General features: G+C 41.3%; 5 protein-coding genes and 1 long non-coding RNA gene across 13 annotated transcripts in view; 4 read left to right on the top strand and 2 right to left on the bottom strand.

Moving 5' to 3' along the window:
- Positions 1–343: 343 nt before the first annotated feature.
- Positions 344–7350, bottom strand: she (Src homology 2 domain containing E). Its single transcript, XM_034102732.2, has 6 exons — positions 6468–7350; positions 5770–5896; positions 4296–4538; positions 3729–4068; positions 2076–2195; positions 344–1382 (listed from the first exon to the last, which is right to left on the bottom strand). The coding sequence occupies exons 1-6, from the start codon at positions 6912–6914 to the stop codon at positions 1190–1192; spliced, it is 1470 nt and encodes a 489-aa protein (XP_033958623.1). The 5' UTR covers positions 6915–7350; the 3' UTR covers positions 344–1189.
- On the top strand, positions 4477–5782 carry LOC117461056 (uncharacterized). Its single transcript, XR_004553666.2, has 3 exons — positions 4477–4559; positions 5152–5494; positions 5694–5782. It is a non-coding gene; the product is annotated as an uncharacterized lncRNA (long non-coding RNA).
- A 1046-nt stretch (positions 7351–8396) lies between the features above and the next one.
- Positions 8397–27962, top strand: LOC117461144 (cingulin). 4 transcript variants are annotated; one of them, XM_034102887.1, is made up of 20 exons: positions 8397–8556; positions 14530–15358; positions 15495–15562; positions 15754–15823; positions 15952–16053; positions 17236–17357; positions 17740–17851; positions 18127–18339; positions 19742–19890; positions 20508–20628; positions 20725–20937; positions 21570–21791; positions 22304–22552; positions 22667–22837; positions 23018–23179; positions 23623–23796; positions 23904–24022; positions 24978–25086; positions 25207–25370; positions 26479–27962. In XM_034102887.1, the coding sequence occupies exons 2-20, from the start codon at positions 14531–14533 to the stop codon at positions 26618–26620; spliced, it is 3510 nt and encodes a 1169-aa protein (XP_033958778.1). In that variant the 5' UTR covers positions 8397–8556; position 14530; the 3' UTR covers positions 26621–27962. The 4 variants fall into 4 exon arrangements, with proteins under 4 accessions (XP_033958778.1, XP_033958777.1, XP_033958775.1 ...); XM_034102886.1 differs by having other exon boundaries at positions 15468–15562; positions 15955–16053; XM_034102884.1 differs by having other exon boundaries at positions 15468–15562.
- A 6452-nt stretch (positions 27963–34414) lies between these two features.
- On the top strand, positions 34415–45443 carry tuft1a (tuftelin 1a). The gene is made up of 12 exons (XM_034103454.2): positions 34415–34627; positions 38918–38995; positions 39902–40003; positions 40109–40195; positions 40445–40495; positions 40619–40705; positions 42551–42661; positions 42794–43017; positions 43105–43210; positions 43309–43392; positions 43594–43688; positions 43936–45443. The coding sequence occupies exons 1-12, from the start codon at positions 34568–34570 to the stop codon at positions 44006–44008; spliced, it is 1158 nt and encodes a 385-aa protein (XP_033959345.1). The 5' UTR covers positions 34415–34567; the 3' UTR covers positions 44009–45443.
- An 86-nt stretch (positions 45444–45529) lies between these two features.
- c16h1orf43 (chromosome 16 C1orf43 homolog) lies at positions 45530–49853 on the bottom strand. 2 transcript variants are annotated; one of them, XM_034101988.2, is made up of 7 exons: positions 49764–49853; positions 48003–48104; positions 47810–47918; positions 47659–47712; positions 47404–47570; positions 46701–46759; positions 45530–46587 (listed from the first exon to the last, which is right to left on the bottom strand). In XM_034101988.2, exons 1-7 carry the CDS (start codon positions 49851–49853, stop codon positions 46371–46373), a joined length of 798 nt encoding a protein of 265 aa, XP_033957879.1. In that variant the 3' UTR covers positions 45530–46370. The 2 variants fall into 2 exon arrangements, with proteins under 2 accessions (XP_033957879.1, XP_033957880.1); XM_034101989.2 differs by having other exon boundaries at positions 45531–46587; positions 49498–49800.
- The window catches only part of LOC117460523 (serine-rich adhesin for platelets), an 8231-nt gene continuing 6468 nt past the window's right edge, over positions 49837–51599 (top strand). For 2 of the 4 annotated variants that reach the window (XM_034101984.2, XM_034101983.2), the window contains exons 1-2: positions 49837–49916; positions 50982–51088. The gene's annotated coding sequence lies outside the window, so the exon portion shown is untranslated. Of the gene's footprint in view, positions 49917–50836; positions 51089–51599 lie in introns of those variants that run through there. The other 2 variants (XM_034101986.2, XM_034101985.2) reach the window with 2 other exon arrangements.

Genomic DNA, 51599 nt, shown 5'->3' with positions numbered 1-51599 from the left:
GTGTGTGTGTGTGTGTGTTGGCGAGAGGATTTAAATACACCACCTTACCGGTTATGTGGGTAAATGCTATTTGTGTGAACACTATTCATGTGTGCATTTTGAACTTGTAGATTATGTGTTTGCTCACGGCAGTAGGTCTTTGTTGGTGAGGTGAGTGTGAGCGCATGCATGAGCTTGCATGCGTGTAACTGTAATTGATTTCACGCTCAGGTCAATGGTTTTACAGCTACAAGAGAAAAGCACACAGATTCACTTCTCATCTCCGTGTCTGCGCTTATTTTTCTTGAACCCTGCTTTGGCTTTTGCTGCCGGCATGTCTAATAATAACACTCTTAGTCCACAGTTAATATCAGTTGTATTTTATTTCTGCATAAAAGTCTTACCACAATAAAATACAGCCCACATCATTGTGTGGTCCATGTAAAAAATAAATCTCCAACAGTCACTTCACACATACACCATTTATGCATAGATATTTTATGGCAACATTTTAAATTCATTCACAATAAGGTAGCTTTTGATCACAACCTCATTTAGATTACAGTGAAGGCACGTAAATGAACAATATAGTCAGCAATTGATTTTACATAAACAAACCATTTTGCTGACTGGGTACTGTAATGATATAAGACCCTCCCACTTCACTAGTTCTAAACGCCTAATCAATGTATCTCAGTCTCTTGACAGACAGAGTGGCTGGTAAATGATCCTGATTTTCAGTACAGATCAATAGGCTGATTGACATGTCAGATGGATGAATGAATATACTAATCAATGTCATCATCTCTGTGAAAGGACAGCTTACGAACCTCTGAATGGTTACAGTGAGTGCATTTGTCCAGGTAAAGATAGAAATCAATGTTTTCCGGATACTTAGTTTTGACAAGAAAAATACACTACGCAGTAGAAGGGCTGGTTTTCCTCTAACTATAAAGTCATTCAATGGGGCTTTTAGGCAGGAAACAATTGCCACTTAGACAATGTGATCAATGATCATTGTAATATATAACTGTGACTACTAAGTAGCAAATGGAGGAGATACAAACATATAAACATATTAAGGTAGTACGATCCAAAGCAGCATATCTTTGAGTGTGTGAACTCATGTCTGAGTCTGTGTATATATCTCTGCTTTTGTCTGTGCATGTGTACTCATATCCCAGTGTGTTTGCTTTTCCTTGACGCATGTTCAGTGTGGCCGGGGTACGGGATGCTGCAGGGTCATGTGCTCTACTCCAGTGAAAGGCAGTCTGTGTGTGCAGTAGCGGTGGACCAGCTCAGGGATGCTAGAGAAGACACAGCTGCTCTGATCCAGTGTGAAGCCCAAACCCTTGGCACTCTTCGTCTGGGCCACGATGATGTGCACACAACTCTGACTGGTCCTAATGGAACAAGAAAAGAAGAATAAAGAGGTATCGTCAGATGAGACGGGCTTGCAAAAAATAGAGCAGAAATAGAGGGTTATAAGATGCTGAAAACCCCAAACACAATCTGAAAAAAAGGTTCTTCGTATTGGCTGTTCTCAGGTGAGGCTGTTGATTTTCATTTTTGAGTTCATAGATGTGTAAATGGGGTTAATGATGTGAACTCTCAAATGAATGAGCACCGTACAACTAATGTGCAATCAGGCACATGCACACTTGCGCACATACACAGAATTACTCCACAGGATTTCAGCTTTTATCCTAGAGAACCTGTTCTTGGCACGCGTATTGGTAGTGTCTAATCTACAAATGCCACACATTCTCATGCATTAACGCCTTAGAGGTGGCCACTGCAAAGGGAGTAACACCTTGGGCATTTCTTAAAAATAACCAAACACAGGCTCAATCAGTGGTTGAGGCAGTGGGCACCAAGACCTACAAACATATTTTGATGAGTAAATACATAAATAAATTAGCTATACCCATGTATAACAACATTGAAAGATGTGGCATTAGAGAAGAAAATACTAAAATCAGAAAAACATATTCAGCCAAAAAGAGATTTCGATGCAGCAAAATTAAAGTGCATAGTTTATAAAAAGATATGTACATGCTGTACTGTGTTCAACAAACACAAATCAGTTAACTCACTTCAGAGCGATGGAGTATTTGCTGGTTCCTGATTCGCTGTCCCTCACCAGGAAGCTGGCTTCCCTGCAGCGCTGCAGCTGAGCCTCAGCCTGTTGCCGACTCACACTGCCATGGTACCAGCTTGGAGGGCCGAGGGAAGGAGGGGGAGGGGGAGGAGAGAGAGAGAGTGAAAAAAAAAACAGATCATTGACATATAGCGAGGAGACATATGGAGATAAGTCAGATGTCAAGATAATGATAGGTGGTGATGGTGAGAGACAGAAAAAAAAGAGTAACTGAATGCCGGGAGGAACGAAACACACAGACACCAATGGAGATTTACAGTCGCCTTAAATCACAGCGACATATATGGTGAACTGAATGAATTAACAATGTCAGAGGTGAACTTGAGGGGCAAAGAGATAAATAAGAGGAAGGAACATAATGTGTGTGGTTGTGCAGTGTCAAGAGAGGCCTATTAGGACACAAGGTGGTGCTGACAGTGGCCACAGGCTAGAGCCATATATAAACACACGGTATGTGGCCTTGAAGCTCGGAGGAAAAACACACTGACATTCAGCCACAACATAAGAGGGACAAATGCACACATGCTCTGAGCATGTTCCTCACATGTCCCATCTGGAAGAAAGCCCACGAGAAAGGTTTACAGTTAAAATGAGTCTGTCTATTCAAGCTTTCTCCTTAATGCACCTGCCTGCAGAATCTCCTCACCCTATGTGTGTGTGCTCAAGGGCTGATGCTGGCGTATGCCCTCAATGTTAAATGCCAAATTTCACTTAAAGAAAATGTGTTAAGTGTATAATATCTACCCTGGCCAAGAGGACTGGCAGCCTCTGTTTAGTTTGACATTGTGAAGCACCAGATAAGAGATCGAAGGGAATCTGCTCGACTGCTTTAATACTCAAGCAAGATAACTTTTGTGCAGCCAAAACTGTGGAGGGCGCTGTTCCTCAACAGTCCAGAGTTTATTACAAACATAGATAGTAAAAGTCATGAAAGAGAAGAAAAGCAAATGTATTGTTTACTGTTCAAACATGTAGCAGCAGAACAACAAGGGACAGAAAGTGCTATATACTCTTCAGTTATTAAGATAAACAGTATAATGTTAAATGATCCTCACAGTCATCTCATTTATTTAATTGTTTCAATCCACTAATCCTTAGTTAATTTGCAGATTTGGATTAATGATGGGAAATATAATCAACGCTTAAATCAGACTTTAGTTACACCTGGAGTACATTTGACCAGCTTTGATAACACTTTAATGTATCAATAATTATAATCAAAACATATTATGTATATTATTCTTAACTGGGCCAATCTGCATAATGAGTACTTTTACTTTTGGTACTTTAAATACATTTTAAATGCAAGACTTTTACTTGTAACAGAATATTCCTACACTCTGGTACTTCTACTTTTACTCAAGTACAAGTTCTAAGTACTTCTCCACCTTTGATCTTATTCGACATACTGTAATGTCAGCATGGTGTAATGAATGATGAGCGTAACTAGGTTTAATTGATCATAATGTTGCCTATTTCAATCCAAAAGTGTTCTTATTTTTCCTGCTACTTATTTATATGAGCATCATATTCAACTTTTTCCTCGTCTTTCCTATGAATAAGTAAGTCCTCTCTTCTCCCTCCTTACCTCTGCTTCTCCAGGGGCAGGTTGGGGTCCACTTTGGCTGCCTCCCCATCCAGTGGGGCAGTGGGGGAGGTGGGGGACGGAGGAGAAGGTTTGTTAAGACTAGAAGAGGGGGAGAGGGGTGAGATTTTGAGGTTGGGGAAAGAGGGAGATGGGGGCGTGTGGGGGGAGAGTTTGAGAATAGGAGAGGAGGGAAAGGAGGGAGAAGAGGAGGAGGATGAAGAAGAAGATGGTACGAGTATTTTATGGTTCCAGTTCTTCTGCCTCAGGGTTTGTTGCTGCTGGCGGCCGGAGAGGGAACCGTCCTCTTTAGTGGGAGAACAGTCCACCGCCTCGAACTGAGCTGAAGGAAACACAATATCAACCTTTCAAAATAAAGTTCTGTTAAAGCATGCTAGAGATACCAAAGTAAACACATCTCTGGAAATTGATTCAGCAGGATTGTTTTGTTTCGTCTCTAAAGCAAACACAAAAATATTGTGGCATTACTGTACAAATAAAACTCATGGCATCCTTCCTCCACACCCTAAACCCCCACCCTTCCCATCATCCCCCTCTCCCTTTCTCTACCTGACAGTGCTCTAACAATGTCCTCCTTTCTCCACTCCCAGGGCAGTTCGTACTCTCCAGCGGGGCGGACGTCAGACTCTGGCCGAGTGACAGGGATCCACACTCCCCCACCGTCGCTCTCCAGCCCGCCCTCATACGGTGTGTCGTAGTTGTTTGGCAGCGAGGGCTTTCCCTCCTCTCCCTTCCCTCGATCCAGCAGAACACACACTTTCAGGAGGTCTTTGGAGCCGCGTCTGCGAACCTCTGCAACACAATTGTCATGAGGTTAGTTATTGGGATGGAAAGGATTCTCACAAATGTAATGGTAGACAAAGCATTGTATTTCCTAAAAGACAGTTTCAAAATGTTTATCTTAAAATGTGTCATGTTTTGATCCCGAGTTGGCTCTTAATGTTTTGATACCTTCATAAAATATTCATGTACCAGAAAGAAGCTGAATTTGTGTGTGTGTGTGTGTGTCTTTGTAGATCATCTTCTTGCTGCAAGTAGTTTTGCCTTCAGTATCAGTTTCTCATCAAACAAATGCAATTACATATTATGATGAAATACCTGCCACGTACAAGATGACATACTAAAGGAAAAACAGTATAAGTTACAGTTAATCATTATGACTGTCAGTAATGTATAATACATTTCTGAGCTGATGTATTACAATATACTGTATTAGCTTTGATTTGATTAACCTAATACACTGATATATAGGTGAATTTCACAATGAAAAAATACAATATGAGTTTCACAACTTTTTTTAACCCCGTCAGCTTGTTGAGTGGGTTTTTCTTTCTAAATTAAGTTTGTTTTGACATGTCATTACATTTGAGGGGATTTTCACTTGCATTTCTTTACTGTCTGACAGGTAGCCTGTGTGTCTGCACTATTGTGTGATCAAACAATGGAGCTACAGGAAGAAAAGGTCAACACAGCTGCTGATTGGCTGGCTGACCAGGCCACTTCCTGGCTGCTGGGAAGTGATTGGGCGAGACCAGGGGGGACCTGTAGGTTTTGGGAAGGGTGAGGAGGGGCTTTCAATTATTTTCACACGTAAGGGACCATAAAGCATTTTGTGTGTGTGTGTTTCTATGTGGGGGCACTGGGGCCAACTTCCTATCAAGAGAATGGGGCAAAGGAAACAGAGGCAGGAGACAGGAAGCTGGAAGAGGAAGCTGCACCCATTGTCCCTGCACAACACTGTTCCTACGGTAACCGCCAGCGGGGGGGGGGGGGGGGAGGGAAGTCAGTAGAGACACTGAGGGTCTCTAAAAGTCCCTTTTTAAAATGGCCTTTTAGCAAGAATGTGTGAGTGCAGATAATCTATGCTAACCTTGAACTGCGTATAATATACATAGTTTATCTAATATTAAATACAGTGTTAAATACATTTGGTTTTGTTTTCTCTAGACAAACTGTGGTCCAGATTTGGCCCTTCGTCAATGTACCTGTAATGGCTGGAGATGGATCACAAGTCTAAACCCACCTGTGATGATGACCTGGGCGTCATAGGGCTCCATGTACCCATCATTCACTCCTGCTCTCTCGGCCTCCCTCTGCTCCTTGGTTTTCTCTGCATCAAAAGGATCTGCATAGTCCTCCAGGATGATCAGCTGTAAGAAAGAAAAGACATGTCAGGAAAGAAAACATGCTGATGTGGCTATGTATTCAGATGTTACATTTACTGGGAGACAACAGAGCAGAAAAGGGATCTGGTGTGTGTGTGTGTGTGTGTGTGTGTGTGTGTGTGTGTGTGTGTGTGTGTGTGTGTGTGTGTGTGTGTGTGTGTGTGTGTGTGTGTGTGTGTGTGTGTGTGTGTGTGTGTGTGTGTGTGTGTGTGTGTGTGTGTGTGTGTGTGTGTGTGTGTGTGTGTGTGTGGTGTCAATGACTTGAAATTACAAGTAATAGAAAGACACCCAGAAGGAGGGCAAAGAGGTCATCACATTGTGTTTGCCTGCTTGATCTGACACAATGTAGTGAAACTGCATTGTATTCTTTTGAGAGCAGTGGAAACTGAATACAGGGTTATGAACTGAGGTGGGGAGGGAAAACACAAAGGAAAGCCAACAATGTGAATCAGTTTTAAGCAACGTACAGTATATATATACTTTAAATCTGCATGCAGCTTTAACTGATTATTAAACAATAAACATGTGAAAATCCAAAACTTGAACACATACTTACAGTTGTTTTAATGTCAGACCTTCCCCTTTCTTCTTCGGGCTGCTTCTGTTCACTTATTCCATTGAGTTTCGGTGTTTTGTCTTGTTTGTCAACTTTGATCATCCTGCTAATATACGCGTGTGCCAAACTAGAAGTCCTGACCTGGCGGTTCTCATCTGGTGCCCCACTCTCAACCTTGGAGTTTTTGCGACCTTTTCCTTGTGTGAGGCTATCCCATACAGCCCCACTAAAACCAGCGTTATTACGACCCAAGTCTATTGTAGAATTTTTTCTATTTCTACCTGCCAATAAACCCCCCACTCCTCCATCTTTGCGCTGATTTCCTTTCAGGCTGTCACGAGAAAACGAAGGTTTGAGTCGTGTTTGTGGACCAGATTCAGAGGCCGAGCGAACCCTTTCATTTCCGTTCTTCAAGTTGATAGGGAAATCTCTAAACCATTTTGCCATGGTGTCAAGGTTTTGTCACTTCTCACAGATTTAAAACTTAACCCAGAGGTTTTCTACACGTTCCCGCATTCACTACCCGACTTAAACAACCGTGCGCCACAGCTCCAACTTTACGCACTCTTCGTTTGAAGGTAATTTTACTTCAAACTCAGACGACACACCTCGTGTTGTTTAACTTTTTAAACCGTCCGAAACTCCCTGACAACCTCTGGTTCGTCTTGGAAGTCACTGTTTCCTGTTGCTCATCACCCTGCACCAGCAGTGACAACTATATCAACTATCCCTGCAGTTTGAAAAGTAGCCTCTGCAAAGCGTAAACTCGAAAGAAGTCGAAGTTTTTCTTTGAACCCAGTAAAGATCCCATTCCCGGAGCGTGAGATGATGCGTCCAGTTTTAGTCGAGGTGAAGAAGAGATGGAGAGGAAAGTTTGGTGCCAGGACTGTGGGATGTCACTGGAGTATGGGGAGTGGCTGTGTGCGCGGGGCGGGGTAGAAGTTGTACTGTCAAAGGATATGCAATCTCTAAACTTTATCAGGAATTGGCCGGTCGCAGACAATAGAATCCTGGCAAAAGCAGACAGGAGGATACAACAGGAGACTAGAGTAACAGTTTATTTTTGTTGCACTCAACTAGGCCTGAATATTCCCTAGTTGAGACTAAAGACTGACTCTCTCCCTGTTTGTTAATGCTCCTAGTATGCAATACTCTTTCCACATAAATCAATGTTAATATAACAATTTGGTACTTTTTAAATAAGTAGATTTGAATTGTAATGTTATACTAAGACATTCCATAACATTCATTTAAATAGGAAAGCGTCCTTGAGATTAAAACACGTCATTCTAATTTTTGAAAAAGGCTGCTATGTTATATTACAGACAGCACTGCATATTCTAGAGAATCGGTAAAAAAACAAACATAGGTAGTAGCCTTTCATGAATTACACGTCTAGGACAGGTACAAATTCATCATAGAAACAAACTAAATGACATCTTGGGTAACCCAACAACGATTTACTTACTTAATAAGTACTAACAGAAATAACAATAGGACATTGAGTGCATTATTTATATATTTGTTGTAGTAGGCTGTATAGAACTTTCAGTAAGGGGTCCTGGATGCTGCTGCTGAACCACCAGCTGGTAGGTAGTTGCGCCATCTACTGGCAAATTGGAGGGAAACAAACGGATTGAGGCACCCATTTTTATTAATCTGCGTCCAATCCCTGTTCCTGAAAAGTGATTGTTATACCGGTAGATGATGTGTTTATTTCATCTAAAGTAATAATACGGGTTTCCGTTATGCAGCCAAAACGTCATCAAGTGGTCCAGCACAATGAATGAATGACGTAGAGCTTTCACCAATAGCAAACGTTTTCCTTATCTATAGTCCGGCCCACTTTAGCTCTCTGGTCCAATCACTGCGCTCCCTCCGGAGAGGCTGGGCGGGACGGTTACATCCCCGACAAAGGTAACAGGTTGCAGTCGCCGCATAATGAATTTGTTGCTGTGTTAATTTGCGTAGGAGTTGTTTTCCCACCCTCTTTTCTATGTGGACTTTGATAGAAAACACTTGAATAATCATCGACATAAGGGAAGCGAAGTTTCAAAGAGGAGAAGAGGAAAGAACTTCATATAAAGAGGTAACTTTACGCTTGTTTTTGGACTTCACAAAGCCAGACTGCTAAATCACACACACACGACCTGTCAGACAGTAATGCTCTTTGTGGGATGTTTTTATTTTCTTGAGGCGCTTATGTCTTAGTTTAAGCTAGTTTGGTGACGTTGTCTTTTGACATCACTGAATCATTGCTATCATTGTTGGAGAGTTTAAAGTTAGCTTAGTAGCTAACGTTAACGTTAGTTTGATGGTTCTCGAGGGCAGAAAAACGGTGCTTTATCTAATGTAACTTCAGGATAACGTGCCTGTTAATATTACGTACAATACATAACAGAGATGTTCGAGCATGTTTGTTTTAATTGTATTAGTGGGGACAGAGTGACCACATCTTCCTGCAGTGTTTTAAAAAATAGTTTGATGCCAAATAAATCATAATTATAAAGCTGCTCAAGATTCAAAGGCTTTATTGTCATATGCACAGTAGCTACAGTGTAGTTATGACAATGGACATCTTAAGTCCCAGGCTCCTCAAACAAAACAACATGCATATATATATGACCTTGAAAACATTTAAATGAAACAATGAAAAAAAGTGCAAAAGAAAACAGAGTAGAGTAGAAATAAAATAGTACAAGATTATGATTAAGACCAATGTGCAAGTAATGCAGAAGAAGGAAACTATATACATGTCAATTAAAATAAGCTAAATGTTGAGAAAATATTGCAAGGGATGCAAAAGTCTGATATGCATGTGAATAGAATACGAAAAACAAACGCAGAATGTAAAAACTGTTCAGTGGAATACATGCTGGTTATTGTAGTAATAAATGTGTGTGTGTGTGTGTGTGTGTGTGTGTGTGTGTGTGTGTGTGTGTGTGTGTGTGTGTGTGTGTGTGTGTGTGTGTGTGTGTGTGTGTGTGTGTGTGTGTGTGTGTGTGTGTGTGTGTGTGTGTGTGTGTGTGTGTGTGTGTGTGTGTGTGTGTGTGTGTGTGTGTGTGTGTGTGTGTGTGTGTGTGTGTGTGTGTGTGTGTGTGTGTGTGTGTGATGCAAACAGATCAATGCTATGGAGCTATTGGAGCTATGAAGGCACTTAACAGAGCTCCCACTCTAAGACGGATAAAGCCTAACATTACCTGCTACCAGGGGAGTTGTCACTGGAACAACTGCACGGAGAAACAAACAACTTTAAAATAGTGTTTAGGACATGTAAGCACATTTAGAATCCCTTAGGCCTTAAAGCCATGCAGCTAAATAATAAAATAGACTCTCATGAATTGTAACCTGTCAAGGCCAAGAGCAGGTGTATAATACAGAGATGCCCTTCAATATTAAACTTGACTCAGATGAAACTGATGATGCAAGCAAGAAAGAAATGCAGATTATAGTTTTGAATTCGGTGGAAGGGCTTATGAGTGTGTCATGAAATTGAATAATTATAGCACTTGCTAAGACATTGACCTGCTGACAGTTTCATTCTAAAACAGAATAAATGTGAACAAAACTTTAACCTGGCAGCAAGTCTTACATCTTGACAGAATTATTAACATTATTCCAATGTCACAGGTGCAAATCGTAGGTACTAATACTGTAGTTCCCATAAGTCAGTCTCACTCCTCACACTCACACTCACACTCACACTCACACTCACACTCACACACACACACACACACACACACACACACACACACACACACACACACACACACACACACACACACACACACACACACACACACACACACACACACACACACACACACACACACACACACACACACACACCCTCGGCCTGTAAGTTAAAAGGACACAGAGAAACAAGTGTCTGGAATGTGGGGTAAGGGAGGGGCGTATTTATGTGCTCCTAATATGGTGCCATGTGTGTTCTATTTGGTAACGCTGAAGTATCCCTTTGTTATGCCAATGAACTTCTTTGGATTTGAAAAGAGGAATAATTGGCTGTTTGTTTGAGCGTGAAGGAGAAGCAGTGGCAAGTTTGGAAAGCGACAGACTGCTTGAGAGAGGAAGAGGGCCTGGTTTTATGTCAAGAATGTAATGGAGAGGGAGAGTACCCTTAAGACTGAGAGGCTGCCTGTCCTTAAAGGACACCGAAGGCATTAGCTACTGTTTTCTCCATTGCAGTCAATAACACCTTTATGCTTCTTTTTTCTAGGTGATTCCTGTAAAAGTGTAATGATTCAATTGGAAGAAAAGGGGAAACCAAAAGTGTTACTCCTGTCGATATTGGCTTTTTAATTTTAATCTAACTAGGCAAGCCCTGAAGATCTCTTTTTCATGTGAGAAAGACTAAGACAGGTAGCAGCATAAACAAAAACCCATAGTTACAGACAGAAAACACAAAAAGAGACACACATTAAAACATAATGGAACCAGCATCTCAAGCGAGAAATTGAAAAGGGTCAGTTTTCTACTAAGTTAAATGAATAGTACTTTGTATTCTGTACTGAACACATGAATTCAAACACATGTAGTGATCAAAAATGAAGTAACCTCTCTATAGCTGTATTAGTTTTGGGCCAGGCCAGAGATTATTCGATCACATGAAGCATGCTCTGTGAGTCAGCAGAGGCCCTTTCATGACTCCACACATTGCTGTTGTTAAATGTGTCTCCACACTCGCTCTAACCTCCACATTATATTTCCTAAGCCATCTTGCATCTTCACAGGGAAGCAGCTTCAATTCCATTAACGGTGCAGGAATTAGATTAGAGGCAGAAGTCCCGTCAGCATAACTGCAGGGTAACATGAATAACAACAGAGTCCAAAAGCACCAGACCCGCTCTCAGCTGGGCGAGCAGGCCTGACGAAGCTTGTTGTTAAAGTTACGTTCTACTAATCATAGTAGTGTGGGTTAGAGACCTTCGCTTGAGAGGCTGCAGTCTGCTTAAGCAATAATGGAGGCGCAACTAACTATTATGTCAACCTAAAATTATTTTTGCCATCCTTACTAGAGTATTTGTTTGTTCTATACAAATTCCAAACAATAAAAAAAAAACATTACCATAAATCCTAGGTGATCTCTTCACATCACAACTAAGAGTCCAAAATCACATAAGATTGCAAAAGAAATCAGAATACCTTTAAATAAAGGAATTAAAGACATACCATTATGTTTGACTGATGGGGTAATTTGACAGCACAGGGTTACTTTACAAAATGTGTAAACTGTATAAAATAGATTTTAAAGACAAACAAATCCCACTTTAAAACATTTTTATTTAAGGATGTGTAAATATATTAGCTTTGGGGCAAAACTGAATAGGGTGTCAGAAATGTCAGTGTTAAAACAAAGAGGTTGTGATCAGATAGACCTTGTGGGAGGGGCTGAAAATCCATGGGGACTGTTTTGACATTCTCATAATTGCTGCCCTCATTTTCTGCCCTACATCAGCTGGACAATAGGATGCGTTCCCCCCTCACCCCTGTCCCGCTTGGAGCTGGGACTGCGTTCTTCTTCACTGACATACAAAATGAAACTGATAAATAATGTGGTAATAACAGATAATAAGAGAGTAGGGCGTGTTAATAAATCACATTTAGCTTCTCTGTATGTCTGTTGGAATACATTCACACGACAACAGTGGCGATTGCCCTCAGATGGCATGGTTATAACTGCATGACATGCTTGACGTTGCTTTGAAGACAGTCTGCTGCAGACTTCATGCTCCACTGCACAAATGTGTTGTGACATGGTGCTTCCTCTGAGGTTCCCAGAGGGTGGGGAAAAAGTGGACTGACCGTACAGGTTTGTCTGCGGACGATGTTTACGCACAACAACAGCACAGATATCCGGAAAGGTCGTTTATGTCCTATTGCTTTGCTCACTGCCAGCTAGCAATGCAAGAGTTGGACACAAATAACTCATTGGGATTATTTTGACTTGAAATTGCGATATGATTTGCAATATTAGTGAGAATAATTATTTTTCAAACATGAATCAGATATACCATGAAAAATATATTTGACTGATTATGGTGTTTTTTTTACTTAACAAGGATTTCATAGGCCGAGGAATATCTTTTGTAGGCAGGGACTTCTCTGCAGCACCTCAATACTTTCAGATATTTATTATTTACTTACTAATATTTCGCTTACTGCTATCTGGATATTGTACCAAAACATCCATTAATCGTGCAGTCCTACTGCCAGCTAAGATATTTTCCATCAAGCTGTTTTATGTGTTAACCTTCGCTATCACAGCAGGGAAAAATAAGATCATATTTCCAGTCTCATATTTACTGACTGTATGTTTTTCTTGGCTTTACATGGTTCCAGACGGCTTCATACCGCTTCCAAAATCTGTACAGATATATCCAAATGTGTTAGAGGGCGTTCAATAATGTATGGGTTCATGTGTTAGAGTTATCTTGTTGATGGCACTTTGGTATTCAGTTGTTTTTGTGGGTGTGTGGGAGGGTTGTGCACAAAGAAATCTTGACTTTGGATTTTATCACACCAGGCAGTGATAAGGGAAGACAAGCCGAGTGTTTCCTCTGTATCTCTCTCACCTCACACCCTTTCACTCTCCCAGCCCACTTTCTGTCTCACCTTGGAAAGCTGTGGAGAGGAAATAAATGGTGCAGAGGTCTGAGAGGGAGTGTGGTAATAGGGCTCTTGTGAATGTAATGAGCCGTACCAGTGCAATAAGACATGGGGATGAGCAATGTGACGAAACACAAGGCATACTGCCAGGGTGATATCAGGAAAGTTCAGTTCAGTACTATTGTTACAGCCAGTGACGTATAAGGCTGACTGTGAGTTGTTGCGACCAAACCGTCACAAAGGTGTGACCGGTTTAAATAGTTTCATCGTGCCTCACCATGGAAGCTCAGCACTAAAAGGGGAGTATTAGGGAGTGAGGGAAGACATGACAGCTTGGAAGAATGAAAAAGCTCCTCACTAGTTTCTGCGGTACCTCTGTGGAGTTAAGCTGTCATCGTTTTGAAAAAGGTTTAGTATCTGTCTGGGAAGCTTCCAAGAGGTTGGAGAGCCTTTGTTGGTCAATACAAGAGGAAAGTGATATGTGGGTGTGTACTCTCAGGTTAATGACTAATGGAGTGCACCGGGGACAAAGTCCACACAAGCAGCAAAGAGCCAGAAACAAACCGGAGTGTAATCTGTGTCCCTGGGTTGACGTCAGGGCTGCGTGCTGCGGAGCGTTGAGGTGTACTTTGTTTGATTTAAGGAAAGAGTAGTTTTATCTTTACCTGGCTTTTGGTCATACTTTAGCTGTCCTTCCCCCCTGCTTCTTTGAACCTGCTATTGTGAGTATAGCTCGACCGATACTGGATTTATTAGGCTGAAACTGATAACAAATCTATTGTCCGGCAGTAACACATAACATAAACTAAGACTGTTGGTGCAGAACCTAATTGTTTTTTAAAGAAATGTGACCAAGTTACATTATTAATTGAAAAACCGAACTTGTCTGTGCTGTCTGATGGACAAACTGTGTAATGGTTGCGCTATTTTAGACATTTCTCATACATAGTTGTTTTTTTCTGCAATCTTTTGTTCCCATATAAGCCAACACTCATACCAATATTTCTGCAATAAGCTTGTTTTGGCAGGGTGATAAACTGTATCGGTGTACCACAAGTTATCAGTTTACAGAACACCAACAGTACAAACATACCTCTGCTAAATCCTGAAAACACAGCAAAATCCCTTTTGTTGTAGAGAGGTAAATATGGCCCTTGCAGGAATTACTTACTTTATTATAACAATGAATTTCTTTCATTTTGAAATGTTCTTGTTCACAAAACTGAACCAACAATTGTGTGTTTGCGTAGGAAAAATGTAAGTCACTTCAGACAAACACCGGCTAAATGAATGCATTAATATACCATTCTAATAAAAGTACTATATAAAATACAAGACCGAAGCAATTGTAAAGCCTGTTGGTTGGAGGCAGGAAACACCTCTGTGTGCTCGAATCACATCCTTGTTTCCTTCTCCTTACCTCTCCGTGTTCCAGCATGAGCGCCCCATCTTCAGGTCGGAAGACCCCGGTGGACCACGGTGTCCAGATCCGCTTCATCAATGACCTCTATGACGGTGGGGGGGGTCAGCCAGCGCCCCAGCCCAAGGCCAAGAACACCACCTCCAAATACGGCGTGGCGGTCAGAGTGCAGGGTATCGCCGGCCAGCCGTACGTGGTCCTGAAGGACGGACAGAAGGGAGACTCGTACGGGGTCCAGCTCAGGACCCAGTACCACTCTGGCTACAGTAGCCTTCCCCGGAGGAGGGATGACGCAGAGCCAGGGACACAGGGGGGTGATGTAGGGGGGGGAGGAGGAGTGCAGGGAGGGGCACTACGCCGGGCCCAGTCCCACGGGTCTCTGCTGGACAGGGACGGAGAGGGAAATGAGGATTATCCCCTGCCTAGACCACCAGGGGACGGGAAGTCCGGCAGCTATGGGAATCTGGATGGAGGAATTGGAGTGAGGGGGGAGAGAGAGCAGGGTCGCCGTGTGGGAGGTAGAGAGGGGGAGAATAATATGTGGGACGGTTCGAACATAGCAGGGCACAATGGGGCAGTGAGGGGCGGTCAGTCCTACCCTGACCCTCCTCAACAAACCAATCAGAGACTGACTCCGGTCAACAGACTCATCAACAGGTTTGATGGACAACAGAGAGGACCCCCTGCTGAACAGGATCCCAGAGCTACCTCTCCTCTCCTCACCCCCAACCCCTACACCTCGTCCTCGTCCTCATCTCACAGCAGCCCGGGACGCAACCAGGCCTCCACCCTCCCGGGACCCTCAGCTGACCAGTGGACCCCGCAGCCCATCTCTGAGGCACACGTAAGAATAACATATGTAATGGTTTGTCATCACAGCTGGTTTTAAGTGACTTCCAAACGCCACATAGCATGCAACATTGCAAGAGTAGTTTTCTGATCTATGTCTCAAGGTGACCCCTGACCTTTTGCTGGACCAGGGTCAGAGTGCAGAGACCAGTGAGGAGGAGCAGATCATGCAGACTATATACAACATCCTGAGACAAGGGTATGGACCTGCAGGTTATCCTGGCATATGGATTGTTTATGTTTTATTATGTCGTTTTTTCTGTACTCAACATCTATTGTTGTCTTTTTCCATTTGTGTTGACCTCACTCGACACACGGATGTTTTATTTAGTTAATGCAAAGGTAATAAACAACATTTATATTAATTTGTCCATTTTTACCTTCACTCAGGACCAGCGAGAGTGATGTTGTCATCAAGCACAAAGTCAAGGTCATCTTTCAGAAGATTCAGAATCTAAAGGTTTGTCCTTTTAAAAATAAATCTAATTTAGGATGTTCATTCATCAGTTATAATAATCGGTAATGGATAGTATCAGCAATCTGCTTACATGTATATCCCCATTCATCTATACATCTTTTTTATTTCAGCAGCCTATTGGAGGAAGACACCAGGAAGAGTGGATGAGAGAAAAGAGCGAGCTTGAAAGAAAGATTGCTGAACTACAATCTGCCCTGCAGGCGGAAAGAAGGGTATGCCATTTTCCTTTATGTGTTTTATAACTGTTTCAATACTTTCAATATTATAAGACGTTCTGAAATGTAAGGGGATGTAAAGAATGTGTGTTAGATACAGAGACTGGTTAGATATGTGGGTTGTTACTGTAGATTTAAAGGTGGGGTACGTAAGTTTCAGAAACTGCACTAACATTTGAAAGTACACAGCCGAAAAGAATCCGCCCCCCCTTCCTTCAGACTTCCTTACAGAGCACCTCCTCCAACACACATGAACGCGCACAACTCCGATATCAACTCTGGTTTGAATTCTCCTAGTTTCCACTTTCTTTTTTTTCTTAATTTGCTCCGTTACATTTTTTCTTTTGCGACCAGTAGACGATGTTGAACCTACTCTGCCATGGGGAAAGTGGCCGCCTGTTGCTGGCGAGTCATTGAAGTACTGCTGCAATGCACGCCCAATGAGGGCACGAGATACATTTGTGCGTGCACAGATGGAAGGCTGACAGACAGGGCGGCAAGTCGCGCTTTTTACAGCGCCATGGCTTCCACAGATGACATTTTTTTATGGATTTGTTGTCAAAGCACTTAAGATATTCATTGCTATCGGGATGTTAAAAGCATTCCATGGAATATAACAAAAAGTGTATCTCGAGCCGGTTTCTCAAACTTACCTACCCCACCTTTAACATCTAGGGTGACCCACCAAACATCCCTAAATCCACTTGCCTGATTGGAAACGCCATTCACAGAGTAACCTGCCACCTTCAGCCCTGATTAAATGACATGCATGAACGCTTATCAAAGTCTTCTTTAAACAAGGGCTATCACATTAAGAAGATACATGCTTGTTTGTTGAGAAGAGGAAGCTGTCCTCAGAGCTTTTATATCTTTAGCTAATCGTACTATGTAGGCTGGGAGTTCTTGGAGTGTGCTTCAGATTAATCCTCACATTAATCCTCTCCAGCTCTCTAGCCTGGTCACACAATAATCTAACTTCAATAATGACTCATTATATGCTGGTTTAAGGAAGGTGGGCAGCTCTTAATCCCTAATAGCTCCTAAGAACTTAATCCCGTATGCATATTGATCGTGGGCAAATGCAAGTTTGCTTTAACATTACCTTTTTAAAGCGCACCAGAGCTGCCTGGCGTCTCGTGTTTCACTGCTCATTTATTCATCATGTCTGCTTGAGTGTAGGACTCTATCTGCAACTCTGATCCTGCTCTGAAAGCTGAGCTGGAGTCCTGTCTGGATGAAAATCTGGCACTCCAGGAGATGCTCGACCGTAAGAAGAAAGAATTAAACGAAACCCAATCAGAGTGAGGACACACACACACACACACACACACACACACACACACACACACACACACACACACACACACACACACACACACACACACACACACACACACACACACACACACACACACACACACACACACACACACACACACACACACACACACACACACACACACACACACGCGCGCACACACAGGAAAGCAGAAAGAGGCATGGTGTATTGTCTGTGAGGGGTGCATGACAAGCCTGCTTTGTATTCAAAGCACACACTCCTCACAATTTCATGAAGCAAGCAGTCGCTGTAACTCGTACTCAAGATCAACACGTACTGTATGCTCGAGTCATTTTGGAGTCAAACAGTCATTCAGTGGTGTGTGTGTTCTCTTCTCATGGCAGGCTGACTCAGCTGCGTATGGACAGAGAGAACGCAGAGGCTCGGGCCAGAGACATGGAGGACCAGCTGGCTGAGCTTCAGGATGAACTGCGAAGAGAGGGTGGCAGCAAGACGGTATCAAATAAACATATGTACACAAATAAACCCACACAGACATACTGGAAGACCCCATTATGGGAACTACTGTAACACATGACTCAAATCCAGACTCAATTGATTCTCAAGACCGTGCACGGGCATCAGATTGACATGTAAAATTGAAAGGATGAACTTTAAGTCTAGAAACATTTACTTTGAATTAGTAAAGCTATACAATCATCATGCAGAGGGATTATAATGTACTGGTATGTAAACGATCATGCCTCACACTGTGTGCCCTGCGTGTGTAGGATCTGATGTCGAGTCAGACGCAGCTGATGGAGGTGTGTCAGCTGAAACAGAAGCTGGAGGAGGTGCTGAGACAGAGAGAGAGGGAGCTCACGGCTCTCAAAGGAGCTCTGAAGGAAGAGGTGTCGTCACATGACAAAGAGGTGGAGGTGCTGCGAGAGCAGTACAGCACCGACATGGAGAAGCTCCGCAGCAGCATGGAGCAGGTGTCTCAGGTGGGTGCACAGACACAGAAGCCAGCGCATACTTTTATTAAACATGAAAATGTGTTAATCAGTCCCTCAACAACAGACTCCATATGCCAAACTCTGAGGCCCGACCTTTACATGTTCCTTTCTGACTTTATTTTGGCTTTTAGTAGAGTTTCTTAATGATTTACAAGAGCCAGTCTGGAGAGCATCTTCAACTTACTTCAAGGTCCCATGTCATGGCCATTTCCACTGATCATAATTCCATTGTTGAGGTCTACTAAAATAGATTTATACTGTGCAATGTTCCAAACTCACATTGGTTTCTCATACAGCATCTCTGTAAAGTATGTGTATTCACCGGTATTCACTCTCTGTCCTAATATTGGCTTGATATTGAGTAAGAAAAAGGTTTATAACGCGGTGAGAATGGGTCTGCAGAGAGCATTTCTCCGCGATCCCAACTTAGTAGTCCGAAAAACGTTTACCCATTTAAACAGTCGTGGTAGGTACCTTGTTTGTTTTAAACATCATAAATACACAAACAACAATGAATACTTACAGGTTGTGTACCCGAATCTCCCGCTGGTCCAAACAAAGTAGGAACAGCATCGTTCTTCAGTGCCCTACGCTGTACATATGCGACATGAATCGCTGAAAGGTTTTGGGAAGCTTTGTTTCGTGAAAGGCTGGCAGAGGGTGCGGCCATAGCTCTGGGCGTGGCTACTGGGTATCCCTACGTAGCGATACCCAGGAAGAAAATGAGAAATCTCCAACGAGGCGTTTTGGGGAGGTCTTTTCTGTGTTAGAGTTGTACTCGCTACAGGGTGTACTTTGAGGGTTTGTGACTCTGCAGACCGTTTACATGCAGAAACACCTTCATAACACACAAGGGGACGGGTAATAACCGGAAAAGCATGACATGTGACCTTTAAACATACTTTAAAAAGGTAAATATTTGCAAGGAATATATCATTTCTACGTGTAAAAAATACTGTATTATTCCCTCTAAAGACCAGTTACCTACTTACTGAAGATCAAGTTTTTGAAATTATTTTACATAATAACATGCTGCATTTTGCTTTTGTATCTCACCAAACTTGCTCTTATTTTATAGCTTTAATTCTTTATAGCACCCACATTACAATCACCTGTTTGTACATAAACATTAATGGGAATAATTGAATCTGGACTACATATCTGTTACTGTGAGGAAACTCCCCTGGTAACAGCCTGAGGACAGAGACACAGGAGGTTGAGCCGAGGAGAAGCTGCTCGCTCTGCTGCAGAGTGCGTGCTCAGCTTGATCTGTTCAGTTAAAACAGTGCGGAGTCTACTATAGTAGACTATATATGTATAAGTGTTTCTGACTATGAAATAGTCTCCATATAAACGACCATGCCCTCAATTCTTCTGTCTCCTATTTTAGTCCCATGCAGGGATCGAGTCAGAGCGGCTGCGAGTGAATGTGTCGATCCGCTCCCTGCAGCAGCAGCTGGAAGACTGCAGAGACGAGAGCAGCCACTGGATGGAGCAGTTCCACGCCACCAGAGACGAACTGCGAACAACCAAACAAGAGTGAGTTCATTCTGACCGTCACCATCCACTAATATTTCTTTCCAGTGCTTCCATGGATGTAGCCAACGTCTTTTCATGGTTTCTCTTGCTGTACTGCTAATGTGTGTCCATCTCTCCTCTTTTGTCAATGTTGCCCCCGCAATTGTTTTCTGTGAATTTGTTTGACTGTTGTGTTGACAGGAAATTCTGATTTGCTGTTGCTTGAACATTTAAAAATGATGTACCGTACTTTTCGGACTATAAAGCGCACCTGCATATAAGCCGCAGCAGCTAAATTGTCCGTCTGTCTTGCTCTCGTTCTGTCTCTCGGTTCCACTTTTACTTTGGCGCGCTACCTGTCTCACTCTTTTCCGGCCTCCAGCTTTTCCTGCTGGAGCCCGCCGCTTAAAGGTGGCGGGCGCGGACCGGTCATAGAGCCCATAGTGGGGGCCCATGGGGGGAAAAGTCGCGGTTTATAGTCCGAAAAGTACGGTATGTGTTTGTTGAGTACATCAGAGTAAATTAAACTCATGAATCACCTAAACAAGCCAACTAATGCGGATCAAATAATCAGGCAGTACTTTACTTTCATACAGTCCAGTTTCTTTGGATCAACGGTATTTAAACTGCGTTTTCAGGCTCCTGCAAATCCGTCTGGAGAAAGAAGAGTTTGAGGAGGAACTGAAGGAGGTCCAGGACACAGTGAGCACCATGAAACAGCAGAAACCAGACGCTGGCCACACACAGACTCTCAGCCAGGTGAACACACACTCTGCCTCCCGTGATGTGTGACAACTGATCTGCGTAACAAAGGTGAATCTGTTTAACCACCAAACCCCCCCTGTTTCTGTTCAGGAACTTCAGCGACACAAGAACGATCTACAGAAGGCTAAGTCTGAGGTGGAGAAGCAGAGGACGGCGCATGACAAGAAGGTCATGGAGGTCATCTCAATAAAAAAGTCTCACCAGGGACAGGAGGCAGAACTGAAGTACGAGATTGACAGGCTGAAGGACCAATTACAGAAAGCCAGAGAGGATGTCGCCAAGGCACAGGAGAAAAACAAAAAGGTCAGTTAAACCTAGAGAGGTTATATCAATAAACATGCAACAACTAAACTGGCTAGCACAAGAAAGATGGTGATGTGATTGTGGTAGTTTTGAGAGTGGTTAGATGTGTGTTTAATTCTTCAACTGGTGGTTAATTCTCTACTTTAATCCCCATCGTCTCCATTACATTTTTTGTCTATCATTCCCTTTTTATAGGTCTTAAAGGGTTTTATCTTATATTATTTATTCAACAGTTTCAATAGCAACATTTAAAATTTTATTTTTTATTTTAATCATTTAACTTAATTAGAATGATGACATTTTTATTACTATTACATTTTTATTTCTGTTGTGACCTATATGTTCACTTTGTTTTACGGGGTTTTATATTGTTGCATCGACTCAGTTGTCTTTCGGAGATAAATCATTATTTATTTTATTTTATTTTTCTTATCATACCTTTTACCTGCTTGTCTCTTAACCTGTTACAATGTTATATTTTGCTGCATGTACCTGTAAAGTTCTTAACATCTAACCTGAGGGGAACCTCTTGTTGTTTCTTTTTAACTGGTGATGTGTGCACTTTGAGCTGCACGTGCTGTATGAAAAGTGCTATATACATATAGCTTTATTATTGTCTTCACCACATATAGCTCCCAGACCCAGCAGTCATCTCAGACCTGGAGCAGAAGCTCAGTGAGACTCGTGGGGAAGCCAGCCAGCTCAAAGAGAAGCTCTCATCAGCCGAGGAGGCGGTGGAGGCCAGTAAAACTCGTCTCACTAGGGCTCAGGCGGAGGTCAAATCGCTCCGAGATGCTCAGCTGGAGCAGGGGGAGGCCAACACGCGTCTCAAAGAGAAACTCTCACGGTTGGAGGTAGGTCATGTCTTGTCAAATGATCATATAATCATTTAAAACATATAGTCTTATACTCTGTGAAAATGTATTTGTAGTCTTGTATATGTTTAACAGAGACATTGTTTAGGATTTACATTTCAGGAGGGCAAGAGGAAGTGTAAAAAGTGGATTTGCAAATGGTTAAGGACAAGGGGGTAGGACCAGTTTCCTTTCATGAATATATAGTGGGACTGTACGCTGTGTTCGGGGTGCAGAACGTCTTTATCCTCTGTGGGTGGAGTTGCTCTGTTCCTGCATTTGAGATTTATTTCGATTGTATATCGACTTTCTTTATTACTTTATTAAATATAACAAAAGCCAAACTTTGTCCATGAACCATTTATCAGTTTCTCTTAAGAATGTCCTCCACAGGTCGCATTCCCTCATACAAAACAGTGTGTTAGAAACCCTGAGAGATATTTAAGCGTCTGTGGCTCCCTCTGTGGCTCCCTCTGTGGCTCCCTCTGTGGCTTCCTCTGTGGTTTCCTCAGGCTCAGCTGCAGAACAACGCCTCAGAGAGCTCAGAGGCAGAGATCGCCCTGCACTCTGAGGTGAGAGGGTTGAGGTCTGAGCTAGATGAGGCCAACAGAAAATCATCCAGACTGAGCCAGGAGACCCGAGAACTCGCCCTTCACGCGGAAGACACGGAGAAAGACAAGGAGACACTGAAACAGACCTTCAGCCAGCTGGAAGAGACCAAACGACAGCAGGAAAGAGCTCTGGACAAACTCAACAGAGAGGTGAGGAGGAAATGAAAATGTCTTCTGCATGGAGCATCTCACAGAGAGGATTCACAGAACAAATAATTCACCTTCTTTGTCTTTTCCTCCACTCCCTCCTCACCTGTCTGTCAGTATGAGACGCTCACAGTGTCCTCAAAAGAGGAGGCGCAGATACTCCGGGTTCAGCTGGAGGAGCAGAGAGAGAAGGCACGCAAGGAGGTGCAGGAGACGCAACGTCACGGAAAAGATGCTCAGAGTGAACTGGAAAGAAGTCAAATACATCTGGGGAGACTGGAGGAAGAGGTTTGTGTGTCGTCACTTGTTCGCTTGTTGTTGTTATTGTGAATGTCCGCTCTGAATGTTTCAATAGTTTTGACGCATAATATTCATGGTGCGTGCTGCACTGGTGCTATCCACCTGATATAAACCTGTAAAACCAACTCTCAGTCTGGCATTACTGTTTCTGATATTCTGTTACACTAGATTTCACGACAGAAGAAGGAGCTTCTTCTCACATGTGAGGAGAGAGACAACCACCAGCTGGATAAAGAGCTGCTGAGCAACAGACTGCGCCACCTCGAGGGAGAGATGGAGGCCGGCAAAAACGCCCAAAATGAGAAAACCCGGGAGAATCGAATCATGGAAGTAAGATATGTGCTTCTTAGAGCAGCAACCTCAATTGGAACTTTTAAAAGTAAATTAAAGGTGTATCTTTTTAATTTGGCTTATAATTTGGGGCAATTGTAATTTTTTAGTATCATTGTTCATGTTTTATGGTTCAGTGATATAACTCTCTCTGTTTGTTTATACCTTGTTGTTAATTATGTTCCTCACTTATTATTGTCCTTTTCTGTCATACTCTGTAAAGCATGTTGTCAAGCATGAAAGGTGCTATATAAGGAAAAGAATCAATAACTCGATGCTGTTAATAGATCTGCTCTTCACACAATGTCAGTATACACGTCTGAATATTTCTGTTCCTGCATATTACATTTATTTACACAGATGTTCATTCTCGGCACCATCAAATCTCCCACTGGGGCTAATCTGGGTAATCTCATTAAGCTGATATGTTCTTGTCTCGTCAGGACAAGCTGAAGCGTGTGGAGCTGGAGCTGGAGGAGGAGAGGAGCAGCGCGGAGATGATGACGGACCGAGTGGCCCGGAGCAGAGATCAGATCGATCAGCTGCGCTCAGAGCTCATGCAGGAGAGATCCTCCAAGCAGGACCTGGAGCTGGACAAGAACACCATGGAGAGACACGTAAGTAACACGTGCACAATATCTGTGTTTGTGCGTTAGTGCTCAGGGGTCTTCTTAGGTGAGAGTATTATGTCTCCTGATGACTTGCTTTGTGTCGGTGCCTGCAGCTGAAGGAGCTGAGGAGTCGTGTGGCGGACATGGAGGGCCAGTCTCGCTCCTCAGCAGGAGTCTCTCAGCTGGAGAGCAAGATCCAGGAGCTGGAGGAGCAGCAGAGGGCTGAGGAGAGGTACAGTGCAACATACAGATCCATGCTGCAGTCCGTAGATGTCTGTTCTGGATCAGGGTCATGTTTTACCTCAAATGTCTTTTTTAATACATTCTACTGTCATTTGGTAGATCAGAATCAGAATACCTTTATTCGTCTCACAGAGGGGACATTTACATTTGTTACAGCAGAAAAGAGCCAAAGACAGCTTAATATTAACTAAGAAGCATGCATACAACATATTAAAGATGAACACATTTATAAAATACACAATTTACAAAATACTTATCCTGTAACAGTTTTGAAGACACAGTTTGGTGGAGTGATAGTGGATTTTCATTTGGAGATTATCCAAGTTTAGATTCTCTACATCATAATAATAATAATAATAATAATAATAATAATACATTTTATTTCTATAGCGCCTTTCTTGAACCCAAAAACGCTTTACATTTGGAAGGGAGGGTAGACAAACAAAACCAAACCAAAAAGAAACAAAGAAACAAAACAGAAAAGCAGTCAGGAGGAAGTTGGTACATGTCACTAAGGACTGTAACTAAGTACATTTACTCAAGTACTGTACTGAAGTATAATTCTAAAGTACTTGAGTATTTCCTTTTTATGCTGCTTACATTTTGGATGGCTAATATTGTATTTATTTTTGACAACATTAGAAAGTAGTTACTCTGTAGGATCAGAGTATTAATACAAACTTTAAATTAGCTAATACATTATGATATAGGCTATAATATGGATTAAGACCCAGCAGTGTATAAAAGCTATAACAATAGCTCTGCCTTTACCCTCTGCAACATTAGGGATGCTTACACATTAAGGCACCACTATTTATAATGAATGCATATGATGTATACATATTATTCTGAAATGGGCTATTCTGTATAATGAGTATTATTACTTGTGCACTCATAGTTGCATGCTTACAAGTGCTATGCTTTGTTCCTCTATATGTGTAAAGGGAGAAGAACTCTGTTGTGGCGTCTCAGCGGCGTCTGGAGCGGAAACTGAAAGATCTGAACATGACGCTGGACGAGGAGAAACAAACACACACTGAACAGAGAGACCAGGTAAACACATGCACCTCCTGCTGCTGTGTGTCAGTGTGTTCACTCTGTCCTGACACACAGGAATGCAACAACACCAAAAGCATACGCAGTTAAACTACACTGCCTTGTGTCGTGTTGCAGCTGGCTCTGAGAGTGAAAGCTCTGAAGAGGCAGGTGGACGAAGGAGAGACGGAGCTGGAGAGGATAGACGGGCTGAGGAGGAAGGCCCAGAGAGACATGGAGGAGCAGATGGAGCTCAAAGAGGCGCTGCAGACCAGAGTCGCAGCCCTGGAAACTGAGCTCAAGTAAGCGTTTCCTTTGCTTTGAATCCAATTGTGTCTCTCATCCAATTTGCTCACTGCGCGCTTATGCAAGACACTTCCTGGCAGACAGATTATCACAGTAACATGTGAGGGAGGAACGGGGAAGTACATAATCTCCTCCTCCTTATGTCATAGAATCAATAAAACTGCATGGAAATGACGTTATTACAAGCAAAGCCAGATTCATGGTCTATTACACACAATTACCTCACCTGGTATAAATTCACTCTGCCTGCCTGAGGGCTGTATTTCACAATGTGATGAGTGTAAAACAAATCAGCAATCACCCACGTGTGAAAGGTATTTCATTAAACTAAAAGGCACATTACTCATGTAGCTCGGGGGAAATCACATTGCTCTCTGGCAACAAGAAGATGTTGTTCCCTTGTATGGCCAGCAGAGGGAGCAATATGGTCACCTGGCAGCAGAGATCAGATCAGATCAGATGAGAGGGACTTAAAGGTGGGGTAGGTAAATTTGAGAAACCGGCTCGAGATCGCTAGAATTTCAAAATACACAACCGGAGAAAATCTGCCACTTCCTTCTAGGGCCCCTCCCCCAACACACACGAACGCGCACATGACCAATGAGGGCACGCGATAAGTTTGTGCCCCGATGGAAGGCTGACAGGCAGGTAGGCCATCCAATCCGTTTAGCCCGCCCGGATTTTTTTCTTTTTTCAATCTTGGTACCATCAAATCTCCCACTGGGCCTAATTAGATAAGACAAGAGGTACTTTATTGATTCCAAATTGGGATTGTTTGCGTTGCAGCAGCATACAAAACCATATAACAAAACAAGGAATGGCACATAAGTAGAAATGAAAGAGTATAAATGAACAATACTAGAATTTAAACATCTCAAAATAGAATTAAAACAGCAGTAGAAAGTAGAAAATATAGAGTAGACCGTGAAGATAAAAAAGAAAAGAAATTTGACAATAAAACACTATTGAAAGGCTTTAGACAAAATATAAAGCAGGAAAATAATATAAACCAGGATTTGTGAATACAGCAACTGATAAATAAAATGGTTTTCAACAGTTAATGATGACATTGATAACAATAATAATTATTATTATGTGTTACAGGAGGAAGGCTCAGGCAGCAATGCGCCCTGCTTTGGATTCATCGGCTCTCAGTTCAGACGACGACGACGACGACAGCCTGTACGACCGCTCCTCCATCACCTCCATCCTCACTGAGGGAAACCTCCAGACCAGCTCCTGCTAAAACACCACTTCAGGGACAGGGTGAGGGTGGGAACATGTAGCACTGATGAGGAAAAAAGTGGAGGTTAGCTGCTTTGTAGACGTTAAAAAGGCAGAATGGCAAACACTACAGACAAAGAGGGAGGGCTGCCTGGTACTTACATTGCATTTTAGAGGTTAGTAGGGGACTCATTTTCCACACCAGAGTGAATGGGAGGAAACTCAACATCCTCTGCATTTCAGGGTATTTCCTTCAGTCTACAATGTACACTGTACTCCCTGTACAACTCAAGGATACATAAATCGAACAAATTAATCGCCTGGATTGCAAGTAGAGAATATCTTTTTTTACAACAAGCAAATACCTCTTGCATTTTTAAATACAAATTCAGTATGTCAAACCATTTCAGGGTTTAGATTCTGGGTCAAGCAGTTACTGTACGAAGTCTGGCTTTGAATGAACAATCAAAAGTACTCTCATCATCTCTGAACACACACAGTCTGTGCCCAGCGTACACACATATTGACTAAACACATGATCGCCACGCTGTTGAAAGAAAAACTAAAAGAAATATAATTATATATTTATTCTCACGCTGGTTTATTTGCCTGACCAAATCTAATGGTTTAGTACTGAGTTTGTTTATATAGAACAAAATATATTTTCACACTTTGTTTTGAATATGTCACTTCTTTGTTTATTCCACCATCCAGACTTTAAATACTATAAATGTGATCAAATGGTTTTGAATAGTTGTGTCCTTTCTTTTATACTGTATCACTGTAAAGCAGATTAATGATAGTGCTGCAACAGATGTTTTCTTTTATGATTATAACTTTAAGTACAGAGGGCTCCTTTGTAAGAATATCTCATAAAATAAAATAGTTTTTCCACTTTTTTCAAGCAAAAATAATGGCCAAAATATCTTTCTGTCCGATAAAAACGTTGTGTTTTTGTAGAAGCTGCACAATTTCTATGCATTTCCATACAGCAAGTTGCTGAAATATATGCTCATCATTTCATTACGATGCCTTCAAATTGTTGAAAATAATTGTGTATGTTATCCGAATGATTTTTATAAAATGTTTGTATTTAACATTTGTAGATTTTTGAGTCCTGAGTTGATTTATCTTGTTTACAGTTTGAACAATCAGTGGGAGCAATAATAACTGTATTACGTTTTGTTGTAATGTAAAGTTTCCCCGATCCTTTCATTGAGACTTATTAGGAGAGCATAATGTTGGTACATACGGTCAATGTTGACTGGGAACAAATTCACACTGTGACTGTACTTCAAATAATAGAAAATGTTTCTATTGAATATCAAGTTAGCCACAATAAAAGTTAAACTATTAATGTTAAATGGATGTGTGTTTATTGTCCTTTAATAATTACAGAATGTTATTCAGCTAGTTACTCCATTGATTGGTTTATGTGCATTCAGGATGTTGTACTTCCTCATAGTTTTTGATTGTTAATACATTCCCTTTTAACAGGAGTCATGTGACACTGGCGTGTTGCCCACTAAAGTGAAAGATTACACAGAACATTCCCCCCCGTGTGTCGGTGGATTTCTACGGAAGCTCACTTAGTTTCAAAACTAAAAATCAGTTCCCAGAAACAGATAAAAGTAGATGTGCAATACAGCACACCAATACTAAAGTCTATTTAAGAATGTGATTCATCTTAAAACTTGATGGTGAGTCAGTGTTGTGTTGATTACTCCAAAATAATTGAACAAATTATCCCTTAATGCACATTTAATCATTCCTGTGTAGCCATGGGGAAAGACACATGCATATTAACCACTCACAGCTCTTAGTAACAAAACAAAGTGGAATGACTTTGTTAACAGTGTGCGAGGGACACAAACTGCACACTGACTTTTTAAAGATAATAATCGAAGCAGAAAAACATTGGATGCTTATTATTACTGCTAGCATTCCCATGTTTGAGGGAGTATACTGTGTTTGAACAGATAACAGTGAGGGATCATGCTTCTGTTTAGTCTGCAGGGCGGTGCACTCTGGAATTTGAGGTTTGTTATCTCTGCCTGATTTCCACAGAAGTGTTTTGCTGTGAGTTAATCAGCACCACCTGCAGGAAGTAACTTAAGCTTCTCTAGTTATTATCATTGTGACTTGACACATGACAATGACTGTGACCTGTACCCTCCTTAACTCACATGCCCGTGTATGCATCAGACTGATTACAGCTTTGTCTTTTCCCATCTCAAATACTGGTTGCAAACGACAAATTGCTGTGGAAAAGCACAGGCGCATCACCATTAATTACAGCTTATTAAAGGTCTTCATATTGTACATGCTGCATTGCCTACTGGAGCACTTACACGTTCTGCTTTAAAAAGGTGTTTGGATGTTGAAGTATCGCTTATATCCTCCGATGTGTGGACGTTATGTTGGTATCAAACATTCAAACTGCCCCATCTTTACTGTACAGTGTGCTATCCTGTCATTTTCTGTCCTGCTGCGGCCACAACTTTTGTTTTGTTTGTCCTCTTGTCTATCGGCGCAGTATTGTTTTCATCAGCTCAGTTTGCTTCATGTGAATACAAGTGGGACATATTCCCATTTGTGGACATACTAAAACCTTAATGTGGTTGTTATGTTCATACTAACCTAGGTAAATACAGTAGTTCAGGCCTCTACTTTACATGGTCGACTTCAGCTTTCCCTGTAAAAAAAACTGGAATGATATCTGTACGTCACCATCATAGACTGTACAGTATATATATATATATATATATATATAAAGGTCACCATGCACAAAACCTACTGTAACTGATAATAAAAGTGCAATAATGCCAGTGAAGTGATTGAAACAGAAACACTGAGAAGCAGCTCTATAATAGCAATGCTTTTTTAAATTCCTAATCTAGACTACCAAGTGCAGGGTTTGAGTTATGTGGGAGCCAAGAGCTGAGCTCCCATAAGGAGGGGTCTGAGCTCCTATGAAAGCATTGAAATCATACATCTGTGGGGGTCGCTAATACAGTACCAACAACCATCATTTTAATTACAAATAATGCATGTGTCAATGTAATGGGTACCACTTTCCAATAAGACTTATAAAGGGTTTACGAATAGTTTGTAATTCATTTATTAATCAGGTTGTGAACACTTTATAAATCCTTAATAAGCTTTTATAAGACATGAGATAAACAGGGCAACTGTGACCGGTTGCTTGCCAAATAGTGAGCCCACATCTATCTGAACTGATAAGCCTTATTAGAAAAGGTTGTAACTCATTCATAAATGGGAATGTGTTTTACATTCTACAATAAGGCTCCCTTTTGGCAACTATACATGTTAGTAACTGGTAAATAAATGGTCATAAGAGATGCCAAGAAACATCAAGATGGAAGGGGGGAATCAACTCAGTGAACAACAGATACCAAGGATGCTGGCTGATGAAGAACACGAAGTATGCTACGTAGCCAATATAAGTCTTAGTCATCTTGCCAAATAGTGAGCCTGAAAACGATGTTAGAACTGGTTTATAAATGGTTTTTAATGATTAATAATGTGTTTACAACCTAGTTAATAACCTAATTATAAGCCCTTTATGAATCCTTAATAAGGTTGGTCTTATTGTAAAGTGGTACCGTGTAATGAGTATTATTTATGTTAACGAGGTAAATAGGCTAAAAGAAAAACATGTTTTCCAAAAGAACTACGCATCTCTTGAAGGATAATATGCCTGCACTGCACCTCCAAGGTGCACTATCTATGCCTGTGAGCGTGCGGCGCGAGCCGACATGATGTGTGTGTGCGTAGTTGAACCTTTTCATATTTAAGTTTGTAGCAAGTAGAGGGCTGCTGCACAGTTAAAATGTAATTCGACTATGTATTACACTTGGTCCAGGTGCAATACTAGTTGAATTAAATTTTAACTGTTATTGGCAAGGCAATCAATATTTTTCTATGAAAGAGGCCTGCTTCCCCATTTGTGGATATATTCCCAGATTAACACTATAATTATGTTAAAGCACACCGAAATGGATAAAATGGGTCTCCTTTTCTACATACTATCATAAATGGAGAGATATCCCTACTTCACGGACCCTAGAGAGGTGGGGAAATACCAAACAGCCCACATACCACATCCTTGATAGATTTCAGACGAATAATAATGTCTGTTTGTTGAAGCTTGAGTTGAGTGAGAGGGCCTGTCTCTTGAACTTGGTTCTGAAGTAGTGATGGATGCTGTGTTGATGCCAGGATCACTGCAGGGTGAAGCATGTTAGGAATGTGCTGTGTCCACTGAGATCTGTGGGGAAACAGGTGGAAGGAAACGTCTACAGAACTACAAGATATTTATAAAATATCATCTTCGGACAGCACTGCAACTGTTGATCCAAAATGTCTGAAAAAACAGGAATAAATCTGCACCTTTATATGTTGCGACAAAAACAATGTAATGGTTTCAGGTATTTGTTTTTCCTACATTTGGAAATTAGATGAAAGTCAGCATCCTGGAGGGTAACTTCACAAGCTCCTCTGGTTATGTATGAGTTTACATCCTATTTGGCACTTTGGCACACAAAACCAGATTGTGTTTGACTATTTAGAGACAGAACGGGGACGCCTGCGCCTCAGAAGTAAACAAAGCTGGCTGATTTTGAGACTGTACCACCCGTGGTGCTATTGTGTGATTGATCTTAAAAAGCTTTTTTTTCTTCCCTCCCTTAGTTGTCTGCAATTCAACTTAAAATAATGTACTTGGAACTGTTAAATTGGCATGGAGTCGAGCCTTCAATATTTGCTGTAGAACCAGATTCAGCGTCCCTGATACTACACTCCCATCCAGAGTGACCAAACCTGTACAGTGCCAACATGTTTGTATATACCTGTTTTGTTAGACTGTCAATAATGAGGGAACATACTTTCCATGGGTGGGTATCATTCCAGGTTTCCAGGATTATTCAATCCTGAGACTTGATTTGCCAAGAGCTGGGTGTGTTTTGTTTTGAAATCGTGATGTGTTTGCTATTACATATGCTTGCTCTGAAATAACGCAACCCCATCGTGCATTGAGTTCCATCTGCCTCCATGTGTGGAGAAACAAGTCTTTTGGGCTTGGATTGCCTTGAGCTCGTTCACACACAAACAAGACCAATGTGTTTTAATTGTTTTGCCCTATCGGTGAAAGGTTCAACAAATGAAAACATAAGGAGTGGTCCGTTCCATAAATATATCTTGTTTTCAAAAGCAAAAATAGTCAGGCCTTTGGTGTTTAGTAATACAGTTATAGTGTCATCATTGTTTTCAAGGAGCAGCTCTGTGTCACCATAGTGCACTTTTCACCATTGACCATTTGTTCTCCTAAATCCAAAATAGAATCTTTTCAGCCTTATTAGTCACTCTCTGCACTGTTGTTTCAGATTATCCAACTTGATTTGACTTTTGTTGTGGTCTCACTTGTACAAAAAGCAATAGAAACTAAATGGGTATTATATTTTAATTTCATTGAAATAATACTTAATGCAGCAATTGTGTTTCTTTGGTTACTAACAACAGCAAAGATCTATTTAAAATAAATGATCTTCTACAAAACAGTTGCCATTTCCATTCATAGTAAGAGTGAAGGTGGATGACATAACTACATGTATTTCTCCATCAAAGTGAAATCAAAGACGTTCTATTTGTTTCTATGCACAAGAACTGTGTCTGACACTTGAGAATTAAATCTATTGGCATGTAATGTTAACATGACATAATTAAAATGGTGAATACATACCTTAAAAAAAGGAATTGGTCATATGAAAAGAACAACATGCTCACATTTAGGTATCTTCTTGAGGTATTCTACAAACCAATGCTGACTAAAAACAGCCAAACTTGTTTCCTATTCAAATCAACATGAACACAATATGTCCTTTTCATTTTGACATTCCACTGGATGGGTGAACAAAGGTGTATTTAATAACATTCATTATGGCCCAGTTTCATTGAGGTGGGGTTGTATTGTGCTCACTAGAATAGCTTTGACACCGTAAATAGAACCGGACCATAATTAATGATATTAACTACACCTGTGTTTACCGTGCTATGACGTGTGAAGAATGGCCGCTGTGATAGGGCTTATTCTTTATTCATTTGGTTTTAAAACAGGCAGTGCATACTGGGATATCTATATGTGTAAACTTCAACCGAGTCCGATCGATGGCTTATTCAGATTAAGTGTGACAAATGTATTAACTATATATTATAACTCGAACTGTACTCCTATGGCAAAGGTTAAGAAGTCCATCAAAGTCACATGTGGAACACAGACAGAGAGTGAACAGGATTCTGACTCACAGCGTTTAGACTCAGACAGGGATGTATGTAAACACAGAGACCTAGGTGTCTGATCTATGGATCAGTCTGTCTGAGTGTGGACGACTGTGTGATGTAAACACATTGTTGTGACTCATGTTGTGGATTAGTTTCTGAGACACATGATGACATACTGTAGTAAGGTTTAGGTGTGTTTGTTGAATGTGGGTAGCCCCATTCCAAACGATAGATCGGCCGTTAAAAAAGAACAACTGGTCTGTTGTAGAAGTCCACATTCTTTGTTAGTAACCTATTTGGGGTCATAGTTATCTTGAAACATTCACTTATTAAGTACCCCCTGCACTTTAGGCAAACATTAATGTTTGTTATGGTGTCCAGTCAATGTGATGCCATTTGTCTTCATCTGCACATTCTTTCTGTGTGTGCTGTGTCTGCTCCTGGCTCAAATGAGTGTCATCCCTTATATACACCGTGAGCTGTTGTTTGCTACAACCGGCAGTAGCTAATATCCATTAATGCCATTAAAGTCTTTATCCAATTTAAGGTCTGGATCAGCTGCTGCTGGAATCAGCTGAACGCCATCAGGGACACTCACTGTGTTACTCGTGCTTTGTCAGCCTTTTTATTTTTCTTTGCTGACAAAGCACAACACACTTCTCTTGGAAACATTTAGTTTATCATGTGTAACATTGATGCTGTAAAATACTAAAAATAAAAAGATAAAGGTTCACAAAACAACACACCCACATCATAGGTCATAGTGAACAACTTGGTTAAATATATTTTAGGAACAGCCTGTGCTACACTAACCACATTACAATACTTATTGTTATTATTATTATTATTATTATTATTATTAAGGATTTTTTTTTTAAGGTGGCATAGTGTTCATTGTGTTGCTCTTCTAAAAAATGTAAATCTGCAAATGATTACACATTATTAATTAAAAAAACACATGTTAGTATTTCAGGAAATGGTGGGAAAATGCATTCAAGTAAATATGTTAAATGTATCAATTCTTTTGACAAGAAAAAGTGAATTACAGATATATTGTCTCTATAAAACAGCCTTAAATTGCTTTAAATCTCTGAATCCAAGCCTAGTTTTCCATTGCTTTGTAAGATAATAGATCAAGTTCATCCAGGGGTTAAACCTCCTGAATTAATAATGTTTTGGTAAATTGAGCAGTGTTGTGCACGGCATTTGGCAGGAGCCGACCATCTTTAGTGTGTCACTGCTTGAAAACATTGCACCCATTCAACCTGATAGGAAATACCAGCACCATGAGGTAAAGAGCATTGACGTTTCTCCAGAAGTTGTTCCAGCAGGTGTATCCATCTGCCCATTACAAGTTCCCTGCTTCCGTATTCCATGGATGTATAATAAGATTCCCTATTTGGCTGTATCGGTGTGTTAGTGGGCGGGTTGTTCCTGTTCCTCCCCCCCTTACCCCTCCCCCATAGTGACGTGGTGAGAAAAGTTTTAACAATGTGCAGGGAGGGGAGGGAGCATGAACGCATCAATACACCGGGCTGAACACTGATAACGGCAGCCACTGTGGACCATTGGAGACACACACCGGGGAGCTGTTCTAACTGAAGGAGCTTTATTTAGTTTGACTTTATTTATTAATTTATTATCTGAGTTGTATTTATTTCTATCCAAGATGAACGGAGTGTCGAGAAGTATGTGTACATTTGAAGACATCAGAAATCAAGAGCAGGCGGTGAGTTACTCCTTATATGCTTGTTTTATGTTAAATACAATGATAAAGTAGACCTTTGTGTACTTCTGTGTGTTGACCTCCTCTATGGGTGCATTGTGGTACAATAAGACATTTGCAAAAGTAAACCAATGTCAAAAGCTTAAGTCCTTTTTCCCCACTTTTGGATCTGTTGGATCTTTTCTCACATAAAACACTTGTAGGTTTCTATTCTTGCTTTCTTTTTCCTTTACATGACCCTGCTCAGTTGTGTATACTGTATTGGAGGTTGGTTTACTTACAGATCTTCAGGCTTCACCTCCTCTAAGTGGTGTATTAACTGTTTAGTCTCTTGTTGTGATTACAGTTTTAGCCCCCCCAACCACAAGCACATGTTCTCCCTACCAACATATAAAGGCATCAGCTCAGAATTAGTCCAATTTACAATTGTCAGTCACAGGTGCTTTCTGCCCACATCATTCAGGGGCTTACAGTAGCATGTGTGACAGTGTGAAGCCCTGTAAACACTTAGCTTGTGCAGTATGTGTGCCACCTGTGCATGAGGAGTTTCCTTAAAGAGGATTAAACATCCTTGACTTTGGCACAGACTTCTGATACTTGCACTGTGAATAAGTGATCACTAGTTGCCTGTTTCACCTATAGAAGAAGGGTTTTATTAGCACTCTGTAGCTGCAGAGGTTTAATCATTTACCTCGACTGACAAAGCAAACTGTTAACCTGCCCTGCGGTTTATGAGGTTGCTGAGTAACATGACACTTTCCCCTTATCAGCAGCCTCCCGCTGAGTACAAAACCTGTCGGTAAAAGATCCCTTCAACCCATCACAGAATAATATATAATAGGCATTACAGTAAAGAGTCCTCATAATGGTTAAGTTAAATAGTATGATGAGAGCACCGTGCATTGATATTGACATGTGTGCCAATGGTCTACTCTAGACTGAAATAACAGTTAGTGTTTTGTAACTGTGTGAAGGGGTCAGAGTGTACAAAGGGCAGCTCCACTCACACACCTGATAAACCGATTATTGGTGGAGAGGAATGTGTCATAAAGCAGTATATGAAACTCCACATTTGTTCAGCTTCTGTGTTATCTATCATACGGTACATTTCAACATGCGACTGAAAGCATATTTGAATGAGCTCTGAGGGAAAATGCAGCTTTATCAAAGTCAAATCCAATAGTCAAATAGTCCCCCACATTCAGCCACATTCAGTTTTTCCATATCTGATAGGGTTATTAACGTCCGACTAAACAAAGCAGCAAAGAGACTTCACCTTTACACGTTACATTTTTTATAATGACTTATTAACAAAAATAACCCGTTGCTATTTATCAGGAAGTGTTTCTGATAAGGATGTGCCTGATGTAGCAGAGAAAGGCCTTCACTGGGTGGTTTGTGTGCTTCCTGGAACAGAGATGATGTATAAAACACAAGGAACACCTTTGAAACTAAATGTCACGTTAATAGCAGAAAATATTCAGCTTTTATTTGAAAATCATTTAAATGCTCTGGCATAATTCCTCTTCCCAAAAAAACTGTTATATTGGGCACTTTTTGAATAATGCCACAACTTTCCCCCCAGACGTTTAGTTCCTTGTGTTGTGTGACCTCACACATTCCTGCTGGCTTTCCTCATCACAGACACCATCTCAGTCAGGAGTGTGTGACGTTACTTGCTGGGAATGAGCCAGACATGACATAGGAGATGCATCAATATATAGGAATGATCGTAAAATGCAAAATCCTACCTGGTTCACACGCAACAGAGAGCAGGAGAAGATGATTATTGATGGAAGGATGACTGTAGTAATTATATATCTGTTCTGATGAAAGCTCTCACTTCATGACTCAAATCGAAGCGTTCACCTGTTCAAGTTCTCACATGTTGGAAATACACACACACACAAACCTCCACACGCTTTACTTCACACCTCAACTTGAGTTGAACTGACTGCTGACTGACCATAGGGCGCAAATGAGTTATAGATTGTCAAACTATTTGCCAATATTCTTTCAATCGATTAAAGGTTGAAGCTTTGTTGAGCAGGTCAAAATATGCCTGCACTATAGAGAGTATCTGATGGGGTTTGAATACTTGGCATTGAATGCTTCTATTTTTTTAGTCTTACTCTTTTTATTTGATCAAATATTTCCTGATGTTAGTCATAACTTTGAGGTAAAGTTCCTGTTCATAGGCTTACTATGCATTGAGAGAACTTTAAACACAGATGTACTGAGTAATCAAATTATGCTAATGGAGAAAGCTGTGGGAAAATACGTGTATCCTAGTTCCTTGTATGAGTAAGGTAATAGAACTCAGGTATTGTATGGTCACTTGATACCTGCCTCAGTCGCACAGCTGTCGCCTCAGAGGCCGAGGTTTATTAAGGAATGGACAGAAGACAAAAGGGACACAGTGTGGGAAAGTAGCTCATGAAAGGAAAGAGTGATTTCATGTACGATGAAGTACACACAACTGTGGAATGTAGTTGTGGTATGAAGGTACAACACCTGCAGGCAACATGTGTTTATTTCCAAGATCCCTGCTTCTGCGTGAGTTCAGAAATCTGAACATCACGTTCTGTTTGAAAGTGGCAGCGAGCTCTAAAGAACATTTCGTTTTTTTTAACCAAATCCAGCAGCTCTGTCTTTTTATCAGCAACTGATCTACCGGCCTCAAAAACAAAAAGCGTCCTCATACCCTTTAATCCTTTCTGCCCGGCAGTACCCTGTGGTCTTTTGTGCTCAGTTTCCGAACACCCAGCAGTGTGCTGTGTGTGTGCTTAGTTTCAGGTTTCTGCCCTGTTGTGAAGGTACTGTGTACTTTTATCTGTGTGTGTTTTTCCGCGTGCGTACATGTACACGCATACGTCACCCTCCATGAACACATCCAACTGGTGCCTTTGTCTGTGATCCCGGGAAGTCTAGCATTACAGGTTGTAAAGTAGTATAGATGGCATTTTAGTGTGATTTATAAAAGAGCAAATGGGCAGAGAGAGTAGCATGTCAATAGCCGCTGGCTAAGAGAGGATTAGCGGACTCTTTGTCTGGTTGTCTATGGAGATCAAGAGAGATTGTATAATGATGGATTCCTTCTCAACAACCCTCGCACTGTTCCCTCTTTATCCCCCCTCCTTTCTTTCTATCCCCCCCTTTTCCTGTGTTAAAGCTTTCAGGTGTTTGTAATCTGAGAGGAAAGCATGTTGAACAAGAGGGACATTTTTTGCTTTAATTTCCCTGAGTTTCGTTTTTCGTAGTTGGACCCCCCCCCCGCTGATTTATAACCTCTTACTGCCCTTTATCTCCGCTTTACACAACGCTGCACAGTTTATTGTCCCTGTTTGGCTAACATCCAGGTCGGGGTATCCTGCATATCAGACGTGATTTCTACAGCAGAGAAAAACATACACTAGTGGCTTAAACTCTTACTGTAAACTGCAACAACTATCGACTTAGTAAGAAGCCGCAATTAACATATTTTTCCACTATTAATTTGATTGTTTAATCTATTGAAGGTCAGAAAAGAACACACCCACATGGCAGCCATTTCTTCTTTGTCTTTTCAGTCTCAGAGTTGACATGAGTTTAATAACCAGGAGCACACAGTAAATGTATACGGGAAGATAAACAGAACAAGATGTCGTTTGCTGGAATGAGTTACGTAATGTCTCTGACCTCCTCCCTAACATACTCACACTCACACATGCACACACACACTCTACAAGGGGGTTCCCTGCAGTACACACACCCATTCACATCCCTTTCCTGTTTAAAGACACTTCTCTCCTTCAACTCAAAGTAAAAGGTATTTGTTTTCGAAGCCATCTGTGCATTGTTTTGTCTCGGACTTGCTCCTCCCAGTGGAATGGTTGGCGTGCCAGGCAGTTTATCGCTTCTGTGAGGATTTTGTTACCATGGAAATGTCCTGTCTGGCTTGACATTACATTTTCTGCCCACTTTCCCAGAAATCAAGCATCTGCTTCCAACTGGCTGTGAGCGCCTGGAGAGTCTCCGCCTAAAGTCCCTCTGACGTCCACAGCACACACTTTAATTCAAACAATCTGTCTCTGTGCAGCTGTAACACACTTTTGGTTTCTCTCTGACGCTCGTTGTACTCCCTCCTTCTCTTACTGGGTACTCTCCCTCCTCTGTTTCTGACTTTGAGTATGACTCAGTCTCCCCTCCTCTTTTTCCTCCTCTCCTCAAAATAGTCCTCAACAGTCTCTCCAAAACATAACGGTCTCTTTGTGGTTTCACTTCATCGTGTCCTCTCTTGGTTGCTTTTTTCAGGAGGGGTGCAGGAGACTGCGACTCACACTGCACGACCAGAGGCAGGCAGCCCAGAGAACGGAGCAGTACAGGGACAAGGTAAGAACTTCCTGCACCTGATAACTTGGGCTGCAACCTGGGCTGTAACACCGATGTAGAGAACAGACCTGGGAATCGGGACTGTAGGAGATATAGGAATGTTGCAATAGAAAAACATTCATCACTGTTTTAGATGCATGGTTTAGATACTTAAGGTGTTATTAATCATGCTGTTACTGTACATTTTAATTGACTTTTCAACCTGTGTCCACTGTGTCTAGTTTGTTCTATGACGTAAGGAAAAAGAGTAGCACTGTTTTCTTTTAAGGCGAAGTGATCGTCGTTAATGCCATATTTGGATTTATAGATTCAGACAATTCATCTTAATGAATCCCTCTCAAAAATACTGAGGATTCATCTCAGAGCTACCGTAGCGTACATTCACACATCATCATTATCACGGCACATGCCCACACACAATCTGACACACACTGCTTGTAAAATGCCACAGCTGCCACACAAAATGTCAAGAAAAGAGCCGAGATAACAACTGCTCTCCCAAAACCAATGCAAAAGTTAGAGATAAAGACATCCAGAGCAGCAGTTTTGTCTCCCGACCTGCTGTCTCTGTTTATGGTTGTGATGAAAACTGAATAATACCTCCAACGAAAGCAGATGTTTTTGGGTTTGTCTCCAAAATGTTTCTGCCTTAATAATAGAGACTCAGTCACACAGGAATACTCCCTGCGCCCAAAAAGACACAGATGGTGTTTATCAGAATGGCATTTAAACAGAAGTACTCTTGGCTTTCCTTTTAAACGTTGTGTCGCAATATTGATCCAAACCACGCTCTCGCGTCAGCAACTTAACATCTGTTTGCTGATGATGTGTGGAAATGTATCACACCCATCCTCAAGCAACTCTGTGCGTGCCACATTGTTAACTCCTCTTCTCTCTAATCTGCAGCCAGTCGGACGAGCTTATGCGCTGGTGCAGCCGGCCGCTGACAGGACATCTCTGAACCCTGAACCGGTCAAATACAAAGAGGAGCAGGTGGAGGTTATCAAGGTATGTGTTGTGTTTTGTTTTTTTAAAGAAATATCTGATATGTTAATATCGATTTGCCGTGGAGTTTCAGTGTTAATCATCCGTGCCTCTCTCTCCCTGTCCCAGGTGTATCTCGAGGCCCGCAAACAGGAGCAGCAGAAACACCAGCAGAGCCTCAAGATGCTGTCGGATGAAGTCTCACAGATACAGGAGGTCAGTGTCTGGACAGTGTCTACTGTAGCTCTGACGCACATTTGAAACACACACTATCACTACAGTCTCTGCCCGGTGTTACATATAACGATTTGCATCATGTAAAATCCTCCGCGCTTCCAGACTTCGTCTCTGTTGCTAATAAAGTCTGCTGTTTAACACTTCATAGCGCATTGCAGACATTCAACACATACCTGTTAACTAATAAACACATGTCAGTAACTCACAATGTGTCTGTATTCATCGCAGGTGAGGTATTGCCTGAAGACGCTGAGGGAGCAGATGGCAGCCAAAAACAAGGTAGATTTATTGTTGCTTTATTCTGCCCTCCACATTGTTAACCCAGCTTCCTGTGAGCTCAATGGCATTTCCTCCGTCCTCTTTCACTCTTTAGTTGCTGACTTCCCCTTTTTCTCTTTACAGCCGCTCACAAATGGGTGGAAAGTTGGTCTTCCCTTCAGAAGGAGCGCCCCGTCTGCCCCTAAAGACGAGGCTAAAGCGGAGGCACAGGTGAGCATTCAAAGTGGTAAACACTGTGTGAGAAATGCACATATCAAATCTCGCATTATATCATGGCAACAGCTCCTCTGTTTTCCTCTGGACAATGTGTTCTTGTTCGTGCGATGCCTGTAAAGCAATCCCCTCCCAGAGGCACACAGAAGACGCAAAAAGGAGGTATAAAGTTAAACAGAGACACACCGAGACATGGGAGGGGGGAGAGGTGTTGAAATGACAGCATACGTGAAACTATGCTTATAGGAGGAAGCCTTTCCCAGCACACTCTGTTCCTCTCCTCTCTGTGTTGTTGAGTTCAGGCCCTCCCTATTGTTCCCAGCATTCCACAGATGCCTCTCCTTTAATGGTTTTGTTGCTGTGTTTGAGCCACACACTTTTAGCATCCACCACTATCTGCGCGTCGGTTGCGTCTCGTACAATTACAAACAAAAGCTGACATCACTTTGTTTGGTTGAATAGTTTTTGTGCCAATTATAGTATCTATAATGACTCACGCCGTGGTGCGCTCACACAAGCGTTGCACAAATTAGGAGGGAAAGGCACGTCCTGATCCAACTGATCCAATGACGCACACTGATACGCCTGTTGGCAGCCACGGAAAAGAGGATGTTCAATGATATCAGGAAAGCATCTGTCTATCAATCCAGAGTAATATTGTTGTTTTAAGGTCAATGGTCTGTGTCCAATCCAATCCACTTTATTTATATAGCACAGTTTAAAAACAGAGGGTTTGCCAAAGTGCTTTACAATGAACATAACATTATAATAAAATATAATATTACACGAATAGATAAAAAGCACACATAAAAAAAGATCAAAAAGCACACATAAGAATAAATACAAGGCACATAAAGGCTATGGACAGACAGTAAAAGCATACAAATAGGTATGACATAGAAAACAGTTGAATATTTGGACTACCTATGTTGCAAATGTATTATCTTTTCAATTTACACACGGCATCTATTGCACGTTGTAAGGAAATAGTCTGTCCGTCCTGGGAGAGGGATCCCTCCTCTGTTGCTCTCCCTGAGGTTTCTCCCATTTTTCCCTTTAAACTGGGTTTTCTTTGGAAGTTTTTCCTTGTACGATGTGAGGGTCTAAGGACAGAGGGTGTCGTATTGTCATACTGATATTCTATACACACTGTGAAGACCACTGAGACAAATGTAACATTTGTGATATTGGGCTATATAAATAAACATTGATTGATTGAATATAAAGTGTTTACAACATCAGATCCTAGTAGGTGTGGCTTTTTTGACACTGCTTAACAGAAAATAGGTGGAAACCTGGTCTCAATGTAGGGCTGCTCGATTATGACAAAGATCATAATCTCGATTATTTGGGTCAATAATTGATATCACGATTATTAAAAACGATTATCCATTTACTTTGAAAACATCAATTTATTGGAGAAAAACATTTGAACAGTAGGTTTTTAACAGTTTATTACCCTGAACTTTAAGTATAATTCAACTGAAAAACCAATACAAAAAATATTTAATTTGAAAAAAAAAGTAATAATAAAAAAATAATCGTTTTATTTCGATTACGTTGTTTTCGTAATCGTTGCAAGCCATAATCGTAATTGCGATTAAAATACGATTATTAGAGCAGCCCTATCTCAATGTGGCAAAAATAATCCAAATAATTTCAATATTTAAACAAAAAAAGATTTGTTTGCCAAATATTTCAGTCAGTATTTAGCAGATTAATCTCTGATGCAAGCTCAGCCAGGTTGCATAGAGACATGTGCTTATGATTTACATTGTGATGAACTCCTTAATATGAGAACATAATATCTGCTCATCTAACATTTGATCCTTTCTCTTTCAGGAAGCAGATGAAGAAGCAGAGAGAGCCAAGCTGAGGGAGGTCAGTAAGCGCTTGTATGCTCAGCTACAGGAAGCAGAAAAGAAACACCAAGAGGATAAAGAGAGGCTGCAGGTAACACACATCTACAGAGCTTATTTTCACAAATATCACCAAATATAATGTATACTGTATTTTGGGTGCACTGAAACTGCATGTAACACTAAAATAATAAGCATCCCCTCTTTTCCTCCCGGTCTCCTCCAGGCTGAGAGTAGCAGGCTGAAGGAGCGTCTGAGCGAGGAAGAGGAGAAGCTGAAGACCACAGAAGAAGCCAGCGAGAGGAAAGACATGCGCATAGACGACCTGCAAAGGCTGCTGGGAGGGATGGAGCAGGAGAGCGCCACCCTGAGGGAGGAGATGAACAGCCGCGAGGTGGAACTCCATGAGCTGCGCAAAATCAGAGAGGAGGGCCAGAAAGGGGGGCAGAGGTCAGTTAACTCAAACAATGAACAGAAAACAGCGTTTATTAATTAGTGCCAATCAAGTCACAGTTTTAACTCGGTGTGTATTTTTAGGACTGAGCAGCTGGAGAGGGAGTTGGCCATTCTCAAAGAAAAGATCCACCATCTGGACGACATGCTGAAGAGCCAGCAAAGGAAAGTCAGACACATGATTGAACAGGTGAGGCGCACATGTGTGAGATTTAGTGAAGCCAACACACTGTCTCCATGTTCATATTTGTGCAGGATTTACTGACTGTTTGTTTTTTGGTTCTTCAGCTCCAGAACTCTCGCATGGTGATCCAGGAGAGAGACCGCGTGATCAAAGAGCTGGAAGAGAAAGTGGCTTTCTTGGAGGCTGAGGTGAGTGATGCTTGTTGTCTATAAAGAAAAATATTTGCATGGCTTTAAAGTGGAATTCAGAGTCAGGATTAAGTGCAAGGCATGACAGGAGAAAGGAGATCAAATATGTTCAGATGAAGAGGTCTTTATGTTTTGTGGCCAAATACATTTTTGTCTTATTGCTGTTATGTGAACTGACCTCTGACCTCCGCCTTTCTGCAGAACCGAGAGATGCATGACCAGATGGATTACTTCATGGGAGGACAAAGGTCAAACTCCCACCTTTCATCCGAGCGCAATCCCCAGATCGTCTACAGGTAACTTATTTTACCCTTCCTCTTCATATACAAGTCCTACTGGGCCCTTTTTGCTGATGCATGAGTGGCAAGTATTGCATTCATTGTTCATTTAATTATGCAGATTTGATGAAACGGGTCCCAAAATACAGTACAAACGCACACTAAAATATTCCCCTGTTCTAGTTGTACACCTTCACACCAATAACTTGTTTTTGTGCTGTTCCAAAATACAATCGACTAATTTCTCTTGTTCCTCTCCCCTCAGTAAACCAATCAAGCCTTCCAACTCCTCCAACAAACCTCTGCCTTTCATCAAAGTCATTGAGATCAGGTCATGAAGTAACCGCGCAGAAGAAAGACACGGTATTAATAATAATAATAATTCCTTACATTTATTATAGCGCTTTTTCCAGTTTTACAGATACACATCACACACATATTTTACATACATGCAATGGTCACTGTGGACAATACCCACAGGAGCAAGTTCAGGTGAAGTGTCTTGCCCAAGGACACAACGGCTTTACAGACGCAGCAGCGGCGGGTTTCACCCCTTGATCTGATGATCATTGCACAGCGCACTGCGCCACACCGTCCATCTTCACGCCTCGAGGTCATCGAGGCGCTTTTACAAGTACACATTGATAGTATACATGTACTGTGGGATCAGTACATCAGCAAATCCGGGTGAAGTGTCTTGCCCAAGGACACAACGGCCTGACGCAGTGGCCGCAGGAGCGGGTTTCGAACTGGAGTTCCCCAGCACCCCCCTTGATCTGATGATCAGATGCACAGACCACTGCGCCACCCGACCCCACGTATTGGACCACAACACCGTTTCACTGCAGACTGAAAACAAGCACGACTCTACGACCGCCCACATCTGATTTCGCTGATAGTCGAGATGTTGGAGTTGAGCTTCCCTGGACTGTAACTACATCAAAACTTCCACCAAACCACAAACACTCCTCGAAGGAAACTGTGTGAAGATTGGCGACACACGCACCACAACTTGCTTTGTCTATGCATCATGTGTGAATTTGAGCTTGATATAGATACTTTAAGCTGATTCAGCGAATGTGCATTTGAAGTTTTACATGTGATACTGCGTACCTCGTGCAAGTGTTTCCGTGTGCTGCCCTGTTGTGATCGCTTTATTAACCTTTGAGATATGACAATCTCGTGTTGTTGTATCAACACAGAACTGTGCGGGTTGGCAGACCTTTTGCCAAAGTGGGTTATGATATTATGAAATTCACATATAGTGATGTAGCAACATAGCTAACTAAGCTAAATGTTTTCTGTAGCAATCATTAACCCGAGGATCTACATCCAGTGTCCTTTTACTGAATAGTCACTCATCCTCCATGACTCCATTCACTTCACTGAGTGAATGGTATAATGCTCTAAACGTGTAAATACCGTTTATAATTTATACAAGGTCAACAGTCCTTAACAACTATTTAGCACTTCCTGAAGCTGTGAGGAAGCAGAAGGATGGAGTGTCAGTGGTGATGAAGATATTTAACATTACTGATTCATGGAAGTGTCGTTCTACATATTTCTTGTAAAGCATTTCAGTTCCTTATCATTTTGTAAACTGTCCCCTTGTTTGTACATATTAATAATAATAATGAATGTGATTTGATATTTTAACTTCTAACAGCTTTCTCCTTTGTATTTATTTATATAAAACCTCTAGACAGATTGTGTAACGTAAATTCTAATCTATTATCTGTGTTTGTGACTTTCAGAATAAATTACTGAAAATAATATAAAGCTTCTTTTGTCTCCTCACTGAACTCAGGCATCCGAGGAATTCAATGCAGATTACTATGAAAGGTGCGCCCTCTGCTGGACACTTGACGTTACCTTATTGTGCTGATCACTGTTAATAACATTGAAACGCTTTTACAACATTTTGACTGCATGTCACTGTTTTATTCGGATGGCAACTTATACAATAAGCGTCACAGAAAATAATAATTCACCTGAATGTTCCCCTGATACGAGAATTAACAAACATTTCAGACATCTGGGTGCCAGTCAACCTTTTTAAAAAGAAACCTCCCCTGATGCTACATTATAATTGCATAAATGCACTGGGAAACAGTTAAATTACATTCCACTGAGAGATCTGATTAAATCTTAAGAGCACTTAATAATCACAATTCATTAAATCAAGTATGGCTTTTGTAAAACATGTTTAAGGCTAAAAACAGCAAATTAACTGCAGAGACATACATAGATGTAAACATAAGTGACAAACTGTGTGTTTTTCAACTATTAAACACTGGGATTTATCTACAAACATTGTTAGCATTTAAATACACTTGGTTAATTATAACAATTCTGCATAGGCTTTTATAACTGTGCAATAAATACTGATTGTCATGTGCCATTGCATAGCCGAGAGCTCCAGTGTTGTTTTGGTCAAATCAACCCTACTTACCATAGTAACTCACTATAGTCATTTTCTGCCTAATATAACACTTGTACTGTACATGCATTAATACAGGATATATGCATAGGCTAGGTAGAGCAGTTTGAAGTGCATTAGACTTTGAACTAGGCAATATGTGTTAGTATATGAAGGCAGTGCTTTTTCATTTCACCCTAAACTACCGATCTGTAGGCACTTAAATCACAGGAAGCTCTACCTTGTCTTAGACCTTTCTCTCAGGTGCGAGTCACATATTTTCAGAACGAACTGTCCAGAGTGTTGTAGTTGTCTTTGAAGTTCTTCAGCTCCAGGAAGTGTCTGGGCCGCTTGCTGCGCTGCTGCATCGACGATGTGAGGTAGGTGGTTTGGGTGGGGGAGGAGGAGGAGCTCATTGGCTCTGAGGTGCCGATCAGGTCTTTGGCGGCCGAGTGGTGGTGCTGGCTCGGAGTGCTGCTGCTGCTGCGAGACTTCACGCTGAAACAGAAAGGAAGAATCAGATTGACCCAATGATAGATTAACATTCCACAGTGGGATTAGCATAAAAGTGAGGCTGAACTGCGAGGAGAGGAGAGGTTGTGTTTACTCACACAGAGGCCAGTTCAGTCAGTGCTTCCTGGTATTTCAAAAACTCTGCTTCACCAAAAGCCTACAGACAAAAAAATGGGTAAAATGACAAGACATCCGTACATTTGACAGCTTTTCCTGCAGTCGCAGTTCACTGTACACAACAGGAGGGACTATATGGTGAATAGCAGAAGCACTAATAATAAGGATAATACATTTGTAACAATTTTGTCAGAAGACCACAATACAGCCACTATGTATAAACTGGTTAAATGTTTGGTCTAAAAAAGTCAGAAAATTGTGAAAAATATACATCCCAGTCTGTCAAAGACCAATTTGATGTCTTAAAATGTCTTGTTTTGTAAGTCAAACTCAGAGATATTTAGTATATGACTTCATTAGACAGGCTAACAACTGTCTTTTTTTCTGCCATTATTGCATTTTTAGTATAACAATGAATGTATTACAAAAATAGTCAGCAACTATTTTTCTGTTGATCAGCTATGACATTGAGTTTTATGGAGCACAATGACTATTAAATCAATTGTGTAACAAACATGACTTACAAATACTCTCCTTTCATATTAAGCATACCTATATGATTTTGTTGCCAGTTTAAAACAATTGTTTTGCTCTTTATTTAGACAAGGTACTGTCACACAATATTGCCATGATGTGTCTTAAGAGATGTAAGTTCTTCTCACAAACGGACAGAGGGACACTGACCTCTGCCCCGTGACGGGCTTTGTTGTATCCGTCCAGCACCTTGTCGATGAGCGAGCTCAGACTGTTTTGGAACATGCACTGGGACTTTCGTAGCTGCAGAAGCCACGTCCGAAGTCTTTTACCCGTCACAGCGGTAGGTGTGCCGCCGAGTTCACGGAAAGGTAGATCTGTTGACAGAAAGTACAGGTAGAATTGTAACAGTTTGTCTTTACAACAAAACCAGAGTGTGACCAGATTGTTGACAGCAAAGCTTACCGGTGTCTCTGATGGCATCCAGTGCTTTCATTCTATACAGGAAGTTATGAGAACCTACAACAGACACACACATTATTCGGTTCAAAACTACTCGTATAGATAGTTTCAGGACTAGTGTATATGAGTGTGTGTTGTTGCATATGCCTCTTACCAGACTGTTCTCTGTGCTTTAGCCGGTCGTCATCTAGGGACAGCAGACGAGGCTCAAAGTGGATTTTCTGGACCTGGCAAAGTTTGGCTTCAATTTCTTGTCTCAGCTCCTACAGCACAGACAACAAACACCTATCATATTTGACCAGAAAACAATGCACATCAACAGACTTAAGTGTAATTGTGTGGGTCACCTTGGGAGCATTGTGGCCGATTGGAACATGTGGTCCTCTCCGAGACTTCATGGCAAATCGCACAATTTGCCTTTTGACAAAGATGAAGAGCAAAACAAACACCTAGAAAAAAGTCAGGGGTTAGTTTTATTTGTGCTCCCCTTTTGAGCATACTGAGCAGAATGTCTGTGGATCATAACAAATCATAATGCAAATAAAAGTTGTGCAGTAGAAAGTAAAATATATCCCCCCTAGATGTAATGGAGTAAAAGAGCAAAGTTGCAGGAAATAGAAATACTCACGTAAAGTAAAAGTATCTAACCTTTGTACTTAGTTATAGTACTTTAGTACAGTGCTTCTCAACAGGTCAGGCCTCGGGACCCACTTTTTCCTTGGTCAATAAATCGTGACCCGAAATTTTGAACCACTAAAATCTATTTAACAAAAAATCGTGCTGTAATATATATACGCTTTTCAGCATACAATATTAATTAAAGTGAAGTACAGTATCCCTTATAGGCTATCCCTTCACAGAACTAAAGAATGCCTTTAAAATAAAAAGGCAGACTTGGAGCCAATCCTGCAAATTCACCACACGTGAAAACATGACATGCTGAAAACCCAACCCCAGCATGGGGGTCTGGGGGGATTCTCCCCCAGGAGATTTTAAGAAATACTAACATATAAACTACGCATTCTGGCACACTGAGAAGAAAATAAATAAATACTAATATTAATAATGTTTTATGCCATTGTTTGTTTTTCACTTTGTTCTGACAGCTGAACTTGCTGCTCTACACGGAGAGAAGAGCAAAGAGGAGAGAGTCTGTGTGAATTACTTTAAATTGTGGATAAGGGTAGATAGCTCCCATTGTTCTGTGACCTGTCAATCATCAAACCCGGGGTCATATCTCATTATGTGTTCATTTGTATCTGAAGTTGTACGCATGGATGTATAAAAAATAGTTCTACCGCAAAGTTATTCTCCGTGGGGACTTCCGGCAACAATCTTGATTCTGATTGGCCAGAAGACTCGAAAAAACATCAGCAAAAATGTTTTATTGAGAAGATGATCACTCCGTGACGTTTTCAAACCCGTTTATGGTCTCCGGTACTTCCACTCCAACTGCATGCACAGCGGGCCTTCAAAATAAAAGTTTTTTTTCTTCACTCATATCTGCGACCCACTTGAAACGGGTCCGCGACCCACCAGTTGAGAACCACTGCTTTAGTACATGTACTTAGTTACATTCCACTAACTGTGTGTGCCTTGTAATGACTCAGCATAGGATTTTGAACTCTGTCCAGTTAAGGGACATATTTTGTGTTTCATAGTGAAAATGAAGCCATTTTGACTATTTGAAATAATAAGCTTTGTAAACAGAAACTCTGTAGTGAAAATGAACCAAACATATGTTTTAAAAAAAACTACGCTTACAGGCTTGTCATCGCGAGAGTTAACATACACCTGACCTAGGTAAGAAAATGACACAGATATAAAGATAAACACACTCACCAGACTACCGTAGGCCATTACAAGCACCACGTTAACGCTGGAGAGGAGAGGGTCGCTCCGCATCTTGAAGCGGTGTGTTTAAACTACAATAAACTAACTTTAGTTACCGCTTGCTAAATGACGGAGGGTGCGTCCAACACTTGACACTTGAAAGCCATTCAGTGTCCCTTTAGTGCTCGTTTTTAAAGCACACGAAGCTTACATTAAACGCAACACATAAAACAGGGAAGTAGGTAAAGTAAAGTGCTTTTTAACATTTCGCTGACCGGTTTGTTGACTTCCGCATTGGTCAGGTGACAGGTACGGGCGGGCAGGACTGACGTCAGAGCAGACGTTTCCACGGCCTCTCCTGCCATCTGCTGCTGACGACCTGCAAACAAACAACAACACTGGAGGGAAGAAACTACGATGTTCTTCAAGTGAGTGCACTTTTTGGGTCTCTAAGTACTTACCTACGTTTACTGCCTTTACTTGTAAAAGAGTGTATTTACGTTTTCGAAATTTTCAATGGTTCTATTCTCAAATGCACAGTAGCTAGTGTAGTTATGGCAACAGAATAAGATGGGCTAAAAAAGAATGTAAAAATGAAATACTGTACAGAATATATTTGTATTACTATTTTCATGTAAAAGATCTGATTAGGCTACTTAGGCAAATGATCAAAACACCAATAACAGAAGAACAAGATATAAGGATATTTCTGTAATATCCACATAACACAATTCCCAATTTCTTTTGTTCTTGTTTTTTGTTGTTGTGTTATTCAGGGGATGTTGGTCAAAGTGCTCTGCAATAAAGTAAAAAACAAGATGATAAATAAAAACAGGCATACTAAAACAGTTGCCAATACTTCCCGATAAAACCAAGCGATTAAATGTATAACAAATAAGAAAAGATACAGAAAGAACAGGATAAAAAAAGGATTGCATTAGTACATTTAATCAGATAATAATGAACACTAAAAGTAACAGTTAAAAGAAATCCCCAAGGCTCCTACAAAATGGGCTGAGCTGAACTTTCCTACTCATGTGACAGTTCCAATCCAAAAAGACACAAAGTTCAGAGTGAATTGTATTTCATCGATGGATTGCTTCACACTAAAAGCATGCAGACTATTTATATCCACTGTGACCCATTGATTAAATACCATAAATGGCCCTTTTCTCACATGGCCTCTGGTGCCTACACCCTAAAGAATGAATCTATTGAACCAGTGTGTCTGTGAGCAGAACAGCGATTTGCATCCATCCTGTTAGACAATAAGTGCCATTCTTCTGTCAGGGACAAGGGTGGTGTTTGGGATTTGAACTGGGGCTATTTACCCCTCCTCACAGACTAATCTCTGTCCTGCGGAGACCATGCGACCCACCACCCCTCTGGCTTATCACTTATTGGATTCTAAGACCTGGCCTTTAGGATCAATGTCTCCCCTCAGTCTATTTCTGCTTTTGACAGGCACTCACTTTAAGACGTTTCTTATGTAGCGTTGCAGCATGCTGACCACAGTTTCCTCTCTTTCAACGGAAGACAACTGCAGGTGCATGCAAAAAAGAATCAGTACAACAAGAGCGTCTACACAACAAACATAACTGTAAGTACTAGAATTGAATATTTTTGATGGTATTTATCGCTGCTTTTGCTTTTTGTACATGTGACTGTTCATACGCCTTCCCACATTTCACCAAATCTTCTTCTTCTGCTTCTTCTTTATCTCAGACACTTTTCTCCTGTAGCCTGTTGTTTTGTTTAACACATGTCATACGAGAGGTGTACTTTTAACAATATTAACCCCTGCTGGTATTTCTGGGCCCTTTGTTGTCTCTGGTTCCAATTATAGGTGCTCTGTTATTATGTATTTTGATACCTGCTCAGCCCAGATGACTGAACTAAGGTGTGTGTGTGTGTGTGTGTGTGTGTGTGTGTGTGTGTGTGTGTGTGTGTGTGTGTGTGTGTGTGTGTGTGTGTGTGTGTGTGTGTGTGTGTGTGTGTGTGGTGTGTGTGTGTTGTGTGTGTGTGTGTGGGGTGTGTGTGATGTGTGTGTGTGTGTGTGTTTTGGGGTGTGTGTGTGTGTGTGTGTGTGTGTGTGTGTGTGTGTGGTGTGT

The sequence above is a fragment of the Pseudochaenichthys georgianus genome, chromosome 16 (assembly GCF_902827115.2).
Source record: "Pseudochaenichthys georgianus chromosome 16, fPseGeo1.2, whole genome shotgun sequence".
NCBI lineage: Eukaryota > Metazoa > Chordata > Actinopteri > Perciformes > Channichthyidae > Pseudochaenichthys > Pseudochaenichthys georgianus.
The sequence above is the reverse complement of the archived record's forward strand: the minus strand, read 5'-3'. Positions and strand labels throughout refer to the sequence as shown.

Bases quoted from the DNA above. Each gene is read 5' to 3' on its own strand.
- she (XM_034102732.2), bottom strand. From the start codon at position 6,914: ATGGCAAAATGGTTTAGAGATTTCCCTATCAACTTGAAGAACGGAAAT. The intron at 4,539-5,769 runs GTGGGTTTAGAC...ATTGTGTTGCAG, and splicing joins CGCCCAGGTCATCATCACAG to AGGTTCGCAGACGCGGCTCC. The intron at 1,383-2,075 runs GTGAGTTAACTG...TTGTTCCATTAG, and splicing joins AAATACTCCATCGCTCTGAA to GACCAGTCAGAGTTGTGTGC.
- LOC117461144 (XM_034102884.1), top strand. From the start codon at position 14,531: ATGAGCGCCCCATCTTCAGGTCGGAAGACCCCGGTGGACCACGGTGTC. The intron at 15,824-15,951 runs GTTTGTCCTTTT...TTTTTATTTCAG, and splicing joins AGAAGATTCAGAATCTAAAG to CAGCCTATTGGAGGAAGACA. The intron at 20,629-20,724 runs GTGAACACACAC...GTTTCTGTTCAG, and splicing joins ACACACAGACTCTCAGCCAG to GAACTTCAGCGACACAAGAA.
- tuft1a (XM_034103454.2), top strand. From the start codon at position 34,568: ATGAACGGAGTGTCGAGAAGTATGTGTACATTTGAAGACATCAGAAAT. The intron at 43,018-43,104 runs GTCAGTTAACTC...GTGTATTTTTAG, and splicing joins GGCCAGAAAGGGGGGCAGAG to GACTGAGCAGCTGGAGAGGG. The intron at 43,689-43,935 runs GTAACTTATTTT...CTCTCCCCTCAG, and splicing joins AATCCCCAGATCGTCTACAG to TAAACCAATCAAGCCTTCCA.
- c16h1orf43 (XM_034101988.2), bottom strand. From the start codon at position 49,853: ATGGCAGGAGAGGCCGTGGAAACGTCTGCTCTGACGTCAGTCCTGCCC. The intron at 47,919-48,002 runs GTGACCCACACA...TCTGTGCTGTAG, and splicing joins TCGGCCACAATGCTCCCAAG to GAGCTGAGACAAGAAATTGA. The intron at 46,588-46,700 runs GTGAGTAAACAC...TTTCTGTTTCAG, and splicing joins CTGACTGAACTGGCCTCTGT to CGTGAAGTCTCGCAGCAGCA.